General features: G+C 39.2%; 1 protein-coding gene across 1 annotated transcript; it reads left to right on the forward strand.

Moving 5' to 3' along the window:
* The first annotated feature begins 18,146 nt into the window (after window positions 1–18,146).
* axin2 (axin 2 (conductin, axil)) lies at window positions 18,147–34,973 on the forward strand. Its single transcript, XM_082177993.1, has 11 exons — window positions 18,147–18,674; window positions 19,886–20,802; window positions 23,981–24,121; window positions 26,484–26,586; window positions 27,980–28,120; window positions 28,452–28,927; window positions 29,029–29,196; window positions 29,966–30,178; window positions 30,306–30,386; window positions 30,983–31,150; window positions 33,589–34,973. The coding sequence occupies exons 2-11, from the start codon at window positions 19,973–19,975 to the stop codon at window positions 33,713–33,715; spliced, it is 2,448 nt and encodes an 815-aa protein (XP_082034119.1). The 5' UTR covers window positions 18,147–18,674; window positions 19,886–19,972; the 3' UTR covers window positions 33,716–34,973.
* Window positions 34,974–72,089: the final 37,116 nt, after the last annotated feature.

Raw genomic sequence — 72,089 nt, forward strand, 5'->3', positions numbered from 1 at the left:
TTTGGCAAAATAGGTCCACAAAAGCGAAATAAACCTAAAATTCTCGAGACAGGAGCATGTGTCCAAATTTTAATCTTAACCGTTCTATTTCATCAGATACGATCTGTAAACAGGGCTTTAAGTGTAAAATACCGAACTTGTCCTTTAACCGTGTTTCATTACTGAATGATTCAGCGTTTTGAACGAATTGGCTGAGTCAAAGATTCAATGTCCCATTCATAAACATGTCTCATTCTTGAATGAATCAGTTGTTTGAACGAATCGTTTGAATGAATGACTCAATGACTCGCTCATTAAGACGGTCGCCTGACGCCTCCTACTGGCGGTTTACTTTCATGTTTAAAAGTATCATTCTTTCCAACGTTTCTTATTTGTATATTCAAAAATATTTTAAACGATCTCATATTCATAACATTATTTAATGCAGTTGTAAATTTTCAGTGTAAATGATTTAATTTGATCAGCCCTTCCTAGGGTAACAACAGCCCTATATTATCTTATTAGGCTATTCCAATTTAATCTATTGATAACATTTAAAACTAAAGATTAAGCATACATTGAATAAGATTTGGGGGTGGGGGTGGTGGTGGTCCTTTAAAGGTGCAGATATGACAATATGCAGATTTAAATATATCAGAGCTGATTTAACACAGATGAGGATATTTCTTCTGAATAAATTATATTTACAGCACACACACACACACACCAAAAACATTCCGGACAAGCAACTTTTTTACTCGGACAAGTGAATGACAGATTTACTTGTCCAGAGGACAAGCACATGAAAAGGCTTAATGTCGAGCCCTGAGTGAGTCGGAGTTGATAGCAATGACAAAGTGCCAAGGTTATTATTCACCTTATTAGGGCTAAGGGCTATGTTAGGTTAGGATAACTCAAGGGCTAGGGTTAAGATAAGGACAACTGAAACTCAACTCGACACTACAAAAAAAACATAATTGACAATGACAATAGGCCTACTTAATGATAACAATTAAACATTAGTGTACCTAATATGTATGATGGGTGTGACAGTGTCACACTTATACCTTATAGTAAGTAGTAAGTGGTGCTTTACATACCCCGCCCACCCCACCACACCCCCAAAAAAAGGGCTGCTGCTTGATGTCGTAGTAAAAATATTGTGGAGGTGGTAAAAAAGGTAGTAAAAGGTAGTAAATTCATCTCTATGATTCCTGCATATACCTTGGTAATGTAGATGAACTGCTGCGCTTGTTTAAATGAAAGAACGAGCAGAGAGAGAGACCCGGACGCGCGCTCTCTGTCTTCGGAGCCAGGCGAAAGTGTAAACAAGCCAACGGCTCCGCCCACAACGCAGAGGCGAATTGCTAATGAGCTACTGCCGCTCTGCTGAAGCGAAGTCCCAGAAAACGGCACAGGTTTTGTGATTTTGGCTAAAAACGGCATAATCATCATTTAAAGACCACTGAGAATGTTTAAAAATAGCTCAAAATATGATCGTAGTGGGACTTTAAGCTGTGGTAAATCTTGAATGTTTTAAAGCTCAGACTGAAGTTTGATCTCTTTTCAAAGACGACACATTGCGAATTATTGCTGAAGTGAAAAAAAGTTTTAAAAAGTGAACTTAAAAAAATGTTACAGAATTTTATTATGAAAAATGCACAAAAATACTATTTTAAATTTGAAGAGGGACGTTAGCTAGAGGAGAGATGTCATAGACAACGACTAACGTTAGAATTATATTCTCTTGAATTTTGATATGGCCGACACACGACCAAAGAGACGACGTTCTGATGAACAAATAGCAAAGAAGAGGGAAAAGGAGAGCGAAGTCCTGAATTTACATCGGAAAAGCACGGAAGGGATGGGGAGGGGACGGTATGAGGAGGAGGGAGGGTCGAGCTAGCCTCCGTTTTGTTTGACAATACTTCGAACGTCAACAAGAAGTGGCGTCACCCAACATCACTTAGAGCTCCTTTAAAAAATTAGTTTCGCTGCAGTACCAGAAGTCTCCACTAGGTGAAATTCGTCTCCCACCGTCAGAATGATGGTGTTTATGGAGATGAACGCATGTAAGTGGGATACTAGTGGGAAACTAACTAATGGAATTTCTGCTGGATGCAAACATATGGGTTCTGCATGTCATTTTTCAAAACAAAAAAAATCATAATATGTTTGCAGATGTTTAGGAAACACTAATAAAATAATGTGTTGGCTCAACAAAAAAAATATTAACGCAACAGTTTGCATAAATTTTTTTGAGTTACGACAACTTTGAGTGAATTAACGTTCAACCAGCAAGCTACATTTAATTAAAGGAACTTAATCATTTGTAAACTCACATTTTTAAGTTGATTACTCAAAAAAATTATTTTGTTGTGGCCCTGGAACGAATGAATCTCATAATCTCAACAGCTATCATAGCACATGCTAACATAACTTATTTAACATGAATATATATATATATATATATATATATATATATATATATATATATATTGTATTTTTAATGAAGTAGTAAGATATGACTTGACACTGCACAGTCATTACTTATTGAATCAATGTAGTGTTTACCTTCATGTAGCTACTTCAACATTACAGAAACTCTTTTAAATGTCAAACATAACAAACATAACTTCACTAAAAACAAATCAAATAACACTTAATTTCAACATTTATTCATTATTCAAATAATGTTTGCGAGTTAAAAAGTGTCACGGGAGGTTGCAGGAAGGCTGATAAAGATCCAGATATATTTCCAACACCAAGTTTTAATAATAATAATAATTCAAATAGAGGCAGGAGCAATACACACTAAACATATACGTGACCGCATAACACACATAGGAAAAGGAGGAGCTTAAATACACAGTGATAATGAGGAGATAACCAACAGCTGTGATTATCTGATGAGTTTCCATGACAACTGATGACTGGCGGGAAACACATGTGACTGATGAAAACCGACTGAAGGTCCATGAAAACAAGCTAACTGAACATAACTGTGACAAAAGGTTTAATTAAAACAATAAATTAGCATTTTTAACTTGCAACCATGCATTTATTTCAGTTGTGGTAACAGGTGCCCTGAATTACTTTTTAGAGAGCATGCTAAGTTCACATATTTGTTTTCTCTTAAAACAATGTTATGGTTTTTCTACTTTTAAATATACATTGTGTGTTTTTGTTTTGATCTGTGTGACTCCGCCCACTGCCAGTTCAGCCAATAATTTCAACACCTCGGGTTGCCAGTTAGTGGAAAACGCAGCGTATTGCAGCCATGGAAACCAGTGAACGAACTGGGTCAGAGATCGCAGATTATACCCAACCTAAAAAGCCTCGGCACCCGTCTAAAAAAGTCTATGTCCAGATTCATATAAAAACATGGATAAAGCAAGTCTCCTCTCCTTCCATTGTCAATCGCAACTGTTCCTGTTGCGTGTCCTCAATCTGGCAACCCGAGCGATGGCTGGGGAATTACTCTCTCCAATACTGTCAGTTTGGAGGCGCAGTACACATTTCATCCACTAGCTGTCAATACTTAATTATTCACTGTTGTGATGGGTTGAAACCAGGTTGAAATGCCTTTGCGAATGATAAGATATGTAGGGCGGGGTTTGATTTTGTCCGTGGGAAATTTGATTGAATGGTTGTGGTTTGCTTCTGGTCAATGTCATGTGAGTGACAGGTGAAAGCCCCGCCCTCACGCCAGTAAACACATCATCAGAGAAGAGAAGAGATGTAGATACCCATGAAGACAGCAAAAGATCAGGGTAAAACATAACGTCATCCATTATCTGGCTCAGGCGATTAAATAAAACAAGCAAACAGAAGTGTGTGATGGCATGTTTCTGTTGGATCTGAACCAAATATGATCTAAGATAATGAACTATTCATGCATTCTCTTTATAGTTAAATATTGTTCATGCATCCCTCAACATCAGTTCATCAGCCTCTTTATTACAGAATAATATAGTTATGAAACTTTCATTTAAACTGAGTTTTTATAATCACCATCCAGGTTTTCAGTTATGGTCATTTAACAGCAGAAAGGAGAAACTACACCAGTGTTTCTTCTGGGTGGTTGCTATGGTTTTCTGGGTGGTTGCTATGGTGTTGCTAGGCGGTTGCTAGGGTGTTTTGGGTGGTTGCTAGGCAGCTGCTAGGGTGTTCTGGGTGGTTACTATGGTGTTGCTAGGTGGTTGCTTGGGTATTCTGGGTGGTTGCTATGGTGTTGCTTTGCGGTTGCTAGGATATTCTGGGTGGTTGCTAGGCGGTTGCTAGGGTGTTCAGGGTGGTTGCTAGAGTGTTGCTAGGCAGTTGCTATGGTGTTCTGGGTGGTTGCTAGGGTATTTTGGGTGGTTGCTATGGTGTTACTAGGTGGTTGGTAGTTGTCAAAGATGGTTACTATGGAGTTTTTAAAATCTTTAATAACAAGTGCCTTTAGTACGGTAATGGTAATGAGGATACGTACACTAATGAGGATAAAGCGGTTTGGAGAATGGATGGATGGACACCTTTATTCTCTCTGTCTATAACACAGATGTATTTATAGTTGAACTGAATGCAATTACGTGAACCAAAAGACTGAAGCCACCGAATATTAGAGAGTTAACTAGATCCTAATAGGAAAGTCATTTATCTCTTCTTGATGAATGTGTGGCACCTACGCTTATAATTCTCTTACATACTCTTTTAGTCATGAGGTGAGTTTGATGGACTGAACATGATGAGACTGTGTGTGAGCAAGAGTCTACAAAAGAACTATTAAAATTGGGCTATAAGTCTGAGTTTGATCCATGATTGAATTGATTTACTCAAATATTACAAAACTGCATGTGACTCACTAAAAAGTGTGAAAGTGATCAATCGCACCAGTCTCATGCTAACACACAATGGAGGGCTCATAATGGTAGTCTTCGACTTGCATGGACCATATTTAGGAGATTAATTTGATTCTTAACTTGAGCATTTGGCCTACTCTTAAAGGGATTTTTGTTAAATAATACATTAAATTTCGGTTTGTTTTTCACCAAACCCTATTGTAGACTCACAGAACATGTGGAATATACGACACGTGTCACATGGGATCATTCTGTTACACTCATAGACTGTATAAAACAGTGTTTGTAGTGTCCGTGACGTCACCTGTAGTGTTTCTGAAGAGCATTTATGAAGCCCAAAGTGGGCGGAGCCGGCCGTCGCCATCTTGGATAAACCGAAAATGTGCAGCGAGGCGGATTAGCTGAGGTGACGTGACGCTAACAGACGAACGGCTAGCAGTGACATCAGCGGCAATCCACCTGTCACTCAAGTGGCCACGCCCTTAATTATGCAGAACTTTAAGGCTTAATATAATTTAAACGGATGAGTTATAAAAAAAAATCATCGCCCTCACAGTCGTCATGAAGGGCAAAATTAGCTTTATAGACTAAACACACTTTTTGCACCAGACTGTAAACATGTTTCTTTCTGCTGTAAAGTTGGGCATTTTAACATGGGGGTCTATGGGATTGACTTTCTTTTGCAGCCGGTCTCTCGTGGCCAGTCGATGAACTGCAGTTTAAGTCACTTCTGTGAGCGGAGCATTTTTTTAAAGCAGCACTCAGTAGCTTCGGGACTTCTTCGCTGTATTCTCGCTTTCTGCTCGCAGGTTTCTCTCTAGAGCTCCCCCCACAGCTTCGGAATAGATATTTGACAACACTGTTGTAAAAACTCGTTGGCGATTCTCAGACACCAGAGGCTATAGATCAACGACATCAAAGCAGATGGGACATTCTTTAAAACGTCTTCTTCATTCGGGTTCGGACAGCGTGAGGGAGCGCAATAATGACAGCATTTTAGCAGATTTCTTTTGGCCGTAAAGCAATTGTTTACATCGCGAGACCTGATATCACGCGAGACTTCCTGACGCAGCGGCCGCCGGCCCGCCGGCTCAAAGTTGCAAGTGCGTATTTTCCGCTCACGGGCACCAGGGGGGTGCGAAACGACCACCATTCCCGAAATAAGTAATATAACCATTCCAATGACTCCGAAACTGTTCAGTTAAGGTAAAAAAAGTTACTTAGTTCACCTTTAAAGTGACGTGAAGTAATTTGTGCTCTGCATCTCACCCATCCAATTACACACACACACACACACACACACACACACACACACACACACACACACACACACACACACAGTAGTGAGTATTGATATTGAGCGCTGTTCATTCACTTACAGTTCCTGCTGGTACTGAGACTCGAACCTGCGACCTGTCCGACTGTCTAACCATTAGGCCATTCCTAAAAAAATTATCCTTTTGTGGTCCATAAAAGAAAGAACTGCATAATGACATTAGAACAACACCAGGATGAGTAAATTATGGGTTCATTTAAATTTTATGGTGAACAATCGCTTTAAAAATAGAGCAAATGCACAAGTTAAGAATCAACGTGAAGATAGGGATCGAGAGCTTCGTGTGTTTGGGCTGATGGTGTGATTCAATGATTGAACAGGCTTTTTATTCAGGGTTGTGTTGTTTGCTTATGTTACTCCCAACACCAGCGTAACATCTTGTCTGCGGGGCTATAGACGTCTTGAAGTGTGGTTTTAAGTGAGCCTGCCATTGCAACCTGACAATGACACACACAGTCTGAGTGTAAATGTGTGTGACAGTCTTCTCTGTTCCTCTGTCTCTCTGTCAGACTCGTTTCTGCTGCATGTACACAGGACAGGTTTGCTTTTTTCCGCTGTGTGTGTGTAGGACCAGACGAGCTCACAGTTGTCTGTTTCCCATCATTAATAATGATGTGTTGCATTATGAGTCTGACAATCATAACACTCTTGGGTGAGTGAGTGAGTGAGTGAGTGAGTGAGTGAGTGAGTGAGTGAGTGAGTGTCTGCTGCTGCTGTCAGTGTGAGAACGCTATATAAAATGACCATGTTTTTACATTACATTACGTGTAGCCGGTCCATATTGAGGACACTTTTATAGACAAGCCCGTTCAAACAAACATGATGTTTATTCCTACTTCCCACAATGCATTGCTGTCCAGTGTCTGTCTGGAGTTTAATATACAGCGCTGTCTAAAATACTAAGAACACAATGAAAATATGACATTCAAAGTCAAATTAAAAATATTTAAAACAATTGGGATGTTATAAAAGGAAATAAAGAGTCATTTCAATCAGCCAATCGCAGCAGTGAAGTCTCACACAGACACGCCCCTTCACACACCAGGGGCCGGTTTCACAAAGATAGAATTTGACTATGGCTTAGATATAGTAGATAGTCAGACTTCAGATAGACATCTAAATCAGACCGTTGCACAAAGCACTTAAAGGTATAGCGGAGGATGTTTTACTTCCTGGTGGGTAGTCTAAACTATTGGTCCTCCTAATTGTCAATCATTCTGGTGAATCAATCAAACTTTTCAAAAAGTGGAGAGGGCGGGTCTTATCTAAAATTTGGAAAGATCCTCCGCTATACCTTTAAGACTCTGACTATCTTAAGTAAGTAGGACTACAATGCAATGCATTCTGGGTAAAATAAGACACTTTTCAAAACAAAAAACATGGCGGATCGAGTAAGCGCATTCAGCCGCTCAGTGCAGTTTACCCCAGCGGAAAATATGTGTTTGTTGGAGGAGTATAACAGTTACAAGGACATTTTACTTGGGAAATTTAGCGGAGAATGTAGTAACAAGAAGAAATGTTTAAACTATGAGCCATTTTCCCTTTTCTTTTGGCTGTCTGTAATGTAACTGATTGTTACTGCTGGTTGCCAAGGTCTTAGACCTGGTTAGTTAGCCTGGGGGTAAGGTGTCTAATTTTTTTTTGGTCTAAATTAAAGGCAGGGTAGGTAAGATTTAAAAAAAAAAAAAAAACATTCCAAATTTGTTTAAACTGTCTTTATATACCAATACATAATTAAAATGTAAGTACTCTGAAAAAGAGAGTATAAAAATCGAGTGTCTGTAGACCTCTCACGACTGTTGTAAACACAGCTAATTATTTCCATTCACTCCACCCCCTCCCTTCTGGGCTTCTTCCAAAGCCACGCCCCCAAAACACATGAACGCGCGACGCCAAACGCTCAGGCTCAGCTGGAAGACACATTTATTTACTTACTTATTTATTTACCTGAGACGAGTGGAGAGGAAGGAGCGCAGTGCATGCAGTGACATCATGTCAGAATCACATGTAATAAAATACCTAACTTTATCACTATAAATATAAACAAATAAGATGGCTTTTAGTACTCACTATCAAGCTAGCATATCGATACTGGTAAAGTTTAAAATATATTTTGTTTGATTCGGTAACGAGCTATATTTATAGGTAACAAGCTATATTAAGGCTATAGATAACGAGCTATATTTATAAGGCAAAGCTAAAAACAGGTTGCATTGATACACGTTTTTCCATTACCATCAGTTACACTGTGATGAAGGTGAATTTCGTGTAAGATTCATAACATATACGGTGTTTTGCATGTAAGAGTTTCCATGATGAAAACAGTACCGGAGACAAGTAGCTGCTACCGCATCGTCGGTTCGAGGACAGGTCCGGGGTCGAGGGCGAAGCAGAGGAGGTCGTTCAAGATTCTTTTTTTGCCTTCGCTGCCTGCTTATGCAGGTGCTTTGAATTTTGAATGCTCTTTCTCTGCCATAATTTTACTCTTCGTAGGTTCCGTGCCTCTCTTGCACTCCTCAAATCAAACGGGTGCGCGCATATGGGCAGATCTTGTAGCAACAGTGGTGGTAGCCATGGTTGCGAGAGAGAGTGACAATCGCCCAAACCAATCAATTGTTTCGTCCCGGATGGAAATAATGAGCTGTGTTTATTGCAGATTAAAAGGTCTACAGTCACTCGATTTTTATACTCTCTTTTTCAGAGCACTTACATTTTAATTATGTATTGGTATTTGGTATATAAAGACAGTTTAAACAAATTTGAAAAAAAGTTTTTTTGAAAAATTCTACCTACCCTACCTTTAAGTCAGTCTTTATTTTTGTGAAACAGTCTAACTTGCATTAGACTATGAGCACATTATAGACTTGTCTAACACTATAGACCGGTCTAAAATAGCTTTGTGAAACCGGCCCCTGAGGCTAAAAATGCCTTTTATTTTTAAATTATGACGATTTTTTATGTAGAAATCTAACGTTTTCAGTGCACCCAGGGAAAAATTATAAAACAATGCAGTTCATGACCACTTTAATTGATAATCTGGCTCTGTAAAGGAAAAGGGATCAAAGGTGTTGGCGTTTTACTGCCTCTAGTGTTCATTTCACCTGTAAACTGTAGTGAATTGTATGTAAAGGTATGTTTTTTTTGTAAAGGTTGCCGAAATGTAGCTAGAGTCACGTTTTTTCAAGAAGGTTGATTTATTTATTTATGTCTTTACTTATTTAGGGGTGGTGGTCCTTTACTACAACACACACTGTGTTCTGGAATTGATCCCAGTAATGTTTACCAGCGTCTAGTACCAGCAACTTATTTTGCATTGACGCATTAAAGCTCCTCAGCAATTTGATAGCATCTTTCTGGACTCAAAGCCCACTGTGAATGTAGATCAGAGTCGACATGAAATAAAATTTCACCGTTTTTTTTAATTTTTTTTTTTATTTATGTTATAGATCTTATTGTGAACGATTCATCTGTGTATATGTTTCTTTTCAATCCAAATGCCATAACTGGATTTTAGTGAAGTTGAGGTGACATATGCAGGACTCCTCCAATCATTTAGTCTGCTTACCTCATGTTCAACGTCCATTTTTGAGTGCAACGTCCACATCTCACAATACAATCAACGACAGATGAACAGAACCGTACATTTTTTCTTTTTTTTTTTGACTATCTGTTACTCTCAGATGTGTCCCAATAAGAAAAGATCTGTCGCTATACTTCTGTTTCATCACAACATTAAGAGGAACGAGTGAACTCTCAGCTTTCTTCTTTGGTGCAAGTGTCATTGTGTGAATGATTGTCCTTTTTGGTGGCGTGTTGTTTAGCTAAAAAAACTGAGGAAGTGACATCAAACCAGCAGCCAAAACTGACTGATCTTGACTGTGGCCATAACCTTGCCTCTCCTCCTCCAAAATAAATTAAGAAATAAAGAGGATGAGGAAGAACCTTTAGGATGTCTACATCTTCTGTTAGAGGAAATGAAAACCATTTCTACAGATGTGCTCCCTTTCATGGCCAAAAAGGGATTAGAGGGAACATCAGACATTGTTTCTATGTATTGTTTGACTTTAAAGTCATGCGCAAAATGGGATTAAAACACAACAAAAAATGCTGATAAATAACCTTCAGTACCCCACCCCTCACCCCCCCTCCCCGTCTGAAGACTAAACCAGCTTCAAACAGCAACCGTGTTCCTGACAGTAAATTTTCTTCAAATCTCCCATTTCTAACAAGATCCTCTTAAAAGCCCATAACAAGCAGCTGAATTGTTGCTCTCTTCATCTGGAGGGGTGTAAGACACCATGTCTAACTTCAAAGTCCATCTTAACGCCACACTTTAATTGTATCTTCTCCGACACCCTGCATGCCATCTGATTCTGCTGACTGCACTTACTGCACTTAACACTTCTTTCTCTTTTTGGGTCCAGTCATCCCTTTATTTGAGCCATGCACACTTAAAGGGATAGTTCACCGACAAAATGTAAATTCCGTCATCATTTACTCACCCTCATGTCATTCCAAACCTTCAAGACTTTCTTTACATTTCCCGAAGAGACACGGTCACTTGAACAGATTGAATTCAGACTTTCATTCACATTTAAACATTCATTAGTGAACATAAACAAAAGCTCAACCATACTTGCTTGATGAGAAAGAACCTTATTGGTTGATGTGCTGCGTAACACGAGAATGAACCTCATTGGTTCTTGCTGAAGCTCAAACGTGCTGCGTAACACGAGAATGAACCTCATTGGTTCTTGCTGAAGCTCAAACGTGCTGCGTAACACGAGAATGAACCTCATTGGTTCTTGCTGAACCTCAAACGTGCTGCGTAACATGAGAATGAACCTCATTGGTTCTTGAGAAGCTCAAACGTGCTGCGTAACACGAGAATGAACCTCATTGGTTCTTGCTGAACCTCAAACGTGCTGCGTAACACGAGAATGAACCTCATTGGTTCTTACAGAAGCTCAAACGTGCTGCGATACACTAGGATGAACCTCATTGGTTCTTACAGAAGCTCAAACTTGCTGCGTAACATGAGAATGAACCTCATTGGTTCTTGCTGAAGCTCAAACGTGCTGCGTAACACAAGGATGAACCTCATTGGTTCTTACAGAAGCTCAAACGTGCTGCGTAACATGAGAATGAACCTCATTGGTTCTTGCTGAAACTCAAACGTGCTGCGTAACACGAGAATGAACCTCATTGGTTCTTGCAGAAGCTCAAACGTGCTGCGTAACACTAGGATGAACCTCATTGGTTCTTACAGAAGCTCAAACGTGCTGCGTAACACGAGAATGAACCTCATTGGTTCTTGCTGAAGATCAAACGTGCTGCGTAACACGAGGATGAACCTCATTGGTTCTTACAGAAGCTCAAACGTGCTGCGTAACACGAGGATGAACCTCATTGGTTCTTACAGAAGCTCAAACGTGCTGCGTAACATGAGAATGAACATCATTGGTTCTTGCTGAAGCTCAAACGTGCTGCGTAACACGAGAATGAACCTCATTGGTTCTTTCAGAAGCTCAAACGTGCTGCATAACACGAGAATGAACCTCATTGGTTCCTGCTGAAGCTCAAACGTGCTGCGCAACACGAGAATGAACCTCATTGGTTCTTACAGAAGCTCAAACATGCTGCGTAACACTAGGATGAACCTCATTGGTTCTTACAGAAGCTCAAACGTGCTGCGTAACACGAGAATGAACCTCATTGGTCCCTGCTGAAGCTCAAACGTGCTGTGTAACACTAGAATGAACCTCATTGGTTCTTACAGAAGCTCAAACGTGATGTGTAACACGAGAATGAACCTCATTGGTTCTTACAGAAGCTCAAACGTGCTGCGTAACACGAGAATGAACCTCATTGGTTCTTGCTGAAGCTCAAACGTGCTGCGTAACACGAGAATGAACCTCATTGGTTCTTGCTGAAGCTCAAACGTGCTGCGTAACACGAGAATGAACCTCATTGGTTCTTACAGAAGCTCAAACGTGCTGCGTAACACTAGGATGAACCTCATTGGTTCTTACAGAAGCTCAAACGTGCTGCGTAACACGAGAATGAACCTCATTGGTTCTTGCTGAAGCTCAAACGTGCTGCGTAACACGAGGATGAACCTCATTGGTTCTTACAGAAGCTCAAACGTGCTGCGCACACGAGGATGAACCTCATTGGTTCTTACAGAAGCTCAAACGTGCTGCGTAACATGAGAATAAACATCATTGGTTCTTGCTGAAGCTCAAACGTGCTGCGTAACACGAGAATGAACCTCATTGGAATCTTGCTGAAGTTCAAACGTGCTGCGTAACACGAGAATGAACCTCATTGGTTCCTGCTGAAGCTCAAACGTGCTGCGTAACATGAGAATGAACCTCATTGGTTCTTGCTGAAGCTCAAACGTGCTGGGTAACACGAGAATGAACCTCATTGGTTCTTGCTGAAGCTCAAATGTGCTGCGTAACACAAGAATGAACCTCATTGGTTCTTGCTGAAGCTCAAACGTGCTGCGTAACACGAGAATGAACCTCACTGGTTTTTGTTGAAGCTCAAACGTGCTGCGTAACACGAGGATGAACCTCATTGGTTCTTGCTGAAGCTCAAACGTGCTGCGTAACACAAGAATGAACCTCATTGGTTCTTGCTGAAGCTCAAACGTGCTGCGTAACAAGAGAAGCATCAAAGTGCTAGTTGCTTAGTCTGTCAATCAGGGCTGGACTGGTAATCTGGCATACCAGATTAGGCCGACGTGCTTTTTGGGAGGATACATCTCTTTTTTTTTTTACGGCCCATAAAACTCATACATCGGCGGCCCATTCGTTTTGTTTTGTTTAATTGACGGCGCTGGGTTAGTGCCGGTGTAATGCATTGGTCAAAAAAAAGTAAGCGTTAGTTATTTTCCACTGACAGACCGGCCCATGAAACGCGTAGATCAGCGGCCCATTGGTTGTTTTCTTGATTGACACTGGGCTGGCCCAATCACATCTTTAAACACCTCCCCCTTTGGGCTTTGAGTGAGCGTGCAATGTCAGTGTGTATCTGTCAAAACAGTCTGAGACATGGAGAAGAAACGCAAGGAATGTGCAGAGAAATAGCGTGAAAAATAGATACAGGCCCTTCAAGCAGACGCTGTAAAATGTGTCAAAATATATGTTTTCTGCAGCAGCATGACCTTCATCAGCTCCCGTGGCTGATGAGGAGGATAGTGAGGAGGATCAGGAGAGAGATGAGAAAGGGTAGAGTCTGCGGTAAGCAGAACTACGTTCAAAACACTTTGGCTATGAGTGTAGGAACCCATTACCCAGTTACGCATTATTTCCACATCTGCATAGCTGACGATTACAGAAATTTACTAGAAGTTTAAAGAGACGCGTTTTTATCCATGTTTTCCGCCAAAATAAAAGCTTGATGCAGTTTCCGTCAAAATAAAAGATCATGTGCTTATCTCTTTCAAGTTTAGAAATTAGTACAAAACTAATTATGAAAGTTTTCTTTATTTTTCAGTGCATTTGTTTTACAATATATGGCTATTAAGCTACTGTCATGAGATTAATATTATAATTATTATTATGTAGTAGTGTAATATAGACAGACACTTTTACTAAAAGAAGTTTGATTTTTTCTTTGTTTAATTTGCACACTGAATATGGGTTGGAGTTTTTAATTTCGAACCCTCAAACTGCACCAGATTGATGAATATAACATTAAAATGCACAAAATTTTCTTAGGGGGAGCCTGCCCCCAAACCCCCCTAGAAGGACTGAGGTCCACCCACCACAGTTTTACCAAAAATCCTGTGAGAAACACTGGTATTGCTATGCCAATGCAGCTTATAGCTTGTTTTTTGGATGCATCACTGTGGAGTATGGTTCAATTGTATTAATAAATTAAAATTTTGTACTTATTTCATCTGTTAACTCTCACTCGTTTATACTCACTCATTACATGGCATTAGTGGTTTTAATGAATAGGAGTTGAACAAAAACATATTCAAGGGCGTGCAAAAATGGGTGGTGTTTATGATCATATGTAGTGGGCCAGTCTGGGCCAAAATGCCAGGGAGCCGATTTTCTGTCCCAGTCCAGCCCTGCTGTCAATGGACAGAAATCTCTCAAAGTTCATTAAAACATCTTCATTTGTGTTCCCAAGATTAACAAAAGTCTTACGCGTTTGGAACGACTTGAGAGTGAGTAAATGATGACAGATTTTTTTTATTTATGGGTGAACTATTACTTTAAAGGGATCATTTACTCATAAATAAAAATTCTGTCATTATTTACTCAATCTAATTTCACTCCAAATCCGTATGAATTCACCCGTAAGACTTTCTCTTGTTAGATCGTGCCAACATCACCAAATTGTTAGATCGGATGGATCTCCACGTCAGAAATATCAGATCCGGACACAGAAAACCTGCTAGAAGATATTTGTCTCATATCCAAAACTATATTAACAGACTTCTGTCATTGTGATGTTTGACTGAGAAACCAGGAAAGAGCAGAAGCAGGAGACGAAGCGATGATAATAATAAGAGCAGAGTTTAGTGAATAATCTTAGTTGATTCAATGCTCAGACTTCATCTGACCCGTACAAACCCAACAAGTGTTATTAAGTGAACCAAACCAGCTGTTCTTGTCCATTCAACAAAAAATCTTCTGAAGTCACAAAAACAATGTTGACCTACAAATGCAAAACACAATAGAGAATTTTATTTTATTTATTTATTTATTTAGCTTAGATCTTGATTTTCACACTCCATTTACGAATCTGAACATTGGGCCAAACTTATTCACAGGACAGATTATAATCTCAGATACCTGATTCCTTATCTCAATTTTGTCTAAACGTGTAGTTACCGCATTATGCCAACACACTTGAATAGATTTGAATATGCAGAGGTCTGAATGCAGCAGAAGTGATTTCAGTGAAACTTTTGATCGGTTCCTGACACAACGCTTTCACATAACTTCAGAAGACTTATGATATTATCTGTACTGTTTTTGTGCTATTAAGATATGTTTATGGTTCTTTTTTATAGTTCCCTATGGTTGTTTTCATTGCATAGAAAAGAGTAGCTTGGAAATTCCTCTTTTGTTAAAGTCGTAAAGGGTTTGGAAAGACAATGGATGAGTAAAGGATGCGAACTTTCATATCTGGATGCACATTATCTTTAATGATATTGTCTTGTTTATTTGCCTAAGCCATCATTTCCTCCAAAAGCACGGTCGTTGCTTCTGTGTATGCCATGCAAATGATGATCTGTCTCATTTTCTTTTGCCTTCCCTGCGTCCATGCCTTCCTCCTCCCCCACATTCACACACATTCACAAAGTGGACATTCACACTTCACTCCTGGTGGACGTCTGTGATAATTGCCATAAGCCTCCTACTTGCTTTCATTTTCCATTGTTCTCCCTAAAGTCTTTGCTCTGGCTTGTGATAAAGGGATAATCACTTCAAAGCAAACTGCTGAGAGTTTAGCCCTGAGCTGAAAGAGCAGGCAGACAATACAGTCATTGAGAGCAGTTACTGATCACAGCGTTCATCACGCTCTCAGACGCGCTCGCTTTAGCCGCCGCAAAGTGAACACTCAGCAAACTACCAAACGGGAAGAAATGTGGCTATTTTGGCCATTGGTGGTTCACTTTTAAAAAGTACTTATAAAGTGAGCAGAGATTCTAACACTGGATTTTAATAACATTTTATTCCTAGTTATTAAACATGTTTAGCTGGGTCTTATCAGTAATAAGTATAGGGGTGTAAGGATACCCTCATATCACGATATTGAACTCACGATACGATATTATTGCGAGACATTTGGTAAAAGGTTAACAAAAAATGTACTGTTGATTAAAATGTGTAAAAGAATCGGCTTGGACTTGTTGCTGGAAACCCAAAGCACAGGACAATAGAGACACCAGAATAAACATATTCATGATTCTGAAGCTGAAAACACAGAATTATTTTAGACGAATATTATCTTGCACTCTTTCACTTAAAATAATGTATAGGCCACTTTTTACTGGTAATATTTGGCATTATCAGGACCCACAAATATTGCATTATTATACATTTTATTCAACATTATATATAGTAGTTTAATGTAGTACTGACACTAAAACTCTGAAAACTTGATTTTTTTTGTTATTTCGGGTGAACTATCCACAATACAGATTATAACTACACGATACATATTATTGCATTTCTGTATTGCAAAATATATTGTGACATGATATTGTTACACCCCTAGTAATAAGCAATTGCACACAAAGCAAAATAGTTGTCCAACGATATCAATGAATCTCAATGAGCCTGTAAATGGTCCATCCTTGGACAATGACTTCCTAAAGTCATTAGAATTAGAATAGAGCATTAGAGTGCGTGTTTCATTCGTGGACCGTTTCCACCATGAAAACATTCGATTATTGTGAAAGATTGCACCGTGAAGGATGTGAGCAAAGTCCTCTGGTCTAAAAGTGTGTCCTTTTCTAAAAATGTGCTTTATGTTCCGCTCACCATAGTATGACGGCGATGTGTACAGAGCTTCACATCTGCTCTTTAAATTCCTCTCATTTAGCACTAATGCATGTATTTTATAATATCCTGCTCCTTAAAGTGAATGTAGAACATCAAAGGAAGCGCTCGAGCCTTTGAAGTATCATAAGTGGAATCAGTGGAACGTCCTCCCTCACTAGTTCAAAATGCAGGACAAGCTTTTCTGGTAGTTTCACTTTTTTACTTGAGAAGGACTTTTAACTACACTGCTACTGTAAAGTAACCTACTTCAAACTTTTGTGCTGTTTTAACTAACCTCGCCGGGTCTAAAAGGGGTCGTTCACACACAAATGTCACTTACTTACTCTCCCGCCATTATGTTGTTCAAAACCTGAACGCATTTCTTTCTTCTTCTGAACACAAAAGAAGATATTTTAATCTCTTTCTTGTATAGAATTGCATTGTGTTGTATAGAAAAACAACACCAAGACATTTTTTTCAAAATATATCTTCGTTTGTGTTAAAGGAGAAAGAAAAATAGAAAATCATAGTGATTTGAAACAACATATGATGACAGAATTGTTTTTTTTATTTTTTATTTTTTTATCTATCCCTTTAATCATCAATGTATAAGTCTGCATTAGGGTTTTTCTATTTGACTTTATTAAAATATATATATATATATCATAATTTACTCTCAAATGGAAGATATTTGCTGCTTGGATATTCTGCTAAACATATCATTGCTTTCCATTAAAGAAATAAACCAAGACTGGAGCAATATGAACATGAGAAAATGATGATTATATTCTTATTCTGGGGGTGAATTATTATATTCTAGTCTTTAATTCGTCAGAAACAGCACTTTTGAAAGGAATTGTTGGTTTTGCGCTCTTCGGTCACATCGTCAAATTGCGCTCCAAATTAATTTACCATGTTATTTGGTATTTGGAGGTTTGTGGTTATCGATTTATAAAATTAATCAATCACAAAACCAGTGGATCACAAAACCAGTCACAAGTAGCACAGGTATATTTGTAGCAATAGCCAATGCCAAAAATCATGAGGATATTAAGTAAAGATCATGTTCCATGAAGATATTTTGTAAATTTCCTACCATAAATATATCAAACATGTATTTTTGTGAGTGAATGAAGCACGATCGTGAACATAAATGAACAACTTTAAAGGAGATTTTCTCAATGTTTAGATTTTTTTGCACCCTCAGATTCCAGATTTTCATAATAGTTGTATCTCGACCAAATATTGTCCTATCCAAACAAACCACACATCAATTGAAAGATTATTTATTGAAAGATTAAATCTCATTCTGATTCAGATTCAGAATCTCGACGCAGAAACGAATGGGTTAACTGTGCGTATGGTACCGAAGGGGTTAACTGTGCGTATGGTAACGAATGAGTTAACTGCGAGTCCTCAGAGGGAAAAAGCGGCCTGTGTCTTTAAAGTTTCTGTAGCAACAGCAGGATCACTTACTCCTGACGCTCCACAGCTCGAGGGGAGTCGGCTCAAGATCTCTGCGCTTTGATAAGGTCCTCGCGCCTCGGTTGAAACTTTCCCCTCTTGGACTTCAGCGAACGGGCACTTTCAGAGACTCATTGAGCGCATTCGGGTTAGAAGCATCGATAATAATAAATAAGTGCGTTTAGACATTTTTTTGGAGCGAGCTGTGTGGTTTTAAAGCGGGAAGGAGAGGAATAGTGTTGTATGTATCTGTCGGGACCGTGCGGTCGGCTGCTCGCTTTGATGTCCGCTCTTAAACCCTGAGCTCAGTCCACACTGGAATAAGAGACCAGAGCGCATTCAAACACACACACTATACAGGGATCTAGTGTGCTCTTTACTGGAGGAAGTGTACGCTGGAAAACCTCAAATCTGCGTTTGACACTAAACAACATCAGAGGACAAGAGGACTGCGCGCATTTGGATATATATTGTGGATTATATTTGTTCTGTTGTTGGAAAACTGGGACTTTTGGGGACTGAACTCATGGATGGATGGTGAGTTCGAGCAGTGTGTGTGTGTGTGTGTGTGTTCTCCCAGCGCTGGCCCCATGCTATTGCTTTGATGTGCTGTTTACCGACTTTGAAGTCATGTGTCGCTGTGAAATAAAGTATTTCTGATAGACACTGCGTTAAAGCGCGTGGTTTGGGTTTGTATTGTGTTGTTTTGACGTTAGATTGGAGTGTTTAAAGTGTATTCATGGTGGTGTTATGGGACTTCACCCCCTGTGATCTCACACTTTTGTTTTTCCTGATGGGCTTGAAGTTGAACGCAGCGTTTTGTTTTATTTCTCCTGGATTGGATATTCGACCACTCTTTATATCCGTAAGGAAATTTCCGCGGTTTGTTTAATCCTTTAAAACTGAACGAATAGTTTGGAGACGCGTCTTAATGTGTTTTTAAAGACTCTTCTGTATGTGTCGATGCAGTTGTATATTATATGATGCATTTTAGAGCCTTTCATTGAAAGTGTAGCTTTGTACTATGCTATTATTGTGGTTTTTATTATGATTGTATGTAGTTTTACTATACATTGCGCAATTATACCTTCTTTAAGAGTGGTCATTCTGAACTCGTATTGGCTAATACAAGTCTCTACTGTACAGATATACTGTAAGTAAGCATACTATCGATTAAATGGGTTCGCGTTATTTTGCGCTTCATTGCGATTTCGGAGTCGAAATTTGCGCGATATTTTTTCTGCACAATTAAACACTGAACGGTTAACTGAAATGCGGATTTCTTATGCCGCCGTTTTAAAACCATCTGAGTTTTGAGTTCTGAGCTTCTTGATTTGAATTTAGACCGTTGTAGATTTTATTTTCTTCATACAACTGAGAACGGGATGTTTGATCGTTTTAGTTTTATTAAAAATGGCCAAACTGATCGGCTAAGCTCAGTTTTCTTTGAAGTTTTTCCTCGTTTCATCGCGACGAGGTGATTCAGACTAGGCTTAAGTGGGGAAAAAAACATGGGGAAAAAAAAGTAATGTAATCCGGTAGATATTTAAAATGATCTCTTTTTTTAAAAAGTTATAAATATCTCATATCTTGCCTGCATTGAATTTAAACCAGGTCGCTTTGATTGCATTCGACGAAGCCGATTGTACACCGCAAGTGCGCACAATGTAGATATGTGTGTCTGAAGTGACTCTTTTGAAGTTTTGGGGCGGATCTGGTTTTGATGAGATCAATACTTTGTGTTTCAGAGAGAAGCTCCCCTGCTGATTTAAGAGAGAGAGGAGATTACAGCTGAGCTTCACACTGAAGGCTTTGCTGCTGGAGCTGCAAGAGCCATGAATAGGACACTAACAGATCCTATGGTCACTAGCTTCAGAGAAGATGACCCACGTCCACCGGTCCCAGGGGAAGAGGGTGAGACGACATGCCACCATCCCAGCAAACTGGCCATGATGAGACCGAAGGATCCTGTGAAAACCATTATGGCTGATCCTCGCCGCTCGACAACCAGGAGGGATGAGGATGGACTTGGGGAACCGGAGGGTAGTGCATCACCGGACTCCCCTCTTGCCCGGTGGACCAAATCTTTGCACTTCCTTCTTGGGGACCAGGACGGTGCTCAACTTTTCCGGGCATATCTTGAACGTGAGAAATGTGAGGACACTTTAGATTTTTGGTTCGCCTGCAATGGTTTCAGGCAAATGGACCTCAAGGATACCAAAACGCACAGAGTTGCCAAAGCCATTTACAAGCGGTATATTGAGAACAACAGCGTTGTGGCCAAGCAGCTTAAACCTGCCACTAAGACCTTTATTAGGGATAATATTAAGCGTCAGCAGATTGACTCCGCGATGTTTGATCAGGCTCAAATGGAGATCCAGACGGCTATGGAGGAGAATGCCTATCAGATGTTCCTGACCTCAGACATATACCTTGAGTACGTCAGAACCGGATGCGAGAACCCAAGTCATGTGAATCCCAATGGACTAGGAGGCCTAAAACTGGTATGCGGATACTTGCCGATGCCGACTCTAAATGAAGAGGAGGAATGGAGTTGTAATGACTTTAAAGCCAAAGCTTTGGCCACAGTAGTGGGTCTGTCTGCCAAAGCGCTACGGTCACCACCTTCACTTCGTGCAGCGGAAGCATTAGAGAAAAGCTACAGGTAAGACATCCAAAAATCTCTTTTTCACCATATGCCACCACTATAAATTCATAATCCTGCAAAGTTGCTACTGCTACATGCTCGGGACTGCTTCGTGATCATGCAGGCTAGTTATTAAAGACCCAGTGTTGTAACTGTTGTGGGTTGAAACATCACAAAGATTGCTTGATCCATGAGCTATCACTGTCCTTGAGCAAGACACGAAATCTTAGGTTACTCCAGAAGGATAAATTCTCTCAGCAAGTGTAATGCAAGTCGCTTTGGATACGTTTATCAGGTCAATGACAAACGAATCAATTGGTAATGAGTTTTAAGCGTATTATACCGTTTCATGTTGCTATTGCACTGAATTCTTGCTTTAAACATGAGAGGCCCTTTCTCGCAAGTTTGGAGCGGTTTGCTCTCACCTGGCTTGCATTACGCAGAGAGAGAGAGAAGGGGAAAAAAACATCAATAGAGCAGCTCTTCCTTTCATGTAAATATTGTCTTGCACCAGGCCCTCTGCTGGCTCCACACAGTTTCCTCTGCTTTGAAATTCTTCCGCTGTTAGAGGATCATCTTCAAGGATCAAGGCTAGTTCACAATGCAAAATTGGTTTCAGCCGTCAAATAGATAAAACAAGTGGCACACATAAAAAAAAGTCACTGCTTCAAAAATGAAACTGTTGTATTTGCTTTGTTATCAACAACAAAAAAAAGTACCTAACTCACTTATTTTGATTCTGTTATTGCACTATTTAATGTGTGTTTGACACCTTTAGATGTCTTGACGAGCTGTTGGTTTGGTTGTTCAAAGACGTATATAGTCTGGGTGTAACAAAACACCCGGGGAAATCGGGTTTGATGAATTAATACCTGTCACAGCACTTGAGGTTGTAAATGAGGTGACCCATCAAGGTGTGGTGCCAGACAAATGTTTATCCGTCTCAAAGACAGCCCATTGGGAGGGTGATCTTGAAGAAGGTGACAGAACGTTTCATCTCTGCTTATCTTTGTCTGGTTGTTTATGTAGGAGATGATTAAGAACCAGACAAGAGTAAGCAAAGTCTCTCTCTCTCTTTTTTTTATTTTTTTTTATGTTATTCCCTGATTTCTTTTTGAAGAATGCTCCTTGAGCAGTCTGTTTTTCCTCTCTCTCGGGGCACTTTTTTTTTTGTTCATCTGAAGCATGTGGAACTTATTTCTCTCTCTCTCTCTCTCTTTCTGTGTTTCTGAATCGAGTTATTCACAAAACAACACGCAGCAGCGGTTCCTCTGTGAGTCACAGAGACCGTGGCCTTCATCTCCTCCGTTTCTTATTTACCGCCGTTCTCCTCTGATTTTCAACTGCCTTCTCTTCGCACTTTTATCTAGGAAAAAAAACCCCGACGGATGGAGAATAAGCACACTTTTTGAGCGAGCGGAAAAGAAGGACAGAGGGGGGGCGAGGCACCTCATGAAAGAAAGCATGAATGAGGGGGTGAGCGAGGGAAGAATGTGAACCCAGCTGTGCTAAATACCTGACTCTGAGCGAGAGCTTCCAAAGGTCAGGTTTGAGTTGGGGCCGTAGGCTATAGTCCTGCTGGGTCTCCCCTCACAGCGCTGCTGGCAGTAGGCATTCTCATAAAGAGGAGGCCCTCCTTCCCCCTTCTTCTCTTCTTTCTTTCCGCTCTCTCATGTTCTTTATTTCCCTCTCTCTCACTCTCTTTTGGTCCGACTCAGGTTCTCTACCTCCTCCTCCTCCTCCTATTCCAGTGGAGCAGGAATGTGTCACAGCAGGAGAGAGGGGTATGGAGAGCGAGAGAGAGAGATTGGGAGGGGTGGGTATGTGGAGGAGGTGCCCTAGCAGAGGAAACAGCACAAGAGAAGGAATGACATGAAACGGGAAAGTTTGGAAGGGGGAGGTAAAGTGAGGAACGGGGTGCCTGGCCCAGACAAAAGGCCCCAGATATGCTCCACTGAGGGGAAGTGGCATTGGCAATTCACACAGATGTGCTGCTCACTTAACTTTCCCCCTGATCAACCCTCACCGGGCTGCCCCAGGGGGGAGGTGGGGCAAGAGAGATGAAAGGGAAGAGAAGAGAAAAGACAAACTGAGCTTGAGTCCCCCCCTCAACACCAAGAAAAAAGGGCTAGTAAAAATAGCTGGACCGTTTTCACAAATATAAGTGAGGCCATGGTGGAATTTTTTATTTTTTTTTGCTCTAAATGGCAAAACTAATATTTGGATGATATCGTAACATTTGTTTTTTTGTTGTTGTTTTTTTTTTTTGCTCTAAATGGCAAAACTAATATTTGGATGATATCGTAACATTTTTTTTTTATTTATTTTTTTTTTTTTCTCTAAATGGCAAAACTAATATTTGGATGATATCGTAACATTTTTCTTTTTATTTATTTATGTAACTGATGTTTTAATCCACATAGTTAAAGGCCAGAATCATAGTCTACACAAGTACTTAACATACTTTCTTGCTTTACTGTGGTGGTAACAAGCCTCAGTTGTCAAGATGGCAAACAGGTTACCTTCAGATGTCTGTCCAGATGTCAGATGTCTGTTTTAATCCACATAGTCAAGTCAAGTCACCTTTATTCATATAGCGCTTTTTACAATACAGATTGTTTCAAAGCAGCTTTACAGAGATAACAGGAAAATAATGCAACAAAGTTTGTTTCCAGAAGAAAATACTTTTTGTATTTTTTTTTAATACACAGTCCAGCTTAAGTAAGCTAGAATCATAGTAGTACTTAACATACTTTCTTGCTTTACTATGGTGGTAACAAGCCTCAGTTGTGGAGATGGCAAACAGGTGGAAGTTGTTCAGATGTCTGTCCCATTAACTGGATGCGTCACCTTTTTTAAGGTGGCAAAAGTTAGTCAAGCTGTTTATAGCTAGCTTAGTTCCCCTTCAAACTGTTGCTCTGCCATGACAGTAATTTTCCTGAAAAAAGAAAACTGTCCGTTTTACGCAATTAGCCGCTGTAGTTCCCTTTGTGGCAAGGCTGAGAAAGACATTTCGTAAAGCGATACACTTTTGAACCTTATAGGTTCAGTCCCTTCTGAGGAACCTGAGGATAAGTGTCTTGCTCAGTTGTGAATTCATGAATTAACCAAGCATCCTTCCAGTTACCAGCCTTGAGATTTAACAACTACACCATCCTTTCAACTAAAAACCTAAATATTTTTTTTGTCCCTGTAGGTCCTACAGACGCAATGACCCTGGAAACCCCTATCGTGTTACGTCCGGTTATAGTTTTGCCCCTGCCACCAGTGCCAATGACAGTGAGGTCTCCAGTGATGCCCTGACAGATGACTCTATGTCTATGACAGACAGTAGTGTGTAAGTGTGTACATGTCTCATCATATTAACCAAAGTTACCAAAGTAATAAGAAAATGTTTCTTTCTAAAACACTCTTTCTATATTTGCCTGTTTCATAAGCTGTTTCGTAACATGGTATAAGCTGCCTACCTAGATAGCACTGTTGATTATCTTAGACAAATTTGAATGATGCCTATAAATTAGATCTTGAAAGATTCATAGTACAGTGTATCTTTACCCTGTGGTCAAAGACTAACATCTCTCTCGGACTGTTGGCAGACATTGAGTTTAAGTATTTAGTCGTTTAGTCATGGTAATGAGATGGTACACATTCAGGTGATACATTGACATTTAAATGTGTTTATGAGAGCTTTTTTAATGCATTGCTGGAGTCTGGAGGGGCTTGGAGTGGACCCAAGAGTAGATAGAGATAATGTGCTTCCTCTATCCGTTAATTAAAGCTAATGTTTGCAAATTCTTCAACAGGAAATGATACTCGCTAGTTTGTCCTCCTTTTTTGCTCATGCTCTTTTCCTATATAGCTTTGATCTTCAAGGGCTTTCTTTTCAGACTTTGCACAACATAGTCACCAAAGACATAGTCATTATTTATTGGTTTTGCCATTGTCCCAGGAAAAAAGGGAGGGGTGGTGGTGGGGGGGTAACTCGCCATGTGGACTATAAGACACTCATCGAGGTTCTTTGGCAGTAAATTAAAGGAATCTCAACTCGCAGGGAGGTTTGGTATGAGCCCACCGCGGCTGGAACGGAGGGATTCAGTGTCAGCTAGGCCTTTGAGAGGTTAGCCATTTCTGGAGCACAAGAGCAGGTCACCTGGGATTAGGGTGTTTGGGACCCCCATCCCCCAGACGCTCACGTACACCACCCATTCAACCCCACCTCAGCCTGAAAGCAGCCCTCCCCCCCCCCTCTGTGTTTGCGGCAGAGGCAATTGTGCGAGTGCATAGCTAAGTGCAGAGAGTGAGAAATAAAGTGCATGCTGGATGAAAGGCTTAACTGAATCGCTTTCAGCCCATTGTTAGGCCCCGGGAGCTTAGAGGGATAAGAGGGTGGCTGGCTGCTTTGAAAATTACTTGCACAAGTGAATAGGAGATTCCCATAAAGCACAGCCAGCCTGTGACACCCCAAAGCTCCGAACAGAGAAAGTGTCTGTGGACAGTGGGCTGATTGAACCAAAGATTAATATTTTGATAGGTGCAACCATTCAGCACTTAAATGAAATGTGCAACAGCTTTCTTGGGTGACTCGTCCTCATACTGAACTCGAATCATCTCCCATTTGAAGTATAGTAGAAATGTATTCAAATGAATCAGTGAAAAAAAAAAAGTTTATCAAACATTTACTTTTACAAATTTTTACAGAATTTTGTTTTATCTACATGCTCCTGTCCATTGATTTTACCCATATTTAGCCATTGCATTTCTTATTTTATTTTATGTTTTTTATTTGTGCCACTTTGAAGTAGCATACGCGGTGGGGAAAACAGCCTCTGTGTTCTTTATTTGGAGGCTGATTTGATTGGAATAGCTGCGTTTTTTTATTTGAGTTAAAAGGCACAGCGTTAAATCAGAATCTGAATTCCAGATAAAGGGAGGGAGGGAGCGAGGGAGGGGAGGAGAAGTGGGGGAAATTTTGCTTATATCTTATTTATGGATTTACTTGGACGCTAGGGAATGCCGCTGCGCCGACTTCAAACATTACCTTATCTTACAAACCAGCCTTTTGATGTGCGCAAGATCAGAGGCTGACTGCCGAGCGCTTGCCAAATGAAGATTGGAGCGACGGCTTTATGCGCATGACTGTGAGCTTTCAAAGACGTGCTGGAAACTGCATTTGGGCTAGGTCATACACTTCAGAGTCAGAACAGAGCAAAGGAAACTGGCCTGGCTTTAAATTTTTAAAAAAAAATTTTAAAGCATAGCGAAGGATGAGAAAGATGTCTGGATTTAGAGGCAAGAAAGGGCAAGATTGAAGAGGTGGAGGTTTAGGAACATTCTGCCGTGGATTAGATGGATTAGGAGTGTTTATGGAAACACGAGACGTCTTTTTATTGTTATTGGTAGCGTCATATGATAGTCGGTAGCTGTGCTTGATTGTGCGTTGGCATTAGTAGCAACATTTGTTTGGCTGCCCTTCGGGTTTGATTGTGATCCCGGGCGTCTGCTGGGCAAGAGTTTGCACGGGGTGAGAGTGCACTGTTTTCTGGGCCATTATTTCCACAACATATTAAGTGTTGATCTGTATGTATTTGAGTTTCTTTGAAACACTCTATTGGTGCTAAAGATGTCTGTGCAGCATGTGAATGTTTGTGTATAAGTATGGGCAGTGAATAACCTTCATCGTTCTCTATGTGTCCTGATAGAGATGCCATCCCTCCTTACAAGCTGGGAAGTAAAAAACAAATACAGCGAGAGATGCAGCGCAACATGAGGATGAACGGCCAAGTGTCTCTACCTCCGTTCCCTGTAAGTGTCCTTGCCATTCTTCTGAACTATACACACACACAACTCCAACATCACCCCCAATTAAAAAGCATTACCCTCTCACGGTTGTGGACCGTTCGTGTTGTTGTGCTCGTTCTCGGATAATGACTCTTAATAAACTGCCACACCGCACTAAATGAGTCTGTTTTATCCTGAGGCACCAGAATCAACTGTCTCTCTCTGAGAGCGCTTTGATCAGCGGATGAATGGGGCTGACTTCAAGGGAAGTGACAACTTCCAACTGAGCTGCACCCTTTTTAGTCCTCCAACAGCACCCTCCATCCCCCTCTCCCCCGTCTCCCTGAAAGCACAAAAAAGAGAGGGTCAGTTTGTGTTTGGAGAGAGGGTTTGGAAAGACAACTTGTTAATCAAGTCAAACAAACCCGTATCCACCCTCCTCATCCTTTCTTACTCTCCTTTTTGTTTCTTTTTCTCTCTTCCCCATCACTTTGGTCACTCTTTGTGCACTTGTACTCCCATACATGCAATTTCAAGCTCTGTGTTGGAAAAACTTCCCTTTTTTTGTGTTCTCTCTCTCTCTCTCTCTCTCTCTCTCTCTCTCTCTTTCCTTCCCTCCCATTTTTTCTATCTTGTAATATTTCCCTTCTGATTTGGTGCTGACTGGCTGCCTCTCCCGGGATGTTACTTTTAGGCAGCGGGGGCCTAGAGCTGCTGCAAGTCTCACCAGCAACTCGTCTGCCTTTCTTCTCTCTTTCGTCTTTCCCTTCATCTCCACAAAGAGATGGAAAGAGGAAGCCAAATCAAGAAAGGCAGGGCGCAACATAATAATAAAAATAATAAGAAAGTGATTGAAAATCCTTGTGTGAGACGCACACACATGGGGAAGGAGGATAATGTGGCTACTGTAGCTCAAAGGTGCCCGCTGTCGTTGGGGGGGAATAAATTACCTCGACGCTTCTGATCTCCCACCGCTTGACTCCTCTAGTGGCGGCACACATCTCACCATCTTACTTTCTCTTCTTTTAATCCCCCTCTCTTTCCTTTTTTCTTTGCCTCCTCCTTTTTCCCCCTGTCGATATGTGACTTTTATTGCTAGATGTAAAGCCAGTGTCCCTGCCGCCCCTGGTGAGCGTTTGATATTTGACGAGGGCTCTTTGAAGCTGCCTCACTTCACAGGCCGGGCTGATGGCTTGGTTGCACTACAGAGGGAACAAGCCGAGGCTCCTTAGAGCGTGACCAACTGCTCATGCCGGCAGCGGCCCATGCCAGTGGTGTGGGGCATGTGTCTGTGTTTGTGTGTGCATTGGATGGGCAGTAGACTTATGCAGGGAGGGCAGCTGTAGAAATCAACCCCTCCTGTCCTGTCTGGTCTTCTTGCTAATCTGTATCTCTCTCTCTCTCTCTGGTTGTGCAGAGGACGCGGCGGCCACCTAAGGAGATGACTCCCGTGGAGCCAGCAGCCTTTGCCGCACAGTTGATAGCCAAACTGGAGCGTCTGAAGCGGGAACGGGAAACCATGAGCTCCCTGGAGGAGAGACTTCAACAGATTCAGGAGGTTTGTTTTGCTGCAATTCTCTGGTAATGTTGTCACTATGTCTAATGGTTAAACAGTTAAAGAGTTGAGTTCTGTTTCCTTAAACCAGTGGTCTCAAACTCAATTCCAGTTTTGCTCCAACCCTAATCAAACACACCTGATCCAGCTAATCAAGGTCTTCGGGATGACTAGAAACTTCCTTGCAGGTGTGAGTTTGAGCTGGTTGGAGCTAAACTGTGCAGAGCTGTGTCCCTCCAAGAATTGACTTTGAGACCACTGCCTTAAACCGTTCCCCTAAATGGTCGTTTGCAAGTATTTCTTTTTAAAATCGTGTTTCTGTGTGCGCTTATAGGAGGAGGAGCGGGATGAATCGGAGGTGTCTGGAAGCAGTGCATCCCACTCTCTGCCTTTGCTCCCTCCTGGCTCTTACGAGGAGGACCCCCAGGCCATCCTGGACGAGCACCTTTCCCGAGTCCTCAAGACTCCTGGCTGTCAGTCTCCAGGAATTCTTCGGCATTCCCCACGCTCCCGCTCTCCTGAGCAGCGCCCACTCCCTCGGGGAGGTCCCAGCACCAGGTCGCAGTCTGGCTCTGTGAATGGACACGCGCCAGCCAAGACCTTCATCTCCAGACAGTCAACCAAGCACATCCATCACCACTACATCCATCACCACGCTGGGCCCAAAAGCAAGGAGCAGATCGAGGCGGAGGCGACCCAGCGGGTGCAGTGCCTGTGCCATGGGTCTTCAGATTGCGGTTCTTCCCCTTACATTCGCAGTCGGAGTCTGGGAAGAGACCAGTGTGGCAGCTCTGCAGAAGTGGCCTTGGGGTATACTACAGCTTTTATTCTTTCCATTTTTCATTGCTTTTTAATTGTGGCATCCTGGTGTCAATAGAAGTTTTTCTAAAATGTTCTTTTCCTGCTGCTAGGCATTGCAGCTCTTTATCAAAGCGTTTGTGTAAATCTGGAGAGGAGGTGAACACGGAAGGGTTGGAGAACAGTCTCCTTCAGTTGCCAGCTGACAGTACAGACCGCTCTCAAAACGTTTGGCAGTGGATCCTGGAGAGCGACCGACAGACCAAGCACAAGCCCCACAGGTCTGTCTTACAACTGTGGTCATGTCTATGTTATAACTCTTGTTCTCTGAAAATTCTTGTGCATGCGCCTTTATTGCTCCTACTAAACATTGGTAGTAGCAGTGTAATAGAGTATAGAGTAATAGGGGTGTAATGATACCCTCATGTCACGATTCCATACATATCACGATACTGAACTCACGATACAATATTATTGCGATACTCCAAGACATTTGGTAAAAGGTTAACAAAAAATGTACTGTTGATTAAAATGCTAAATTTGGTATTGGTCTTGTGCATTGGGTTTCCAGCAACAAGTCCAAGTACAATAGAGACACCAAAATATTCATATTCATGAAGCTGAAAATACAGAATTATTTTAGACGAATATGCTTGCACTCTGTCACTGACTAGAAATATTTAAAATAATGTAGGACACTTTTTACTGGTAACATTTGGCATTATCAGGACCCACAGATATTCCCCCATTGCATTATTATACATTATATTCAACATTATATATAGCAGTTTAATGTAGGACTGACACTAAAACTCTGAAAACTTGCATTTTTTCCTTACAGACATTTTTTTGGGGTGAACTATACACGATACATATTGTTGCACTTTTCTATTGCGATATATTGTGACATGATATATTTTTACACCCCTTGGGAGTAAGCATTCTCTTTTCGTTACTGTATTGAGCAATAATTTTGAAGATAGAGGCTTAACATCTGGCCTCTGCTCTTTGTGCCATTTACTTACACAGTGAATTTGTCTATTGTTGCAGCACTCAAAATCCAAAGAAGTTGCACTGTTTGGATTCCCCACGCACACACACCTGGGGAGGTGGTGGAAGCAGTGGGCATCTCCGTGCCCATCAGCCCGCACACCCCTTCGTTCAGGACCCTGCTATGCCACCTCTACCCCCTCCCAACACCCTCGCACAGCTGGAAGAGGCCCGCAGACGCCTGGAGGAAGTTTCCAAACCCTCTAAACAGAGGTACGAGTTCCAGTCTGCACTTTTTTTTTTAATTTTTTTTTTTTAACACTTTGTATGCAATTTCTTTCTAAAAAAACAACAACTCTTGATTGATGTAAATATTGATTATATGGGGTCCACTTCACAGGCATTCAACATCAAGCCTTCAGAGAGACAAGAGTCACCCAGTGCCTGTTCAAAATGGCAGTTCAGTGCTTCAAACGGATGAGTACGTATCTCCTGCACACTATAATTCATTGTTCAGTGATGAATGACACACACATGCATACAGTCCTCAATGCTTTGCAGCCATTAGTCTTTCCCCTACTTCAAAAACATCTGGTTGTTCTTCCTCTTGGTTTCTGGGCCTGGCTAGTATTTAAAGTGTGGAGCTTTGGCCACCTGATGGCAAAACCCTTTTTTATTTTCAATTGGCTGACCTTCTGTCACAGTCTAAGGCTGGGATGCACTTTCTGCTGTAGCACTACGATGTGGGGAAAGGGGCCAATGTAGGGCATAATTGATCTGTCATCAGTCTCTTTATTCAACTATTGAGAAAACTATTGACTAAAACACTGTTCTGTTTTTTTGTGTGCTTAACCTAGACAAATATTAACCTAGTCATGGACTAATATTTAAAACAATCTTGAAGTTTGATAATTAGGGTTTAGAGTTCAAGTCATTAATCCTACATGAGCAATAGTAACAGTGATTCTTGTCTTAGCCAACGGCACCTTGTTCGGATCTTAAAGGCCTAGCTAACATTTTACTCTCCTGTGATTTTTATCTTTACAATAATGTTTTCATCTCTCTTCGTCTTTACAGACCGAAAGATCCCAAGAAGATGTCCGGTTGCCACAGTAGTTTGGGCTCAGAGACGGTGGTCACGTACTTCTTTTGCGGTGAGGAAATCCCTTACCGCAGAATGATGAAAACACACAGCCTCACACTCGGACACTTCAAGGAACAACTACGGAAAAAAGGCAACTACAGGTATACTCTCAGTTAAATTTCCAACTAGAGAAATGAATTATGTTTGGTGGTTGTTGATATTAAGGCGGCTGAAGACTTTGAATTTGTATATATTAGTTTTGCAAATTGGCTGACCCAGAAAATATTCTTGCAAGGTATTTGTTGATGTGTTTTGACACTGGTCTCTGCAAGACTGCGATGTTTACTGTAAACACTCACATTAGCAGCAAGTATGGAGTTAAGACGGCAGGAAAGAGAGAGAGAGGGGTGGTTGCACAGAGAAAGAAAGAATGAGGGAATTTTAACTGTAGCCGTTTGGTCACATCTGGTATTGATTTCATCTTAAGGCACATTTAATAAGCAGCTCTTTGAAGCCCAGGCCTTTCATTTGATGCACAAAGACTCGCACACATTTTTCAACAATTGTATCAAGCTACGTTGCTCTCATACATTTGTGTGTGTGTGTTTACATAAGACTATCTTTTTTTTTTTAATGATTACTTCTCATTTATATCAAAGGCTCTCTTTGTTTTGCCCTTTTTTATTTGAATGGGGTATTGTCGGATGGCCGCCAATGGTTTTCCTTGTGCATGTTGTCTCCATAAAAGCCCATTTTAAGCACACCGGAGGAACTTTTGCTGGTATAACTACGCTGGTTATAGCTTTTAAATCCCACTTGACCAAAATCTTTAATGCATTGAACATGCGGTTGCAGGGTTATCCATCTAGATAACCCTAGTTTATCAACTCTGTAGACAATAGCTTGTCTGATGCCTGTATTCTAGATGAATATTGAAAAAAAATTCCCAATGTTAAGGACCCCTCTCTGACCATGCACATTTTCAAGGAAAAGGGAATTCAAAGCTGAAGGTTTTAATCGCAGAAAATGTGTGGAGTCGGGTCATTTCAACATGGCAGAAATTCAACAAAGAACAGTACTGCCAGAGTTGCCAGACGATATTGGTGCCAGATGTTGCGAAGAGAAAATCTTGCCATATAAAACATGCTCCAATGGAAAGACTTCTTTCTCTTTTTCTTTCTTCTTCTTCTTCTCCCTCTCTCTCTCTCTCTTTTTTTTTCAAACAAATAAGAGCCATGCTGCCCTTTTGAAGATTTTGCGGAGGAGGATATAGCTTATTCTCCAGAAATAAGGATGTAATTATGTGCCATGTTGCAAGTATTCTAGTTTGTCCCTCATTTATGAAGTTAAGCTCGGGCAGTGGGGGAAAAAAAAACAATGGATTGTTTCCGACATATTGAAAGAAGAAAATAAACTTTGTTCTCATTGCTTGTTGTTTTGAGTCATGGTTATTCCTGTGTGTGTTTTTATGTGAACTGTTTCTATGACTTGGTGGTGTTTTGCTTGTAAAAACCTAGCATGCACCGCAGCGCAATTTAGTAAGAGGGGGCATTTTCCATTACAAAGCCAATTACTGAGGCAAACCTCACCACTCCCTCCCCTCCCACTGTTTTCTCTTCCTTCTGGAGGAGGTGGAGATCATTAGTGCATCAGAGGTGGAGGGAAAGAGACGAATCGGACAATAGAAACGAGGCAAAGAGGCTATCCATCAAGGTCAAACACTAGATTAAGCTCAGACTCGTCCCCATCACAGTTGTGGTAATGAAAAAAAAGTTAGTGTAGACTCCTCGGCACCCAAAAATGTCAACCCTTGTGAAAGATCCCCGTCATTTGCTCAACAGAGCTCCCAATTAGACACAAGAAGCCTGATGGTAGATTGGCGGTGGTGTTTAACAGACCCTCTAATTTAGGCTAAAGCAACTCTTTGTCCCCCGAAATAGTGGAGTGCAATGCAGGATAGCATTAGTGTCTGATATGGATATTTGGTTTCACTTTAGTTTGATGGTCCCTTTAACACATTCTGTTGACTATAAGTAACATTGCACCTACATGTCTACTAACTCTCATTAGAGCAGGGTTTCTCAAACTCGGTCCTGGAGGGCCACTGTCCTCACAGTTTAGCTCCAGCCCTGATCAAACACACCTGAGCAAGCTAATCAATGTCTTCAGGATCACTAGAAACTCACAGCTAGGTGTGTTTGATCAGGGTTGGAGCTAAACTGTGCAGGACAGAGTTTGAGAAACCCTGCATTAGAGTATTAGTAGAGGATTGGTAGACTGGTAGGGTTAGGGTTAGAATAAGTTGACGTACTTGCAAAGTCAGTATAATGTCTGTTGGAGGATCACAGTAAAGAGTTTGCAACTACATGTCAACTATCTCTCATTAGAGCATTAGTAGACTCTCTGCTTAATATCTGCAAAGTTGCTTATAGTCAACCGATTGTTGGGTAGGGACCATCACAATAAAGTGTTACCGGATATTTAAAGTCTTGGAACACAGACGTTTGTGGTTTTCTGGATTGGAAGAATGCCTTTTATGGATCTATATGTTTGTGAATGCCATCAGCAGTTTGTTGATCGTACATTTTCTCTGTTTCAGGTACTACTTCAAGAAGGCCAGTGATGAGTTTGAATGCGGCGCTGTGTTTGAGGAGGTCTGGGACGACTGCACAGTTCTGCCCATGTATGAGGGCAAAATCCTCGGCAAAGTGGAGAGAATGGACTAGACGAACGTGACATGGCCCACATGTGGACTTTACCCAGCACTCAAGACTAACTCGAAGAGCAGAAAATAGACGTTTTTATGAAGCTTAAGAAGTTTAGACGTTTGGCGCGCACCAAGCTATTGAAGGAATACTTAGCCTATGAAGTACAGAGTGATCTGAACCAGCAATGCATCATGAGAAATTGTTCCTTTGCTTTGGGGAAAACTTAAGAGAGATGTTATGACCAATGAAGATGCAGTCAAAACCACTTGCTTGTTTGGACTACAACATGCCATTGGTGTGTTACCTTACCATGAACTGCTGACCAGCATTTGTGATAATTATAGATGTGTATACATGTGTTTGAATGCGAGAATGTGTGCATGTGTAATACAGAGGTGCTCATATGTACACAAAAGTTATAATATGCTTCTGTCACAAGTTAAAGACTTTATTGCTATTTATTAAAACTGTCATTCCCCTCATACCTGTGTTCAGATGATGGACAAGCTGCTTATTTGATTGGGAGATCTTTTCCAATGTTATACATGCATGGACGGATGTCTGGAGTCACGTCACCTTAACTCAAAAAAGACTGTACCAGGAATTTTCTCCTCTTTGCCAACGAGAACGAAACCTCTCCAAACCTCTCTGCTGATTGGGTGGACATTTCTATCTTTAACGCCCAGTTTAATAGTTGTTGCATCTTTAGTGCCTTTGGTTTAAGGTCCAGACATTGCACAGGAACCAATAGCCTTGTCCTGGAACCTGTTCCAAAACTCTTAGAAGAAAACAAATAATAGGAAGTCATACTATTTAAAAAAAAAAAACTTAAATTCAGCATCGTCTGAGAGAGAGAGATCCGAGAGTGTGCGTGGAAAGGGTTAATGTCCTGTGTAAACGTTGAATGGAAAGGCCTGGAGTTGGATAAATTGGCATGAGCGGATACAAACATGCCATTGCTAGTGTATTATACAGTACCTGTGCCTACATGGATACCATGCTGTGTGCTGCCCTGTTTCAGGGTGTGAATATTCCCTTGCTTTTCTGAGGGGTTTATGTTTAAAAATAAGTTTTTGGTTTTTTTAATGCTTTGGATATCTTGTAATCATGACATTACTTTTCAGTGTTTTCCTCTCCCCCAAAATTTTGTTTGTGTTCCACTTAAAATGTAAATTATGCATTATATAGAGCTTCATTTTAAAGACGACTTGGTACTTTAATTATTGTAATTATGAAGAGATGTAGCCTTTATTAAAAGTTATATTTTTTAAATGAACACCAGCATGTTTTTGTGTGCTTAACTACTGTGTGTCTTGTGTCAGTATGTGTATTCCCTGGGAATCAGACCCATATAGAGAAGCCCACGCTAACTCTACACTACCAGTCAAGAAGATTGGGATCAGGAATTACATTTCTTTATAATATATTTTAATATTAAACTGTAATTTATTCCTGTGATCAAAGCTGAATTTTCAGCATCATTACTCCAGTCTTCAGTGTCACATGATCCTTCACAAATCATTCTAATATGAGGATTTGATGATCAAAAAACATTAATTATTATTATCAATGTTGAAAACAGTTTTTTAAATTTTATTTCAGGATTCTTTGATGAATATAAAGTTCAAAAGAACAGCATTTATCTGAAATATAATCTTTTGTAACATTATAAATGTATTTACTGTAACTTTTGATCAATTTAATTCATCCTTGATGAATAAAAGTATTGATTTATTTTATTTCCCCCAAAAAATATAATACAAATTCTTACTGATCCCAAATTTTGAACGTTAATGTTTAATGTGACAAAAGCTTTCTATTTCAGATAAATTCTGTTCTTTTGAACTTTAAATTCATCAAAGAATCCTGAAATAAAATGTAAAAAACTGTTTTCAACATTGATAATAATAATTAATGTTTCTTGATCATCAAATCTTCATATTAGAATGATTTGTGAAGGATCATGTGACACTGAAGACTGGAGTAATGATGCTGAAAATTCAGCTTTGATCACAGGAATAAATTACACTTTATTATATATTCACATAGAAAAACGCTGTTTTTCTTTTTTTTATAATTGAAATCTTTATTTATTTTTAACATTTTTAACAAAACAAAAGCAAAAAAAAAAAAAAAAAAAGACAGCTTCAAAACACATGATTAATTCACATTTGCATTTTGGTCCCATTATCAATAACCACTACAGACAGACACAAAAAAAGATACAATAAAACCAAATTATAAAGTGCCTATAGTATGTAACACCACAAAAATAAAGACTTAACAAAAGAGAAGTGCACAAAAAAAAAAAAAAAATCCATCAATCTCAGTCAAAAACCCGTCCCCAAGATTTGTCATATCATCATTAATGCTGTTTTACATTCTAATCATTTTTACTTTTTTTTTTTTTTTATCAAATAAAATTAGCCTTGGTGAGCAGAAGAGACTTCTTTTAAAAACATAAAAATCGTACCCATCAAAAACTTTTGGCTGGTAGTGTATGTCCACCAAAAAACTTGAATATCCATTTGATAATATGATTGATAATAACAATACTAGCCTAATTTGAGAAGGCTTTCAGTCAGCATTTGGAGCACAGTCCTCACTCCCTATAGAGAAACTTGTATAACTCTTACTATTCCTAACATTTCCCCCTAAAATCTGGACCAAAAAATGCTCAAGTCTTCATATTTAGCTCATGATCTTCAAAGTTATACTTCTACTTTTACCAGTTGCTCTCGTCCTCACTGGTTTAGGCTCCTCTGGGACCAGTTTTAGGGTATCTTAACAGGAAGTTTGGTAAGGACAAGATGAATGATAGCATGAGGATCTCATAAAGAGACTCCCTGATTGGCTGTTAATCCCATCCATTAAAGTGCACGCGGGGTTCCTGCCAGTCGGGGGTAACGCTGTGGCTGTTTGTACACCACTGAAGGCTTTGTTCATGGATCATTCCCTCCAGCACCTCCATGCTTAATTAAAATCTCACCCCCCGTAGCTCCTTCTTCCATGAGAAACCAAGTCCAAGGTGAAGGCCTTTCCCAGAAAACCCCTATTGCTTCCTCCAACGCGTCCCTCGAGCTCAACAACAGCCCATTATGTCATATATATATATAATTCAGACTGGTCTGATCTGTATTTAATATATCATGAGGACTCATGAGTATTTGCTCTAAATCTGGCAGATTTGACTTACACGAAAGTGAATAACATAATGAGTTAAACGCCAAATTGGTTCGTGATTTGACAGTGTTACCCGCCACATATATATAATTCAGACGTCAGGTGGGTTTTGTCGCCATTTTGGCGGACTGTTGCCAGAGTTAGGTTTATCTGGCTGCTTTAGTTTAGTATTTCAAGTATTCACCATCAGGGTTTTAAATGAACTTTTTCACTCACCGCCCAATTTTGCTACAAAATGTTTAAGTTACCGGCCATTCAGAACTTCTACTAGCCCAAAAAAAGAAGAGAAGTTAACCAGATTAACTTTGTCACAGCTTATAGATACATATATATATATCATAAAATTTGGTTTTCATACATTCATTTCTTATTCAAACTGTCATCCAGCATCTCCTCTCTTCCTCTTTCATCCTTTTCACCATAAATGTGTTTAAGGTGGATGGATCAATAAAGTACAGAGAACATCAAACAAATGTAGGATGTTGGAAAATAACTCTTTTCTGTTCACCAAATGCCTTTTAATCTTCACTATTGCTTCAATGCAAATGAACAAGCGCACCATTGTTTGTTGCGTAGTGACGAGTGTGTTCAAGTAAGCCAGATATGAGCATATTCTGTGCAATAATCTGTATTTAATATATCATGAGGACTCACAAGTATTTTGCTCTAAATCTGGCAGATTTGACTTACACGAAAGTGAATAACATAATGAGTTAAACGCCAAATTGGCTCGTGATTTGACAGGGTTACCCGCCACAGTTACCCGCATTTGGCGTGTGTTAGTTTCACCATAAAGTGGAGGGAGGACATGTTTTCTTGAGAGCCTCTCCACACTCTCGCTCTGTCCTGGGAGATGTGAGCTTTGTGAGTCGGGGGCAACTGGTTTTTCCCGGGGCTAATTGGAGGATTAAAATGCCCCAGGAATCACCACTGCTCAGAGACAATGCTCCGGCATAATGAAGCACTTCAGACCCCGGTGAGAAATCCCAGCCATATTTGTTCCCATTATCAGCCTTTAATTTGCTCCCTCGTAGAAAATTAATAAATGCAGCGGTAATTTGGCCACTAGAGCCCTGTTTGTACGAGCGCGCACCAGCGCAGAGATAGGTTGGAGTGCTGAGTGTCTTGTTTTTTCTCTTTGACAAATAAAGCCTGGCGGAGATCAGAGCACGCATGACCCCTCGACTCGTCACTTCCCGTCTCCTAATCGTCCTTCGTTTCTAGCGAACTCTATTTTAAAGTTTCCTGTGCTTTGATCTTGAAATCATCAAGGAAACTCTTGGCTGTGTTTCCCTGAACGGCCATGACCTAAACGCTCCCGTAACAGCATCCCGCAATCCTGGAGAGGTCAGTTAGTTGGGGACATTTCTGCATTGACACCATTATATGAGAACTGAACTGAGCTGGTTTTCTCCAGAACCGCTATATATATATAAATGAACTAAATGAATAACTTTCTTACAACAGAAATGAACCATCACTGAACTTACTCAAGCTGGACTGTGACGCTATTTTCTTCTGGAAACAAACTTAGTTGCATTATTTTCCTGTTATCTCTGTAAAGCTGCTTTGAAACACTCTATATTGTTAAAAGCGCTATATAAATGAAGGTGACTTGACTTGACTAGGCCTTTATCTCATTTCCGGGTTTCGGAACGTTCGAAATCGCCAAGCAGTGTACTCGCACTTACGGTGGTTACTTAGCTACCATTAGATGAAAAGTAGGTAAGTAAACTTAAATAAAATCGCGATATAGAGCAGTGTCTGTCAATATTAAACCGCATAAAGACTATTTAAATAGGAATCATGCATGTTCTGCGTGTCTCTGTTAATGAATGGCACAGACGCACAGTTTCATTTACCACACACACACTGAGGCACGCATGACGCTCGCGAGTCGCGATGTTTTCAGCCTATATGAGGACATTAATGCACTTCATCAACACAGCCGCTCTGAGAGTCACTTCATTTTAGCTTCATTTGAGAGAAACTATCGTCATATCATAAAACACAGAGAGACTCAAAGGTCTACACGGCAATCCGTCAAAATAAAAGTTTGGTTTAACCTTTGAAGAAAGTTTTGCTTAAATCATTACATTTTAAATAATTGGTTATAACAATTTAATTAAACCATTAAAATGGAATTAAGAAAACTAAAATAAATAAAAAAAGAAACTTTTGGGAGATGCGAGAGCGAAGTAGTCCAGTGTGAACGCAATAACCAATTTTTCGCGGCTACTTCCGGTTTTCTATTGTGATGCGATAAAGGCCTATTGTCCTGTTCATTGGGTTTCCAGCACCAAGTCCAAGCCTATTCATTTACACCCACAATGTAACACCAAATGTAGCATTTTAATCAACAGTAACGTTTATGTTAACCTTTACGTATCGTGATATGTATTGAATCGTGACATGAAGGTATCGTTACACCCCTGTTACTCACCATCAACAGCCTATATTGGTAAAAGCGCTATATAAATGAAAGTGACTTCCAATGCTGTCGTGGAAATTGCAGGTGTCAACGCAGGGAGACTTTAACGTCGGCTGACTTAACCCCCAAAGTCATTTAGACGATGTCTGGACGTTAGATTGATGATATCAGTGCTCTTCTACTTCTCACGGCACAAAGCGAAGCACGTGGGAGGCAGAAGAGTAACCGTATCAGGCAGTGTGTGTGCCAGCGGCTCGCTAACTGTTTCATTCACTTCATTGTGTGGGGTGGTAATTGGCATTAAGCGCTACTCTGGCGGCTTTAACCAGCTTCAGTGTGTGTGAAAGAGAGAGAAAGAGACAGCTAAAGCTGCCTTAGTTCACTTCCCAGCCAACATTAGCTCGCATGGCAGGCCACGGCTATTGTGCCGCTTCACTTTTGTTACACTTAAGAGAGAACCGGTTCTGGCAAAAAAAATGGGTCTCTGTTGATAGATTTATTTGCCAGGTAAAAACATTCGGCTGTGAAACGTGGGAGAAACCGAAGAGAGTGTGTGTGTGTGTGTGGGAGGAGGGTTAAAGGATAAATGAGGAAGAAAAAAAGAAGGAAAAGAGAGCGACAGAGACTGAGACATGGGCTATTGCCAAGAGACACATCAAAGCGCTCCCTTGATGTTTATTTTGAATGGGCACTAATGGTTTCTGAAGGCAAAGAATTGCAGCAGGAAGACGAAAAGAAAGAGCGAGAGACACAGACAGAAGTATGGAGCCAGCCTGCAGTCCTGCGAGGGCACACATGTTCCCATCTCGTGTCTCTGAAAGCAACAGCGGGGTGTGGCGATGGAGGGATGCGGAGACCAGGTCATGATTACACACACCCCTGTTCAGGGCGCTCTGCTTTGAGCCTTATGTGGAGCCCAGTGGCTTTGTTTTATAGTTGATCAGCCCTACAACCTTTTCATTTTCTTTATTTTGAAATCAGCCATTATTTAAAGACACCGAACTAGAGCTAAATAAAGAAAAGTGGGTAACACATTATTTTACAGTGTCCTTTTCACACATTACATGTAGTTACCGTAGTGATAACAGTAAATTATGCATAAATACATGCAACTAACCCTCAAACAAATCAAACCCTACCCCTATAGTAAGTACATGTAGTTAATTAATATTACTCAGTACTTAAATATGTAATTACGCCGTAACAATGACACCTTAAAATTGAAAAGTGTGCATGTTTGCATGTGTGTGGCTCCTGGAAGCTTATAGTTGATCAGCCGTCTTCTTGACTCACAACCTTTTCATTTTCTTGCCCATTCTCTTTATTTTACGCGGAAGTGACAAAAAATTCTGTATTATGAATTTTTAAGGCCTGACAAGTAATTTGTTGAGGTCAATTTGTAGAGAAAGTCGACACGCCTGCGCACATATATATTCAAACGCTCATATCTATAGACCTTATGTAGCCCCGCCCCTTTTCAGCGCTGCGCTCGTTGTCTTTTGTCTTTCGGTCTGTATTTTCACAGTGATTTTACGTATTTATGAATGAACGGCTCGTTTTAAAATCTTCCCGGTCGACTGACATTTGTTACGTCATCTACTTTAAACATTACAGTCCTCATGAAAATGTTCATTAACTTTACATTAAGTAAATCCACTTCTAAAGCTAATTACTCCTGGACAGCAGCGCCATAGAGATATACAGAGCGACCGCAAAAACGGAAGTTAAAAGACAATATTCTAAAGATGGCGGCGCCCTCGTTTCTCTGGCGCATAAGGTCTATAGACTGAACACATAATACACATGTGCACGCTGTCAGCGTTCTCACAGATTCACGTTTTGAAGTTTGCGCGGAGATTATAAAGTTTTTCAAAAGTTTTTAACCTTTGAACAAGGTTTGCGTTCTCGAGCCCCAAACACTGTTGTTGTGCGGATGAACGGCCAGAACACATTAAACGTTTTCAGTTTTTCGAACGGTGTCGTGTTAGCGGCCCCTAAGTTAATAACTAATGATCTTTTCAACAGAAGAGAATCAATCAAAACTAACTTTAGCTGGACAATAACTTTATTCTAGAGCTGCTGTTAAACCTAAACAATCTCTGTTACTGTAATTCCCTATTATCACTGTAAAGCTGCTTTGAAACGATCTATACTGGTAAAAGCTCCGTATAAATGAAGGTGACTTGACTATTTTGAAATCAGCAGTTTTTTAAAGACACCGAGCTAGAGCTAAATAAAGAAAAGTGTCCATGTTTGAATGAGTGTGGCTCCTGGAAGCGGATGAAATGACCCTGAACACTTCCCACTGCTGTGGCTTCAGACACTCGATGACTGGAGAACATGTCATGTCTTCACTCGGTTCATCATGATGGTTTGCCAGCTTCAGGAGAGACTGTCATATCACCTCTAAAACTCATACAACATCTCCTGAACACTACCCTGGTAATCCAGAGTTCTCGCGAGAGCACAAGTTGAATTTGCTCAGCGAGTTACTCTGGTGTCGAGTAATGATGCTCATTAAATATGCCCCTCGATCTGAGCTGCACCAATCACATCAGGTTATCTGATATAGGCGGGCCAGAGGCGAGCTAAACAGAAGACGACAGCGCTGTGACGTCGAAGTCAATAGTAAATATTGCAAGATGGCTATGGCTATGAACATCAGTTGTTTGAAACGGCTCTGGCCGCTACAATGAAAGATTTAGACTTGCCTTTTTATCTAAAAGAGGAACAGAAGACACCGCTCGAATCCTTCCTTTGCTAGAAGGGCGTTTTTGCTGTTTTGCCGTCCAGATACGGCAAGAGTCTAATCTACCAGTTAGCTCCGCTGGTAGCTAAGCGATGTTGTGATTGGTCGTAGTGTTGTCCAATTGCGTGCAGTGAGATTTTCAAATGCACACTTGGTGCCGCCCCTCGAGCTGGCCAATTTTCATTAGTTGACGCCAGACCATTAATCTTTCATATTTAGGTCTGGATTTCCAGGCTACCTGAACACACCACACTGAATGATTCTGTGGTGAAGTAAATTCTACAGAAAAAACAAATGTAATTTATACCTGAATAAGTTAGTTCAGGCAAGAATAATAATAAAAAAAGTTAATTCTATATTAGTACTCAAATTAACGCTGCAGTCCGTAGTTTTCCCTCTCTGTTCGAAATCTGCAATTGCAGTTATTCGCGGAGTTATCAACTTTACGTGGGTTGTGCCTCGGCACGGCACAGCGCGGACGAATACAATGTTTTGAGGAGAATGTGAGGCTGTCAATCACTGCGCTGGTGGTGTGGATCCTGACATTCGCAATCACAGATTATACTTTTTGGAAGTATGACCAACTTAAGAATTTTCACCGGGAAATGTCGTCTGAACGAGTAAGTAACATCCACTTTTGTTCTGAGTCTGACCAACTAAGGGAAAAAAAAGCAAAAATTTTAACCCAAAAGAGCTACGGACTGCAGCTTTAAGCTTGTAGAAATTAAAGCGTAAATACCCATGTTATAAAATTAAGTAAAACCTACTCAACTTCAACCCATCATGCAATAGGGCATGAATAATAAGGTTGCATGTTCACTGTTTTCCAGCTGTATCACCATGTTGTTAGGTTTTATAACTTGCTGTTTTGTCACATCTGTTGTTCATTTTCTACTCAAAATGACACAATCACACTTAAAAAATTATCCGAAGAATGTTAGCGTTATATTGTGTAACAAGTGTTGAGATCTTTGTGTTCGGGTTGATAACATCTTACTTCTATTATGAAGATAATTTCTACACAATATTTCCTGTATTGTTTGTTCTAAGTAAAGCACACACGTTAAAGGCACGACTGGTTTCAGTGTTGTATTGTTTGAGTAACATGTACTTGAAACTTGAGTATTAGCATAGTATACTTCAGCTAAATACAAATTACTCAAATTTTAACTACTTATTTTCTTAATTCATTTTGCTTAACTAAGTGAAGAAGATTTTGAAATGTATCAATTTATCATTTCTAAATGAAGTATTGCATTATTTACAGTTATTTAGGAGTTGTCAGTGGTTCATAATATCACTTAGAAAGTGTAAGTAAATGATTAATATAATTTAGATAACGGAGTCTTTAAATCTCCTTTATAAACGCTTTACGAGGCATAACTAGTCCTCACTTTAGATGAGCTCACTTAAATAGTGAACTGACCACTACTAAATGCTTTATAACTACCGGAATTAACCCTGAATTACAGTAGAAATACATGTTAATAAAGCATTTATTAGCACACTAAGTAACTAGTACTATATGTGTGAATAATGAGATGTATGAATGTACATTTACAGTTTATTAATCATTTACTCACACTTTCTAAGTGATATTATGAACCACTGACGACTCCTAAATAACTGTAAATAATGCAATACTTCATTTAGAAATGAAATGAAAAATTTCATTTGTAAGATAAAAATAAATGGATAAAATGGATTTATTTTAAGATAAATTGACTATTAATAAAGTATGAAAATGCAATTATTAAACACATTATAGATATGCTTATAAATCAAAAACAAAGCATTTATAGCTGCTTATTAATGTCTATTAATGCTTTATAAATGATTATTAACTAATTATTAATAGCGTGCAGTTATTATAAAGTGTTACCAAAAAAAAATTTGAACTACTTTTTTTATTAGTAATTTTGTTTATTAATGAGAGCAACATCTTTTGTAAGTGTGTTTAAAAAGCTAAAACTACTAGTTCTAACAGATTCTATCTATCTCTCTCTCTCTCTCTCTCTCTCTCTCTCTCTCTCTCTCTCTCTCTCTCTCTCTCTCTCTCTCTCTCTCTCTCTCTCTCTCTCTCTCTCCCTCCCCCCTCCCCCCTCCCTTTCCTCTCTCTCTCTCTCTCTCTCTCTCTCTCCCTCTCTCTCTCTCTCTCTCTCTCTCTCTCTCTCCCCCTCTCTCTCCCTCTCTCTCTCTCCCTCCCTCTCTCTCTCCCTCTCTCTCTCTCCCTCTCTCTCTCTCTCTCTCTCTCCCTCTCTCTCTCTCTCTCTCTCTCTCTCCCTCCCTCCCTCTCTCTACCTCCCTCTCTCTCTCCCCTCTCTCTCTCTCTCTCTCTCTCTTCAGAACAATTCTTACTCTGTCTTTTATACTGAAAGGTCATCACGGTGTTGTTAAAATACCACTTTCTGCACTTTCATCATGAAAGGTCACGCTGTACACCTGAAGAGTGTTTAAAGGCGAGCGACTGTGCCGGCTGCCATTGTCGAGTCAAGTGTTCCCCTGAGCAAGTCTTTCTTCATCTCTTTCTCCGAGACTTTTTGAAAATCACCCTAGAAACTGGGGTTGAGGAGGAAGTCCTATATAGTCTGTAAACTTAAGGACAAACAACAATTGCTTTACATTTTGAACATGAATCACGGTAATCAGTTCGTCTTCACTTTCCTCATTCCAGACGGCCATTTTGTAATAGAAATGTTTGTCTTAGAACAGCCACTCTTTATTTATTTTTTTGCTAATTTGAACAGCCAGACGGGAAACACACTGGTGCATTTTCATTTCTAAAGTCCTGTCAGGTCTATTACCCAAATATCTGCGAGAGTTGCTGCAAGCACATGTTCGTACACATTAAACCAGATCATCTAATCACACTCTTTTGATTATCCCGAGAAAGAAAACTGTGTGGTTTTGCTGCTCCGGAGTGTTTTTATCACAGCTTGTAAATGTTTTAAGTGAATGTATATGTGTGTGTGTGTGTATGTTTGTATGTCTTTCAGGAGATTTGAACTCTCAGGCTAGGCTATCGTACAGACCCATATGTTTCATGCTATGCTTATACAGTTTAGTTTAGTAGTCAAGCTCAAGTGCTTAAGTCAAAAGTAAAGAGTATATATGAAGAGTTCAGATGCAAAAGCCTCTAAATGCCATCTGAAATTTTCTTATAGAATGATCATTTTTATCAAGCTTGTATATTTAAGTTCAGTAATTTCACTTAAATGACAATTAATAGGTAATCTCCATTGCCATTTGAGTGAAATTATTGAATTTAAATATACGAGCTTGATAAAAATGATCATTCTATAAGAAAATTTCAGATGGCATTTAGAGGCTTTTGCATCTGAACTCTTCATATATTAACATGTACGATCCCATACTCTTAAAGTTCCTCGCAGTTACACATCAAGAATGATTTGTTACCTTTACCTACGCATATCTATAGCCTCCTGAGACCCAGGAAAAAAAAGTTTTTTGAATTTAGTTTTTTTCCATGTCATCACACTGTTTAGAGCACAATAAACAAATGGTAAAAAAACATTTTTGAAAAATAATATTTTATTCATACGTTATGCTATGTCCTCTGTAGTGGACGCCAGGACTAAGTTGTTTAAAAAATAAAATGACATGAAATTATATGTATAGGCAAAAACAATGGGATTTTTTTTTCAATCACCAATACATTTTGGGATTTCAGGATTTTTTCAACCAAAAATGTTATGAAAGAAATAACGGAATGAATTGATACACCATTTTACTTTATGCAATATGTGGGTAAAATGGCCATAAATTAATATTCCCATTCAATGCAATGTATCTATACACTGTATCTAATTTGCACATTAATGTGTTCTTGGAGCAACATTTAATGAAAAAAGAAGTGTAATAATTGGAGTAATAATTGGCAACATTTTAATAATAATATCTAATATTTCATAGGAATATTGATGTATAATTTATTTCCTGATGTCCTCTACAGTGGACACGTATGAAATCAACGCCCTGTTCTGTAACAGAAAGTTTATTTTTTATTTGAAACCCCATAACATTTTCCTGAGATGTTATTTTATGAAATACAATTTGAAAAGTAGTCCAATTTAAAATCAAATTACAATATATTATCATATTTCCATAAGAATGCTACATTTGATCACTAAATTAATGTCAGACATTTTTAAAGACCAAGGAGTAGTTGTTTTCATGGTGAAACCTCCAAACATTTGGTATCTCTGAAAAGTCCTGAATGTGCTCTTTACAGGACACCCAGGTTGTGTCATGTGACATGTATGAAGTCAGAGAAATTCACTAAAATATAATGTCCACTACAGTGGACAAAAGTCTATTCTTGGGTCCCAGGAGGATACACTGAACACGTAATAGCGTTCTCACAGATTCATTGGAATAATTTCGACAACGTTTGACGGTCGTGAAGAACGGGATCATGTTGAAAGAAAGCCGTCATCTGTGTTAAAGTTGGTCCTGTGATTAAGTCAGTCTGTTCACTTCCATCTGATGAAAGATCGGTGTTATTGTTGTCCATAGTCATTTCCTCGTATTGTTTTTCTTCTTTCTTTTCATGACCTCAGCTGTTGTTGTTGTTGTCTTCTGCATCTCTCTCTTCTCGGCTCTAGCGAGGGTTCGTCGTGGTTGAGGGGTCACAGGCTTACAGGGGAAGAGGACATGTGTGCATTTTTATGGCTAACCACATGTGTTTCTAGATATCTGGGCCTGTGTTTCTCATGGAGAGGCGGTGGGGGGCGGGTGGGTTTCGGGTAGTTTGGGGGACAGGGGTTGGTAGTTGGTGTGGGAGAGGAAAACATGTGGTTCTTGTTTGAAGGGTTAAGATGAAGCGGCCATGTTTCTTCCCTGTGAAGTGCAACGGAAATCCAAACATCCCCTCGATGATTAAACACTACGGCTTCTGCGACGCCCTCATTCGAGGATCAACAAAACACACCATCATGTGATGGCTGCACAAACACAACAATAATGCGCAGGGTATAGTGGAGGAAGGAGATGCAATGCTCTTGGTATGTTGGAAAACATCAGTGATTGAGAGATTTGTAAAGCTTCCCTGTTGGCCCTCATGTGGTCAAGTTTCAGAGCTGGCAATCCTCCGGCCGGAGCGGACACTGCGGACTGGACACATCGGAGCCTTAAAGGGGTCCTATAATGCCCTTTTAACAAGATGTAAAATAAGTCTCTGATGTCCCCAGAGTGTGTGTGTGAAGTTTTAGCTCAAAATACCCCACAGATATTTTTATATAGCATGTTAAAGTTGTCACTTTTTGAGGGTGAGCAAAAACGCACCGTTTTTGTGTCTGTTCCTTTAAATGCAAATGAGCTGCTGCTCCCGGCACAGGGGGCGGAGCTTCAAGAGCTTGTGTCATTTTACCTCACACACACATGCACTGGAAATTTCTAAAACTTTTAGCCTTTTTATGTTTTAACCGGAGAGACTCAAGAAGAAGTGACAACATGTAGACAACATTTCTGAATGGTTAGTTGATGAATTTATGTAGCTTATGTGTAGTTATCTTCTATTCATTGATTAGCATATTCTGTTTTGATAATCTATAAATCGTGTTCAGGGGGTGGGGTTTATGTAAATTTTAGGGTTTGTGATGTCACTAACCCGGGAGGAATGTCTTGTAGTCTCTACCAGCCGTTTGTTGTAGTCCTTAAAAAATAATAAATAAATTGTAATTTAGTAATCTAAGCAAATTACTTTGCAAAACTTACATTTTACAATAACTCACAATTTCATGCGTAAACCTTTTAATTCAGATCAAAATATCTTACATTGGGTGTCTTTGTCGACCTCTCATGGAAAAAAAATTATATAACATGATATTTCATGACTCTTGCCACTAGATGTCCTTATACCTCTATATGGAGCAAATGAGCTGTTCCCCTGGGTCCTAAAGTCAGTTTGCTTCAGTGTGCATTCAGATACACATGTAGACATTGTAAAATAATTTTTTGGTCAAGTTTTAGCCTTTTTAGTTTGAATTTTGAACAATTTTAGGTTTGTCTATGTGTACTGAAGCATTCCTCGCATCCCATTCATTCCTAAGGGGGTCAAATTGACCCGAGAGTGAAGGATTTGTTACTTCAAAACTCCTCGAATCCATTAAAACACATTTTTTTGTGTGTATTCATGGTTCAAGTGCAACACTCAATTTTTAAAAAATTGTCAAAAATATTTTCCGAGACATTTGACAAAAAAAATTCTTAGACAGGGGAAAAAAAGCCCGGACAGCAACATAGTGTCGGCACAGATCCGGCCCACATCTGGTTCGCGTTGAATCCTCATGTACCGGATGTGGGCCGGATCTGGGCCGACACTGTGTTGCTGTCTGGGAAAGCATAGACTCCTCGATGGGTTACTGGAGTTTGTCTTTGGATGGTTATGTTTGTAATGTGTGAGGTAATGTGCAACACTGTTCCAAGCTTCTCCTTCTCCAACATTCCTCCGGAGTCATCCAGCTCTTCTGCTGGCTGGGAATCACACGCGGGAAACAGCAGGATTCCTCGGCACTGATCAACCACTCCCATCAACACCACATCCAGACCTGCCACTGAGAGCAGCCGGCTTGGAGAGAGATCACACGATCCTTCTCACCTCGCATCACGAGCTCCTCGCACAGCGAATGCACCGCAAGAAAGATACTCAGTATTTACGTCTTGCTTCCAGTCCAAATATCTAAAAATGGGGGGGGGGGTTCTGGGAGGGGTTTGCTTAAAACAAGAAAAATTATCTGCTATTGGGGTAAGAAAACTAAACTTAATTTAAAGGTGCAGTCTGTAAGATTCACAGCTAGTGGTGGAAATGGGTACTGCAGTCCAATTCAAAATATCAGAGCTCTGCGTTTCTCCCGCCCCGCCTCCACAGACTCGACGCTCACACGGGCCGCCAGTTTGAGCTCACGCAACAGGAACGAGCGCAATGGACGATTAAAATGTTCAAATTGGTAACGTTCAATATCACAGACCAAAACAATAACAAACATTCCAGCCTGGAAACGCACATTTCACAGTAAAATAACCGGCAGTAGAAGTGTTTTCCAGAGAAACGAGTATGTGAACTTATGTTTCCTCAATATATGCAAACATATTATGGTATTTTTATGCTTTAGTAGAGCGAAAAAGGGTGATCAATGCTCAGAAATAGTGATTTGAAGCGAACGCAAGGCCCGTGTGCACCAGAAGAACGAGGCTTTACAGATAAAGGGACAGTCACTCTGGGTGACCACTTTGCAGTGGAAGTGATAGTTCCCCTGGGATGATGATAATGGTTAGAGAGAGAGAAAGACCCCCCCTCCCCAAATCAGCCGTTTTGGCCCTCAGCTCTCACTATAGTGGGCTGGTGTAAACAAACCAAGTGCTTATGCCAGCGTTTGATCTCGTGAACTGTAAAATCTTCCTTGCAAAAACAGGAAAATTAGCTCTCATGGATGCAGAAGGGCTGAGTGACAAAAGCTTGTGGGAAGATTTTTTGTTTGTTTTTTACGCCAGCCTTGAATGTTGTTGACTTTCACTGAGTTTCCTCTTTTAGTCCACGTTATGATCTTAATATTCATGCATCTGAGCTATACTAGACTAGACTAAGTCTCTAGAATCTGTAATTTAATATTCAACAATATTATTGATCTGCATTGACATTTATATATAAGAACTGAACTGGTTTTCTCCAGAGCGGCTATATATATATATATATATATATATATATATATATATATATATATATATATATATATATATATATATATATATATAAATGAACTAAATTAATAACTTTTTTACAATAGAAATTAACCATCTTACTTAAGCTATTTTCAAACAAACTTTGTTGCATTATTCTCCTGTTATCTCTGTAAAGCTGCTTTGAAACACTCTATATTGTTAAAAGCGCTGTATAAATAAAGGTGACTTGACTTGCAATTAAACTGTTGATCCTTGATTAATATTTATGCAAATGTGAGGAAATATTTGACAATATTTAGTAGAGTTTGATCAGGTAAGCTTCATTACGACTGTTGATCATAAGTAGGATTGGAGATTTGAACAAACCCCTATCCTCACCGCTGCTTCACACATATGTAATCATGTCACGTAATCTTAACATTGATTTTATATATAAAACGTGAAAATAAAATATTTATCCATTTTCCAAACTGCTTGTCATGTAGGAGGCTCCTACACACACACACACACACACACACACACACACACACACACACACACACACACACACACACACACACACACACACACACACACACACTTGTACTCGCACTCACCACTTGTAATACATGTACATGTAATATCATGAAAAAATGAAACATGTACATTTTGTTAACATATGTACACTTTGTGTAAGGCATTTGATATCATTTGGTTTTGGCGAACTAGATCTGATTATTGATTATTGCTGCGACAAGATGCTGTTTGTTTTCTACATTTACAATCTGCATTTAACAATTATTAATCAGCATGCCAAATTTCATTCTAAACAATAATTGGAAAAAGTATTTGTAGATGGCAAGGAAAGACAACTTAATCTTTAAAAATACTAAAGTTATTTACAAACTTTGTAGTCTGCTCATTATGAGATTATTATGTACATTGTTTAGTAGATTAAAAAGTTTGTTGAGACAAACTTTAAGTTGGATTGAGAAAGTTTGTACCATAAAGTTTGAAGAAGTTTAAAAGTTTGAAGAAGTTTAAAAGTTTAAAGAAGTTTAAAGTTTGAAGCAGTTTAAAGTTAAAAAGTTGCTAGGGTGTTTCTAGTGGATTGCTAAAGTGTCCTGGGTGGTTGCTAGGTGGTTGCTAGGGTATTCTGGGCGGTTGTTAGGGTGTTCTGTGTGGTTGCTAGGCAGTTGCTAGGGTGTTCTGGGTGGTTGCTATGGTGTTGCTTGGTGGTTGCTAAGGTATTTTGGGTGGTTGCTAGGGTGTTCTGGGTGGTTGCTAGGGTGTTTTGGGTGGTTGCTAGGGTGTTCTGGGTGGTTGCTAGGCGGTTGCTAGAGTGTTATGGTTAAGTAGGCCTACTTATTTTAAGAAAAATCTCAAATGAAATCCCTGAACCCCCATAGAGACTCTTTTCTCTCACATGGCCTTCTGCCTTACATATGTATCTAAACATAAATAATAATAATAATAATAATAGCTTAATGAAACATATGATCTTACCTTTTAATAATCATATCTAATCGGGATCAACCGATTAAATATATATTTGTTAAATTAATAGAAAAATACTCATCTTTGGTGACTATTTTGGACTGTTTAGGATTTTCTTTGTCTTTTACTAATAAGCACTACTGGGGCCTAGATGGAAATGAATAACTATTCCAACAGAGAAACAAACAAACAAATAATTAAACAAATAAATAAAATTGTTCAGACCTCAGATGGGAAGGAAATACTCTTGAAACTTTAATTTAATACTATTATTTTATTAATTTAATACTAATACTTTTTTTTTTAAGCTATTAATCTTATATCCTCATGTATTCATGTACATGTGATAATAATAGGTCACATTATAGACAACATATTTGGCAATATTACTCTAGATAGAGAGAAATATGTCACAAATTACATATTCATAAGGACAGTTTTCAGAACAACAACAATCAGTCTGGATTGGTTGACATTAAATCAATCCCATTAAAATCAACAAAGATCTGAACTGATCACAGGAACACTTTACAGGTTAGTGTAGTTAGTTATGTCATTTTTAGATGTAGATATAGATAGATATAGATATATAGCAAAAGCCCTAACATTGTGACAGTGAGTTTTGCGTGGATAAAAACACAACTGACAATTTCTTCAGAAAATGTCCAAATTTAGTCTTTAAAATTGAGACTACGATGGTGTGATTGTGAGGGTGAGACCTTTCCGATTATGGTTATTAAGTAAAGTTATCTGCCTGTATTAATAGGACATAATGAGCTTGATTCTGAAGCACCAGATGGCAACAGAGATGCCAAAGGACAATGACCTCGAACATCAAAACGCCACACATCTCTCTCTCTGCGTTTGAAGAGCTCAGCTACCTTTGAACGCTTGTTGTTTGGCTCGAAAAGGAAGATGTCAAAGGGAAGAATCTTAACTATGAGGCTTTGGCGCGGCCTTGAAGATGTTGAAATTAGTGTTTAAAAAGAATTCAAAGCATAATGCACACAAAGAGACGAAGCCTGAAATGTCGCTACTCTGGTGTTAAAAGAAAGATCCTTAGATGAGAGATACACGAGGCTGACTTTGGTGTCGCTTCAAAGGCTTCCTTCACAGGCACACAAGCTAATCGCAAGATATGAAGATCTCTGAGCCTGTGTGACCCTGACCAGCTGGGGAACCGGGGACAAAGCAAAGTGTGTGTGTGTGTGTGTGTGTGTGCGATTTAAGAGGTGTTTTTAAAATAGTTGGTCTTCTGAGCTTTTTTATGTCACAGCATGGCAGACTTGCTTTGCTCTAACACTACCTGTGTGTTTTAGGCTGACACAACCAATGGCTGAGGAACATGTACTTATAAAGAGTAATTGCATTTCTCCTAATAAACTCCTAATTGGCAGAAGCTGGACTCCATGACAGCTTTCATTGGCCGAGAGGACGTTTGACAGTAGAGCAACCAATCACAGTTTGTTTTGTTCCATGTTGGGCTTGACATTAACATCCGCCAAACGAGTGTGTATTTCAGCGCTGGTGTGTAACGCAGTCACTTTAGCGGGGGTGAATTATACTATATATATATATATAGTTCAGTAATTTCACTTAAATGGCAATTAAGATTACCTATTAATGTATGCTTGTATGCTCCAGCCTCAGTTCGAAACATGTCCATGAGCTCCTCGTGGCTTCTTCATTATTTGTCCACTGAGTTAAAACAGAGAGGTTGGAGGCAGAATTCCACTTCTCAGCAGTTGCAGTGTGTAATTTTGAACCCTAGCAACCGCATAGCAACACCCTAGCAACCACCCAGAATACCTTAGCAACACCTTAGAAACCACTCAGAGTAGCCCATACGATTTATTTAAGCTTTAAAGCCACACTAAGTAGAAATTGTGTTTTTGTCAAACAGTGACCCCTAGAGTCGCTGTGGAATACTTGCACTGTCGTAAATATATTATATTATAACGTTTTTACATGATTGCAGCTAAATCACAAGTAAATAGTCTATAGTCTAGGCCTACTGTATAATTTAATTTGTGTTGTTTTTATTGGAATGTAAACATTACAAAATGCCAGATAACATCAATTAAGTTAAATGTACGTCGCATTATTTCATAACATTGGCCGTTATGATGTCATTAGACATGATTATTGCAATTTATCATAATAGTTTGCAAATTGTGCTCGTTTACACTATTTACAACCTCTACGTTAGGCTTATTTATGATAATTATGTGAGATATTGAAAGCTGTTCTCATGATAATCGCAGGAATCAATGTCAACAGCGTTGTCTGATATCCCTCAGGACTATGTGATAAATACACCTCACAACACCTGAGTTCAGCTGGCAAACTAACTCGTGAGGCATAGCTATCTGATTTATCAAAACGATTCCATTTACACCTGGTCACATAAATGTATTTTTGCGAAAAGGATTTAAATTCGATCTTCAATTCTTCAAAATTTTTTTTTTTTTTAATTTTTTTTTTTTTTTGGGAGGAGTACAATTTACATATGTGGTTTCAAAAACCATATGCATTTACACTTGTCCAGTTTCGTCTGGAATGCGTCTCAGATCTCCTCCTGAAGTGGTTTGAGGGATCGGATTCAAATCCGTCTCAAATGCGTTTCGGAGGGCACCTGGACTTTTCACGATCGGATATCCGATCTGAGAAAATGCATGAAGTGGCCAGGTGTAAACAACCCCCATGACAAAAACATACGCACGAAAGCCGAAAACAAACGCTGGTTGGCCTCTCACGTCCAAATTTGACGAAGTGGTGGGGGAAGTGACGTATGCCGTAAAGCAGTCGAATTTTGTAGTTCTTTTTGTGCTCTTGTTACTACCCGAACACTGAAGTTACATAGTGCCAGTAAAAGCGATACAGACCCTGTCAGGCTATGGCAGACGTGTCATTCAACCTATTGTAAGTCGATGTACCATCACAAGGATCTTGGAAATATATTATGAAGGTTGAAAAGTTACATAGTGTCGCTTTAATCTATCTATCTATCTATCTATCTATCTATCTATCTATCTATCTATCTATCTATCTATCTATCTATCTATCTATCTATCTATCTATCTATCTATCTATCTATCTATCTATCTATCTATCTATCTATCTATCTATCTATCTGTCTATCTATCTATCTGTCTGTCTATCTATCTATCTATCTGTCTGTCTATCTATCTGTCTATCTATCTATATGTCTGTCTGTCTATCTATCTATCTGTCTATCTATCTAGCTATCTATCTATCTGTCTGTTTGTCTATCTATCTATCTATCTATCTATCTATCTATCTATCTATCTATCTATCTATCTGTCTCTCTGTCTGTCTGTCTGTCTGTCTGTCTATCTGTCTGTCTGTCTATCTATCTATCTATTTATCTATCTATCTATCTATCTATCTATCTATCTATCTATCTATCTATCTATCTATCTATCTATCTATCTATCTATCTATCTATCTATCTATCTATCTATCAAATTTTAAGTTTTAAACTACTTTAATCTTCAAACTACTTTTACAGTAACTTCAAGCTTTTAAAACTTCTTCAAACTCTCTGGTCCAGCTTTCTCAAGCCAACTTAAAGTTTGTCTCGACGGACTATCAGGTTAAAACCTGAAATAACCCAGCAGGGCCGAGTCGGACTGTGCTCTCGCTCCTCTCGGGTCGTTCCCGTGTCTTCATCGATGTGAGCTGGCGCTGGCCATGAACAGAGCCGTCTTCCTGCTCTTTAAAGTCCATCGGGCCGGATGCCGCTGAAAGGGACTGAGCCTCGCTGTTTGTTCTCCTCTCTCAGATGTCAGATGGGACAGGAAGGAGTGATCGTGTCAAAGGCTTGGAAAAGCAGAATGGAGAAGGAAGAAGAGGATCAGTGCTTTTGTGCAGTGGCTAATTAAAGGTGCACTGGGTGTTTTCTGGGGTCGAGCACTGCAGGTGTTGAAGGCACCTATTGTGTTGTATCTAATACACTCATTGTGCTGATCATTGACTCTAACCTTACAGATACAAATACTAACCCTAACTCTCTGTGGTCAGAAGTAGTTAATCATGACAGCTTTTGCAGGTTTTCTACACTGTAAAAAAAAAAAAGTTAAATTTACGGTAAAAAACTGGCAGTTGTGGTCGCCAGAAATTTACCGTAAAACAAATACGGTAGCAACATTTTATGTTTTACAGACTTATTTAAAATTTTGAGTAAAAAAACATATTTCATTATCCGATTTAATGTTAATTTACCGACATGTTGAAGTGCTAATATCTGTTTTGTACCATTGTGATACACTGACAACCACCAATCACAGCGGAGATGAGAGTCACATGATCAATCAAAGCTCATCACAAGCAGAGAAAGTTAATATTACAGTTTTTCTCCATTGGTTTGGCTCATTTCTTGAAACAGAAATTACATTCAGCAGTTCAGCACAACACTATAGCTCACTTGCAAAAGCTCATATCTTTCCCAAAACTGTTCACTCATGCTTCAAAACTAAATTTCCTTCTCATTTAAACAGTCAGTGCCCCCAAAATGCTTCATCCCTTTGGCATTGTGTAAGCACTGCAAGTCAAAATGTTTAGATGTTTTGTCACTATGGCAGAGGACCATTGAAATATCCCTCATGTCCACCTTTCAGTCTTAGCCCAGTCCTTCATTGACAATGGTTACTGTACTGTTTTTTGTCTAGCTAACAGAATACAATTGTGTATAAAACTGAAAAAAAGAAATGGGATTTTAGGGTAAGAGTATCCTCCTAGGTTTGACATCACACACTGCACTCATACTGCCAAGGAAATTGTAACCATTATCATTCACACACATAAAGTAACTTCCATACATCAGAGTAAAAAGAAAATGTATACAGCATAATATACTGAACACACAAACAAAAAACAATGAAAATGATGCAGCCTACAGTGCTGTAAATAAAGCTGGAGTTTCACAACTAACAGTTCTTCACTGGTCGCTGTCCTCACCCTCCCTTTCCTGGCCACCGTCCTCCTCACCCTCCTGGCCATCCACACGCTGCTGTCTGTCTGGCCACAGATTCTCGTCCACATCACAGCGTATATTCTCCCTTGCGATGCAACGAGGGAAGAAACGGCGTGCATGTCGCAACCATCCCCTACCTACACTGATCTCCTGTAATATCCGCACATGGAGCGTCCATTGCATGGAGCAGGGACCTCTGATCTTGAGCCCGATGCTCATACACTCTCTACCTCCAAGCGGAGAAATACTCCTCAATAGGATTGAGGAAAGGAGAGTAAGGTGGTAGGACCACCTTGACCATACTTGGATGAGTAGTGAACCAGGCCCTGATGAGCGGGCCATGGTGGAAATTCACATTGTCCCATACAATGACATATTGTGGTAGGTGAGGCCCTACGAGGCCTCTCTCATTTTCAGGGATCAAATCAAAATGAAGGCGGTCCAAGAAGATGAGGAGCTACTGTGTATTGTATGGGCCAAGACTGGGGATGTGAGTGGCCACACCACTCGCTGGCCTGGGGCCCGGTGGCCAATTTTATATATATATATATATATATATATATATGATATTCATGGTATTATGTTCTTGACTATTTATGACAATTGAACAGACTATTGTGCATGTGATGACTTGTACAATGAAATGACGCTGACACGTTTTGGAGCGAACAACCATTAGACTGAGAATCAACAATCAGTTTAGATCAACAAGATCTATTCACTTGGAAATTGTACTAAATGTAGGCTACCTGTACTTAATCATTTGCAAAGATGTACTGAGACATTGAGACATGTACTTAGACATTTGCAATTTGATGAAATGAATGAGAAATTCAATTCTGTTGTGAACAATTGCCAAGTGGTTTGGAGGTTTGTCCATGTTGTTTTGAGAATGTCATTTCTGTTTCAAGAAATGAGCCAAACCAATGGAGAAAAACTGTAATTTTCAGTTTATAAGCAAATAAGTAAACATTCATTTAACATTAAACATTAAACCCTAATGTTAATAAATAGAAAAAACTAAGAAAAACTATGAAGAAATGTGAAGTGTCACGCTGGGAATTGTGGGAATTTCAATTTACGGTTCTTCACTGTAAATTATACAATGACTTGTTCTTTTTCCACTTCCAAAAACTGTAAATTAAAATAATATTTTACAGTGTATCAAGCCCTTTTCTGCCACCAACAGCTCAAATTACTAAAGCGTTTGTGTTTATGATTCATGAGTGTGGTCTCTTTAGATTCCTTAAGTCACTCAGAGTATAGTGATGCCAACTACTGCTTTTATAGGGGCTTACAAACCAGACCAGGAGTCAAACCCAGCCCAGACGAGGCTCGAATGTAGCATTAGCATTAGCTGTGCAGTTGCTTCATGCATTCGACATTCAACGGGGCTAAAGGCACATTTGACTTTATTGTCTTTTAAACCACTAGATGGCACAAACTTCAGCTCAGCACTTTTCTTAACAACCGCTTTTGATGATGCACGTGGAAATTTGGCTGATCCTTGATATGACAGCAATGCAAAGTTGATTCTGCGCTAATTTGATCAAAATTATTATTTATTTTTATTATTATTTTTTTTTTTATGTTTTAGATTTTTGTAGCAAATGAGAATCCATAAAAAAGATTAAGTATATTTTAAAACATGGGTTCTTGTTAATGATTTTCAGCTTTGTTCAAGGTGTTTAAAGCAACAGTTTTTCAATAACTTAAGAATATCAAAAAATGTGATATTTGGGGTAAAATGCTTTTGGGTCGAAAGGCACAATAATTAACATGATGATAAATATCTCTCTGAATTTTTCATTTGTTGGCATGACATGATTAGATTCGAATGGTAAATATAATATATTAAGTTGGGTGTCCACCATATTTATAATGAAACTATCATATTTAAAAAAAAAAGTTATAATAATCATATCATATAAAAAATATAATATTTAGGCTATTTGTTTCTACTGTGAAGCTATATTAAATTATGAACAGATCTCATTCAATGAATCTTTACTTTTTTAAGTAATTTAGTTTCTGTATTATTATTTTTTAAATGAACATATTTTGATGACAAATATATTTATTGAATCAAATATTTATCAAAATAAACAAACTTTGCTAATGTGGTTGTTTTGCACATGTATTAACTTGTAAAATATGTTTTTTAATAATGTCTATTTGTATCAATACCGTGTGGGCTAAAAGGCACACCTTGTCACCTCATTCATTCATAAGATTTTTTATTTTCACACAATATATATTTCCCTATATATGAATCATTAATATATTAAATAGTTTAACAGTATATTTGAAAATATATACATAATAATATATTGTGTAAATATATTACAATATATTGAATAATATGTAAGGAATTTACGCTTTTCATATTTACTAATATATCATAATGTATGTAATTTTATATTCAGTAATACACTTCATAATATATAGATATATATGTGATCAGATGGTATTGCATGTGTAATATATTTAAAAACTTTGTGAATATTACATGTAACGCCATTTTGTCTTCCTTTGTAAATATTTGATATGTATTAATATATAGCCATTCATAGTCAAAGCATATATTGCTGTAAATTTAAGCACTAGTTTCCCATATATGGAAATTATGTGATATATTGCATTATATTTTGCAGTAGGCCTATATTCCCATATTTTGCTCAGTAAGTGATATCTGACAACATATACGTATTTAACCCAAAAATAATCCTTTGTGATTTTAACACACATGCGAAGTGAAGACTTTTGAAGAATGCCTAGATTAAAGCGAACACTGGCCAGGTGATCTTTCTTGATAATTTCCATCATTTGGATCAGACGTTGCACAGAATAACAAGGTGAACCACAGCCTAGATTTTCTACAAACCGTAGCGACGCAAAGACGAGCATACAGCAGCTCTTCCGTCTTTGAAGACACACTTCAAAAGCTCCATATTTCCAGCTAAACAATAATGAGATGGAGAAGAATGTGATACAAAGACACAGCAGCATGTCGACTGAATGCAGGCGGTGTGTGTGTGTGTGTGTGTGTGTGTGTGTGTTACTGGTGGCTGATAGACTTCTGTAAATCTGATAGCGTCCCCTGAATGAAAGCCGCCTCTGTTTGCAAGCGTTCGCCGGTTTAGCAGAAGATGCCGGTCGGTGTGTGAGAGATAAGACACCTCGCCTCTGAAGTCTCACTGGCTATTCAGTTCCACGCTAGTGTCACACTTACACATAAATTAGCATTTGCTTTTCAAAGGCCACCTAATCCTCTGCTTTCATGTCTTTGCCAAAAGTTATGAAGCTTGAGTGGAAACGACACGTTCATCAACAGAACGACAAACTGGACTCGTCTGAGTCGAGGCTCATTTGAGTTCATGTACAGCTGTCTTTAAAGGCAGCTTCCTTGTGATGAAGTTTTAATAGGCCTGTGACACGCATTGTTTAGCAGATGGCATGTGTTTTCCAAGGCATGTTCCCCCTCTGACTCGCAAACGTGTGTTGTGGGAAGGGTCTCTGACCTATATTTGCCTTTTGTGCAGTTTTACAGAAAAGCTTCGGCTCTGTCCATGCCAACAATGCACTTTTAATGATGCTGGGGTCGTCCGACTTACTGCAATAACCGACAGGACAGAAGTCTTTTGTTACATTAGCCTAGTAATATTTGTTTATTATGATGTTGTGTTGGCAGTGCATACAAATGCTGAAATAAATTATGTGCGAAAACATTAAAGTCCAACTGAAATCAAAATGGACCGTATTTACTTTGTTACCGCATATTACTAGTCTTGTGGTGAACAATTAATCCGTGCAAGTTAAAACACCCCAAAAAATTTTTGGGCTTCGTAATCTTTAATCAAAATCTGAAAATGCCCCTCCCCTCTGCATTGGAGGACCTTCCCTGATGACGTAGGTTTGAGGACTTAGGTTGGGAAACGCTTAACCACTCCCCTCAAATTGTTAGTCTGTAATGAGCGAGAGATGGAGAGGAGGAGCGCTAGAGTAAAACCCTGCCCTCTGTTCAATATTCCTTTTCACTGGGAAATACGTCACAGCACTGCAGAAAAGTCGTTTGCAACTTCCGGTTCACGCGGACTTTAAGCGATATTATCAAAGTGCAAAAACTACAAATATATTTGACTTTTATCTTCAGATTTCTAGTTTATTGGTGATTCTTAACTGCTGGTTCGCAAACCAAACATTATGCATCTGTTTTGATGATATAAAAAAATAATATTATAAATGCAACTAACTAACTAACTATTATTGTGCATAGTCAGCATAAAAAAGGAGAAAACACTTCCTATGTAATGTACACTCTAAAAAATGCTGGGTTGTTTTGACCCAATTTTGGGTCAAATATGGACAAACCCAGCCGTTGGGTTAAATCTTTAAATTACATTTTTAACCCAACGTTTGGGTTTGTCCATATTTGACCCAAAATTGGGTTAAAACAACCCAGCATTTTTTAGAGAATACATTACATAGGAAGTGTTTTCTCCTTTTTTATGCTGACTATGCACAATAATAGTTAGTTAGTTAGTTAGTTGCATTTATAATTTTTTATTTTTTTTTATCTATCCATCAACTTGTACATTTGGTTACTTTTTATTGAAAATATCCTGCCAGTTTTAGGTCATTCCCAAACTTTTCATATAAGACACAAACCATGTTAATTACAATTACCAGAACAGCTCATAGTTATCGTCGTCCCCCCCTTAAAAATCCCTTTTAAAAAAATGTCTTCATGCCTTAAAATAGCTTAAATGTAACGCGACACCCTTGCTTCATTTAGTATGGGCGTTCTATGAATATGCAAATGAGCCCCGCCTCCACTGTAAGTCTCATTTGGGTCTGGGGGAAAATCTTAGACAACGTTTAGGTTTAAAAGTGCAGTGTGTGATGTTTAGCGGCATCTAGTGGTGAGGTTGCGAATTGCACCCAACAGAAGTTACGGTGGCCGACAGGAAGTGATGTCGTCGTCTGAGACAGCAGAGAGTAGCCAGTTCAGCAATGAAGTTTCTTTACAAAGATTTAAGAAATTAGGTTTACTTGATCATTCAGTCAACCGATGTTATTGTGATTATTAGTGTTAAATGTTCATCATTGTGTCAGTGTTTATTCGCTGACTTTAGCTATAGCTTCTTTACACGAAGACCAACATAGTGACGAAACGCCTTTGTCCACTCAGGGCCACTGTAGAAACATGTCGGTGTAAGGGGACCCACGGTGTGTGTAGAGAGAAACGGCTCTTTCTAAGGTAATAAAAACGTAACGGTTCATTAAGTAATGTCTTTATTAGGGCTGGGTATCGATTCAGATGTTCCAATTCGATTCGATTTCGATTTTCAATTTCGATTCGACTCAGTGAGATTTAATACAAATCCTATAAAAAAAGAACAGTGAACATATGTTTACAAGTGGTTATTTTAGGTACAATTGGGTGCACTTAAACAGAACCCAACTCTATATTTCAAATGCATACAATGAATGGACAAGAATTTAATGCAAGATGAAAATTTTATGCTGAAAATTGGACGAGTGAGAACAGTCGCACGCCTCGATCAAACACGATCAGGTTATTATATGTTTAAGATAAAACACACATAAAATCTCTCAGCATTAGCTGTAACATGGAGGAGAACTAATACTGGCTTCTGGGTGATAGATAAATAAATATGGAGAAAAACGATTCATGGCTTTTGAGAATCGATTTTGAATCGACCACATTTTAAAAAACGATTAATCGCAAAAATTGAGTCTTTATACAGCACTGAAAACATAGTTATGTATATGATAGTGCATAGATCCTCCTAAATATTACACAATGCACCTTTAACTAAGAGGAAGCCCCTGCACTTGGTCTTTGTTCCCCTCAGCCACTGATGAACAGAGTCTGAACTCCCCGTAACACTGAAGGCCTCGCTAATTTCCTACGACGGGTCACTTTGCTCACTCAAACGGAGTGGTTTTGTTTGGCTTTCCTGCGAGCGAGAGAGTAATGTTGGGGTGGGGGGGGTGATCTGATGAAAGCGATCTGGGGTCCTGTGCCAGCTTGGAGCCCTGCGACTGATTAAAAATGCTAATGTGCCCCGTTGTGCTTTGATGTCGGGGCAAACAATGCTTTGGAAAGTTATGGCTAGACGTTGTAATCCTTTATTCGGGAGGGCACGGGGATGCCCAGCTGAGTGTGTGACAGTCCAAATCAATCATGGTCCGGTGTGTGTGTGTGTGTGTGTGTGTGTGTGTGTGTGTGTGTGTGTGTGTGTGTGTGTGTCGATCCCCCGCTGGGACACACACTTTAATTAGCCGACGATCAGCCTTATGCACTATAAGAAGACAGGACAAGCGCTTTATTACTTCATATGTGAACACCAGCACTAGTACCAAAAAGTATTTGGAAACTTAAAGGGATAGTTCACCCAAAAATGAAAATTACCCTATGATTTGACATTTTACCAGTGTGTGTATGACACTATAGTTCACTTATGTAAGTGAGGAGAGCAAAATAGAGTAAACTGTGACATATTATACCCAACTCTTCATACAGTGACTACCAGTGACATTTATACAAATTTGGGACCAAAAATGATTCCGACACTTTGAGCTGATCATGTTTTGCTGAAGTGTTTTTTCTGTAATTGCTAATGCTCTTTTTACACACAGACTGAACAAAATGAAGCATTGCTTGGTGATTGGTTGATTTAAACTGGTATTATCTAATTGTGTAGTTAAATTTAACAGCTGACAGATATTCAACATAATTCATCTGTGAGACAGTCTAACAGAAGGACGGACAAAACCAGTCAAATATCAACTGAGTTCATAACTCAGAGTTCTTCTCATATTTTATTACCATTTTCTAAACTAGACGGTTTGACTGTAATGACTTTCATCTTTCAGATGAATATAATCGGAATTATATTAAAAAAATCCTCGCTCTTCCAAGCTTTATAATAGCAGTGAATGGAGGATGAAATTTTGAAGCCCATAAAAGTGCATCTATCCATCATAAAAGTGCATCTATCCATCATAAAAGTGCATCTGTTAATATAATTTTTTATATCCATATTTAAAACTTTATCGACTAAAATAACTAGCTTCCAGCAGACGGTCGTACGCATCGATTTACGGGAGAAAGAGTGACACTTGACCCGACGCACGACGTAATGACGAACGCGGAAGCGCAAAACAAAACACCAGTCACGAATTAAACGTCTAAAATGAGTATTTTTAAAGAGAAATGTGGGAGGAGCTTGAGTTTGTTTGAACCGCGAGAGGCGTCAAAGCTTACGCTACTCCGACATCTACGTCACACACCGTCAAGGGTTACTGGAAGCTAGCTATTTTAGTCGATAAAGTTTTAAATATGGATATTAAAAATTATATTAATGGATAAATGGATATTAAATATGGGGTGATTAAAATTTTTGGGTGAACTACCCCTTTAAGCCACTTGTCAAATGCCATCACATAACACAACTACATGTGTGTGCGTGTGCGTGTGTGTGTGTGTGTGTGTGTGTGTGTGTGTGTGTGTGTGTGTGTGTGTGTGTGTGTGTGTGTGTGTGTGTGTGTGTGTGTGTGTGTGTGTGTGTGTGTGATGTTTTGTTTGAAAAGCATTCTTGTGCTGTCTTTAAACTGTTGCTTGCTTTGATGCTTTGTTAGGGAAAATCACATTCAGAAGCGGAGTCTGTTGAAAGACGTTTGTAAAGTCCCTCCAGTTTCCTGGCTGGTGATGCTTGATCCAAAACAGGACCAACAATGATGAACTAAATATACTTACAACACTCAAAACTCAGGAAAATATACTAAAACTACTTGTCAATGGCCTGGTTCCACAGACAGGGTTTAGATTAAGCCAGGATTAGTTAGGCCTTAGTTCATTTAGGGCATTTAAGTAGCTTTTATAAACATGCCTTAGAATATTTTTTTTGCTGATGTGCATCTTGAGACAAAACTGACATATTTTAAGGTATGCTTTCAGTTAAAACAGCTCAAACATGGATTTTAGTCTGGAACTATCTTAAGCCTTGTCTGTGTTGATGTTTTAATGGTGTTAAACCGTAGAGTACATCGCTAAGGTCAAGGTGGAGGTCATGGGTTTGATTCCTAGGGAGAGAATGAACTGTTAAAAAATCCTTGAATGCAATGCAACCAAATGCATACATTTAGCATGGTAGTTTAGTTTCTGTCAGTGGCTCACTCAAACTGTGCTATGCATAGCTCGACTCATGAATATTAATTATGTTGTGTCACATTCACTCAGAAGGCCTGATTTGTGTTGGTATCTTGTTGGTTGGATCTGTAGTCATAGTGGGATTACTGTCTCGCCATTGAGCTTGATGCTAAAGCAACCAGTGACAACTCACTTTACACTTATGTATTTATACAGTATATCTGCATAAGTCTATAATGATATATACATAAACAAGTGATAGTCTCTTTTGAGGGAATCAAGATTAAGTCGTCAAGTCACCTTTATTTATATAGCGCTTTTACCAATATAGATTGTTTCAAAGCAGCTTTACAGAGATAACAGGAAAATAATGCAACAAAGTTTGTTTCCAGAAGAAAGTCATGCATATTGAGAGAACGCTATAAAAATATCTCTGTTGGAATAAGGACTCGTCCACTCGGCTCAGTGTGGAAGTGTCACAACACACACCTCCGAGGCAGATTTCACGACACACACCCACCCACACACACACACACACACACACACACACACACACACACACACACACACACACACACACACACACACACACACACACACACACACACACACACACACACACACACACACACACACACACACACACACACACACACACACACACTCACTGATGACAGACTGGAAAGAGGAATTCATCACCCTCTTTCCTTTGGACAACAAAAAGAAATGCAGTTCCTCTAAACAAAGGCAGGGCTGTGAGTCGCGGGTAAACAAACAGAGAGACTTGATGTGTTTGGGGCTGGGTGTGTTTAAACTCATCATGACACCAGCTCACTTGTGTTTGTAACATGATCTTCTGACGGTTTTCCTCTGCAGTGACCCTGGCACATCCCTAATTAAACAACATCACCCTCTCAGCCCTGCCAGTTGCCCCTTAAGGGCTTTGTTGGTTCGTATTGTATGCGCTATATAAATAAAAGTGTCTTGGCTTGATTCCCACTCCAGTGGCACACATGCTTTGAACAGGTGTGCTCAAGGACATCTTTTGTTATGAATCCTTCAGACAGCAACATAGTGTCGGCCCAGATGCGGGCCACATCCGGTACATGAGGATTCAACGCGTGCCAGATGTGGGCCGGATCTGGGCCGACACTGTGTTGCAGTCCGGGAAGTTTGATCATCTTTGCAGCTCTCTACCGTCGCTAACTCTTGGAAAAAGAAGTTTACTCAAGTGTGCTATTAGTATACTTCTTTTAAAGGAGTGGTTGATTATGATTTCACTTTTCTAACTTTAGTTAGTGTGTAATGTTGCTGTTGGATCATAAACAACATCTGCAAAGTTACAATGATCAAAGTTCAAAGCAAAGGGAGATATTTGCTTTTACAGAAATCACTTTTTAAGGACTACAACAAACGGCTGGTAGGAACTACAATGAGCTTCTTCATGGGTTAGTGACATCACTGATCCTAAAATGTACATAAACCCCGCCCCCGGGAACATGATTTATAGATTATCATGACAGAATATGCTAATCAATGACAAGAAGATAACTCTACATAAGCTACATAAATTCATCAACTAACCATTCAGAAATGTCCTGTTGTCTACATGTTGTCACTTCTTCTTGAGTCTCTCCATCATTGTCTGAATCTGGTTTGAACATAAAAGGCAAAAAGTTTTTGAAGTTTTCAGTGCATGTGTGTGTGAGGTAAAAGGATACAAGCTCTTGAAGCTCCGCCCCCTGTGCCGGGAGCGGCAGCTCATTTGCATTTAAAGGTACAGACACAAAAACGGTGCATTTTTGCTCACCCTCAAAAATGGACAACTTTAACATGCTATATAAAAATATCTGTGGGGTATTTTGAGCTAAAACTTCATATACACACTCTGGGGACATCAGTGACTTATTTTACATCTTGTGAAAAGGGGCATTATGCCACCCCTTTAAAGTAAAAAATTAAGTATACTTTTAGTTGACCTTTTATGTATTTATCAGAAATATACTAATAATTCCCCTTACAAGTAATTTTAAATTAAATTACAAGTACACTTGACATACTGTCAGAAATGTCTATATATTTGCCCTTTACTTGTGCTTGTTACTGAATACAGACTCGGAAACAGAAAAGTGCAGTGAGTGGATATTTATTATCAGAGTGCCATGGCAGTAACAGGTGAGTAGAAGTGCAATCAGACTTTTGATTAATGGAGATGGGTAATAATGGAGTGTCTTTTCCTATCAGATGTTGCAGATCATGGTGTTGAATTTAACATGGCTCTGTGTTTATATGGGAACCACCAGCACTGTAAAGCCCCTTTCACACAGAGATTCCGGAAAATACACGGATAAAGTGACCCGGGATTTGACCCGGGTTCGTTTGATTTTGGTTCATTCACACTGCCAGTGATTTTCCGGAATCAGAGAGTGAGTTCACACACAACCCGTAAAAATGCCGTAAAGACACGTGACATCGATGTGACTTGTAATGTCTCAGCAGCGTCTTAAGTTTGCTTATGAGCTGCGATCTCTCTCTAACCACGCTTGTGCATTTTTTTTCTCTGATTCGATCATAAAATTGCGCTTTACATACCGTTTCACAGCTGGCGAACGATCCCGCTCTTCAGCGTCATCACTACGACACGGCATTATTACGGCTTTTGTTCACACAGCGCGCGTTCCGGGACTAAACACGGCAATGTTACTAGGTCCCGACCCGGCATCGATCCCGGCATAAATCCCGGGTCGAGTTTGCGTTCACACAGAAGGCGCTCTGGCAATTTGCCGGCAATTTCCCGGGTTCAAAGCGCTGTGTGAAAGGGGCATATCACTAAAGCAGGGAGTAACACTGTAACACTAAAGCAGGGTGTAACACACTAATACTAAAGCAGGGTGTTACACTGTAACACTAAAGCAAGGAGTAACACTGTAACACTAAAGCGGGGTGTTACACTGTAACACTGTAACACTAAAGCTGGGAGTAACACTGTAACACTGTAACACTAAAGCAGGGTGTAACACGGTAACACTAAAGTAGGGTGTAACACTGTAACACTAAAGCAGGGTGTAACACTGTAACACTAAAGCAGGGTGTTACACTGTAACACTGTAACACTAAAGCAGGGTGTTACACTGTAACACTAAAGCAGGGTGTAACACTGTAACACTAAAGCAGGGTGTTACACTGTAACACTGTAACACTAAAGCAGGGTGTTACACTGTAACACTAAAGCAGGGTGTAACACTGTAACACTAAAGCAGGGTGTAACACTGTAACACTAAAGCAGGGAGTAACACTGTAACACTAAAGCAGGGAGTAACATTGTAACACTAAAACAGGGAGTAACATTGTAACACTAAAGCAGGGTGTAACACTGTAACACTAAAGCAGGGTGTAACACTGTAACACTAAAGCAGTGTTAGAGTTAATTCGATTATTGAAGAAATCTGATGGTAACAAGCAGAATCACTGAAATAAAGAGAAACAACTGACTTCCAGCCACAGCCTTTGATGAAATCAACTGAAAATACATTAAATATCTCTTATTACAAACCAGACTGACTCTGACTCTGACTCAGACAGACTGACTGTCATTTGTATACAGTTCTTTGTGAGAACTAACAGAGGTTTAGGTGTCAATGTTTTATTGAAAATGTTTGCTTTAATGTTTGCTTTACTTGGACAGTTTTACTCTTTACGATTTATGTCAGTTTGTGGGTTTTGTAATAGTGTTTACCAAAACACATAACTTTCTGCCAAAGATGTCATAAACAAAATGGTCAGGTGATATATGTTACATTACCATAAAGAAATTTGTGGTCTACTATCATCACTGACCAAAAGTGGTTAATTGTTATTGTCCATTGTTGATATCCACCAACAAATGCTTTCTTATCAGAGACCAAACATCTTGGTTTTTTAAATACATTACGTGAATTTTTCTTTAGACACACAAACAGACATCAAGAATCAGCATATGAATCTCTACAATGGTGACATGTTTCATGCCACAATGCATGGTGGGAGCTATGAGCTAGGGTGGCTCCCAGCATGCATTGCAGCATGAAACATGTCACCATTGTTGAGATCCATATGCTGATCCTTGATGTCTGTTTGTGTGAGAGAGAAAAACTAGACTCCTGAATTTGTTTAATTTTGATTAAATTAAATTAGAATTAAATTAGAATTTGTTTTGATTAAATATGTATATATATATATATATATTAGATACAAATTTTTATTTAAATTAATATTTTTCAACAAGAAAAATATATTTTGTGCACGGTTTTAGACATATTGTTAAGGGCAAGATATTTATTTTTCATTGGCCCAAGTTATAAAATATAGATGTGAACCAAAACCTTACTTTTTAATTAATTTTTTGGATTGGATGAATGAAAAAAAAAAACATTCAGTGTAGAAATTTTGTGTAAGTGAACTATACTAACTAAGCATTTGTTAGTACAACATACTATTCCTATTTCACTTGTTTGTTTTTTTAAGGCAATTGATTTGCATGATTTTCTTAAGTAAGTCTAACTAATTCGATTTTACACTGTAGTAAACTATCAGTATATCTGTAGTATAGTTGCAGTACAAACAAAAAACATAGTTGTAAACTAATTGTGTCCTCAAAGTTTATTATTGTTACAACTAAAGAATAGGAAAGGGGGAAGGGTATATTCATTGATTAATTGAAGACTTTAAATATACAAAAATGGTGCACTCATATGACTGTGAATGGGAGAAAGTGCACCACGTAATATGGTGGAATAAGTCCCGCCTTCTAAATAAAAGAGCCAAATCGCCAACTGACCCTTCACAAAGACCCGCCCCTTAGTTGCTAGTTGTTGCTGCGTCCGACAAGCCATGGCGCTCTCACGCCACACATCATGTGAAAAATACATCGTGGAGCCAAGAGAACACTGAAAACGTGCCGACAGTCAAGACAGAGCATGTTACTTTTGGTATAAAAACAAAGTTTCAGCTTTCAAATTTGGTCATTTTTTAAGAAATTCAAACAATAAATACAGTTTTGTGGCTCTTTAATGTGTTCAAGCGGCACGTAAACCAACCATCTTCCTCTTTACTACTAGTTATAGCGCCAAATAAACATGAATACAAACCATTTTTCAAGTTCAAGTCCAATCTATTAACTCTCCTGTCTGGTTTGTTTGTTGGACAAAATGGCAGATTCGATGTTATGATTGGTCAGATCGCCTGTCAATCAAAATCCCGGCGAAAAGAATGAATTGGTTAAAGAAGCTGCGTTTGTGCGTTGGCTTGGCAAAAAATTCAGTTTTTGTCATGATTTCAGTGTTTAGAAACAAAATTGATGAGACATTTGTTGACAGATTTCATTGGTGAGTTCAGTAATCGTAAGTTTGGTGAACAGCTTTGGAGAATTTGATGTTTCTCCATTCAGAGAGATGTACTTGCATGACTGAAATAGCTGAGGTGTTTCAAAGATGGCCGCCGAGTGAAAATGACTTGCTCGTAAGGGACTTTGTTGAAGATTACGAGGGCACATGATTTTTAAAAAACATAATACGGAGAAAATCATTTATAATTAACACTGCAATATAAAACAAAATTCAGAATTGTTTTTGATTTCATAGTGATTTCAGCCCAGATTTACGTAAGTTCTGTTCTGGAAATATCTAGTGAGCTCTTTGGTGTCTGCTGTCTACAGAAACATAAGTGATTGATCTAAAATGCTCTTTCTAGGCAGCAACAACCCGCACAACACGAAAATAGCACTCTTCACTCGAAGCACACAAGAGACTTGACTCACAAATGAATCCAGTAGTTTGATGTTAGCATGTTGCTAATCTAACTACGCAATTCTCACATAAGCTCAAGTAGAACACGGCACTCATAAATACTGGGTAAAACAGTACATTTTTAATTAGATTATTAATACTTCTCAGTGTTGAATTAAATATTTTCACAGTCAATATTTCTCACGATTTGTCCTCCAGATTTGGAGGAGATTGTTATAATGCATTCTGATATTGAGGCAATGAATCTATGATGCCTTAAAATACTTGGGTTTGATACTTGGGTTTGAAATGGTAACCCACTAGTAATGACTCAAGTGTTTCTACATCCTTCTAAAGGAACTACTAATAATTTGGATCAGTATCTAAAGTAAAAAACATGATAACTATCTAATATTGACTGAAGTCAGTGTAAGCTTTTGAGGTTTTTGTAAGATTTTTCTGATGGATTTGGTGGCACTTTAATCATTACTATCCAAAACCTTACAAAAACCTCACAAGCTTACAATGACTTCAGTCAATATTAGATAGTTATCATGTTTTTTTACTTTAGATACTGATCCAAATTATTAGTAGTTCCTTTAGAAGGATGTAGTAATACTTGAGCCACTACCAATACCTTATATTATACATTATTCATTATTAATATTAATTATGAACCTGTATATAGTAGTTCTCAGTGAGGTATGAAAAATAGTAGTTACTGATTAGCTAATAGTGAACTACCACATTCAACTGAGCGCTATTACTTACTAATTCGTTAATCAGAGTTTCTTGTTAGTTAATAGCAGAATGTTTGGTAACAATTTATTTCTATAGTCCACTTTAGACATTCTACTGACTATAAGTAACTTTGCAGCTACATGTCAACTAACTCTCATTAGAGGATTAGTAGACTGTCTGCTTAATATCTGCTAACACTTTATTTTATTGGTTCCCCATACTGACTATAAGTGACTTGGCAACTAAATGCCAACTTATTCTCATAACCCAAACCCTAACCTAACAGTCTACTAATACTCTAATGAGAGTTAGTTGACATGTAGTTGAAACGTTACTTATAGTTAGTATGTCTAAAGTGGACTATCGAAATCAAGTGTAGCCGAATGTTAATAGTGAGTCTCTAATCTGTTCCTGTGCAGTTATTCATTAATGAAGGAACAGTGTTACCCCAATATACATCAGTCATGTGTGTTGTTGTACTGGTCTCTCGAGGGTCTTGAGCAGTGTAATCTCAGTCCATCTGCCTCTCTCACCTCTGTACGCTGACTCGGGGAGTCCGCTTACACAACGCATTGTTCTCTTATCCTGTACCGAGGGCAACTGGCACAAGCACACACCTGCGGCCAACAATACACTCCTTATTCTCCTCCAGGATCTGCTGCTGCTGCTCGGATAACTCATACTTCTGCTGTTTAAGGAGACAGATCCACACAGCGCTCAAAGCTGGAGAGTGAAAAGGGAGAAATTAGGAATTAAAATGGTTTTAGGGATTGTCTCTTTTCCTTTCGCGGTGTCTAGTAATGTAGGTCATTATTTGGACCTATCTGACCTATTACAATCCAGACTTTATTTCTTTCACACTAACAATCTTATTGAGAATTAACAGAGGTTTAGAAGTTGATGTTTTATTGAAAATATTAACGTTTGATGTCGCCATTATGGTGATCAGTGTTCGCCTTAGTTGGGCTCTTGACCCTTCAGTTTTAACACTAGTTTTTCTCTGGCTGCTTTAACTGTGTGTCTCTGAGGCATATATTTGTTATGGTAGGAATCCAAGAGAAACTTTAGTGATGATAGTCATCATGTAGTGGTCTGGTTTATTGATACCACCTGAAGTCTAATATCTGATTAAATCATTAAATATTACTTGTTAATTTTGCATGGCAGAAAATCC

The sequence above is a fragment of the Leuciscus leuciscus genome (assembly GCF_965113295.1).
Source record: "Leuciscus leuciscus genome assembly, chromosome: 1".
In the NCBI taxonomy this organism is placed as follows: domain Eukaryota; kingdom Metazoa; phylum Chordata; class Actinopteri; order Cypriniformes; family Leuciscidae; genus Leuciscus; species Leuciscus leuciscus.

Excerpts from the sequence above, each read along its gene's own strand:
- axin2 (XM_082177993.1), top strand. The coding sequence starts at position 19,973 with ATGAATAGGACACTAACAGATCCTATGGTCACTAGCTTCAGAGAAGAT. Across the intron at positions 20,803-23,980 it reads GCATTAGAGAAAAGCTACAG|GTCCTACAGACGCAATGACC; the intron begins GTAAGACATCCA and ends TTGTCCCTGTAG. Across the intron at positions 31,151-33,588 it reads CGGAAAAAAGGCAACTACAG|GTACTACTTCAAGAAGGCCA; the intron begins GTATACTCTCAG and ends TCTCTGTTTCAG.